We start from the raw sequence: 50,846 nt of genomic DNA on the forward strand, positions 1-50,846 counted from the left end.
AACTAGACTTGTGATCATTTTACAATGTATATCAGTAGTGAATCATTGTGTTGCACACTTGAAACAAATATATGTAAATTATATCTCAATAAAAAAGGAACATCCTTAGGATGGGTTTGAGGAAATTATGAATAAACTAGAAATGGTACAAGAAAAAACTGCAAGACAGCAAGAAATGGATACTATTTAGGACACTTAGGTATGGACATGTAATAGTTGTTTTCTATGTTGGGTTGACAAATAGCTTTCTGGCATAAATGGTTGTTTAATCTGCAGTAAAGTAATAGACAACTAATTTATGTTCCATATAAATATATTTTTTGAGGAAGAGAAAATTAAAAATTACAAAGAACAATTAAGCTACATTTCATAACACATAATTGTTTCATCATATGTGCTGTCATTTTTAAAGAAATTGAACAATATAGATGAGACTAATAGCCCTATGTATGTAACTGCTTTTTGCAGACAACAGAGTCCACTCTACTGAGTTTAAACAGAAAGGGGTTTTTAAAAGGGTAATAAGGTAGTACACAGAATCTTGTGGAGAGCAGAGAATAAGGCTTGAATGCTACATAGCCAAGATCATGTAGCTAGAAGAAGTGATCAATTATACCATGGGGTTCTTATAGCAGAAAGTCCACTGCTGTTGCCACTTGTTACTCAGCACCTATGCTGCTAGGTTTTGGAAGCTAAAACTTTGCCACGATGCCTCAGAAGAATCAGATGCTTTCACCATCATGCATTTCTCCAGGCAAACCACTGTCTCACAGTGCTCACCTTCCTGTTGCAATTGCACACAGGGTGTGCTTGGAAGAACCTAGGGCATATGAAGAGTCCCAGCAGCAAGATGAAGTAGAAAAGGATGGCATGAGTGTGGAGCAGCCAGTCAACAATGTTTCTTCCAGTTCCTTTGACCATCACAACTGGTCTATTTTTCCTGTGACCCTTTATCCTCCCACTCCCAGAAGTAACCAATGTGCACATTTGTCTGTAAAGTACATTTTAATTTATACATTGTATTTTCTTTATATGGTTCTATAACTTGATTTTTATTTTTCATATGTCTGAGACCAATTCATTCTGATATATTATTCATTGATACCTTTCACCTGAATATACGTCATTTTTTTCATTCATTTTTGATGGATATTTAATTTGTTTCATTTTTTTTTGAGTATTATAAAGACTGGCTAAATTAATATCCCTGGACACATTTACACAAATTACTCTAGGACAGAGTTTTCCAAAATTTCCTGGAGGTAAAATCATGTGGAAGCACTTTTGCCAATATAGCTTCCCAGGCTCCTCCATAACAGTCAAAGGCAAAGCAGGAAACATGGAAAACTCAAAATAACTGAAATAGGTTTAATTACAGGGGGACTATTTATAACAATATGGGTCTAGGTCATGGGTGGGAAAACTTTTTCTGTAAAAGGCCCACTAGTAAATATTTTAAGCTTTGTGGAGCACATGCGGTCTGTTGGATATTCTTCATTGTCTTCTTTTTTAAAATAACTCTTTAAAAATGTTTTAGAAAAATATTATAAATGTAAGGGCTCTACAAAAATAGGCCTGTAGTTTGCTGACCCCTGGGTTAGTGAAGCAAGAAATAATACAGTCACCTGGAGCCAGTAGCAACTGAATGGTGAAAGAGCCAGCCTATTGAAACCTTCCAGGAAGGAATTAAATATCCAAACCTCACTCCTCCGAGTTCCTGCCAGGATTTCCCATTTGACTAAGCCAACCCTGAAGCCAGGGGAATGGAGCTCTGTTATATCATCATGTAGTCTAGCCCTCTAGGACAGAGAGTAGGGCGGGCAAGGTGGAGAGTGGGTTTGGAGGAGTGAACAGAAGGAATCTAGGAGGCTTCAGTCGGAGATTCTGAGCTGGACAGCAGAAATGGAATCTGGGACAATTTGTGCGTTTAACAATAACTTAGATGGTGTTGGCCAAAGCTTGAGAAACAATGTCCAAGGAAGGGTATACAGCTCGAAGTTAAATCGCTGGATCATAGTATATGTGTACATTTTAGAACTATTCTCTAAAGTGACCATATCAATTTAAGCTACATCAGCAGTATACAAAAACAAAAAATTTCTTCCTCAATTTGAATAGTTATTAGCAAAAATGGAAAAGTTTGACAGTTTAATGGATGAAAAATGGAATATTTTTGGTTTTATTATATGTAGTATTTATCTGATTTTCAGTGAAAGTGAACATATTTTTATACATTTGTCATTTCAGTCTTTTTCTGAATTGTTTTTCTTTGCCCATTTTACTATTGCATTATTTTTCTTGTCCTCATTAGTCAGAATTCTTTATATATTCTGGATATAACCCTGTGTCTAATATATGCTACAAACACCTTTTCCTAGTCTGTGGCTTAGTTTTTCCTTTTGCTTGTTATCTTTTGCTATATATGATTAGAAAATGTCTATGGAATAAAAATTTTAATCTTTATTAATTTATACTTTTTATGACTTGTTATGACTTTTCCTATTAAAAATTCTTTGTGCTCTGCTACTTTCTTGTAATAATTTCATAGTTTTATTTTTCATATTTAATATATCTAGAATTTGGAATTTTTCTCAAAACATGAGTATACACTAAAACACACATAAAATGTTCAACTACATATTAAGATAGGTTAGTATTCCTTTGATTTAAAATTCATTTAAATGACATTTTTCTCAGGGCCAACATGAACGAATTATTAGAAAATAGATGCTTGAAATGCTAATTAAAAGAATTTTCAAAGAAAAGATATTCAGCTTTGGCAGTCTTTGGTTAAAATAGAGTATTACACTAAAGTAAAAGTAAAAGCAATTTAGTTTAATTAGTATTAATAAAAAGTATCCCAATGTAATATTCTTGTGTCTTATAAGAACCCAATAAAAACGTTCCCTTTTAGTCATTTTGCTAATAAAGAACCTGTTATTTGTTAGAAATTATGGAAAGAGGGTGCTTTTAAGAGGTGGATATATTATTATTATATTAATATAATCTTGTCAATTATGGTGTCCTGAGCACATACATCTCAAACACTCTCAAATTTTTATTGAAACAAGAGAATGAATTAATTGAAAATACATGAGATAATAAGAGTTCTGGACTAGAAAAAGATATTTAGCAGTAAACCAGAACATTTTGAGGAAATTCTGAAAAATATAAAGTAGATAGAATTATATTAATGAAAGAAAAAAAGAAAAACGATCACGGGATGCCACAGTCATTCCCAGAGGCAGAAACAATCCTTCTCTAGGAAGCACCCTTAATGCTCAAAACCAGAGAAGTGCTGGGTAATTAAAGACTGACTGTCCATTGGGGCTGCTATAACAAAAATATCATAGACTGGGTGGCTCAAACAATGAACATTTATTTCTCACAATTCTGGAGGCTGGGAAGTCCAGAATCAAGGCACCAGTAGATTTGGTGTCTGGTGAAGGCACACTTCCTTGTTAATGGTAAAAGAAGTGAGGGAGCTCCCTGGGGTCTCTACCCTCCTAACTAACCGCTTCCCAAAGGCCCTTCCTCCAAATCCCACCACAGTAGAAATTAGGTTTTAACTTATGAATTTTGGGAGACCATAAATAGTCGGTTTATAGCACCCATAACCTGAAAGGCCAGACCAATGAAGCCTTTCACTTGCCCCTAGCAAAGGCTTCTAGGAGAAGGCCTCAATAGTTTATTAAACAAAAAGTTAAAGCTCAAGGATTATTCTCTAAAAAAAAAAAAAAAAAAAAAAATTGATCAGCTGGAGGAGAGCCTCTAGAGTAGACGTTATAGCCTGAGAGAAAATGAGAGCAAAACTTGAGGTAATTTAGGACCTACATGCAAGAAACTATTTCTTTGAATTCTTTCAAGAGTTGAATACTTTAAGTTGTTCTACCACAGAGTACAGTGCTCCTTGTTTTGGCAATTTTGGGGTCCACGGTCTGCCTGTCTTCCCCATTCCTATTAATATGTTCCATTCACTTACTTAAGCTCACAATGAACTGCTCTTTCATTTCACAAACACATCTATGCCTACCAGGCATAGAGCAGGAAATGAGATGAGATGAATGTGTCCTTGCCCTTTAGAGGGAAAAGATGAACAATAATCCAGCCCAGTAAATAAACCAGAAATTCAAATTCCGAAAACTAAGAATAATCAGGATAATGTGTAAGGAAGTACAGGGCTGCTTCAGAGAGCGTGTCAGAGCAGGCCTTCATTAGGCGACATATGAACTAAGATCTGTAGCAAGGAAAGGAACCAGGAATGAGAAAAGCTTCGTGGAGGCACATTCTGGGCAGAGAGAAGGGACAGAGCTAGCCAGCTCTCCTATGTTTAAGGGTAGGTTGAAGAAACATACCTAGACAAATGAAAGAGGGAAAAATTCATTGAACTTCTGCCCCTTTTGTTTTTCCCTTTGGGAAACTTACCTGTCCTCCCTTCCCTCCAAACCCCCACCACTTACTGTGTGGGATTGTCAACCATGAGGTTCTTCTCAACCCTGCTGGGAGGTGAGCCTGTGGCCCAAACAGATGTTTTCCCCAGGAATTTGTATCTTGAATGGAGTGACTTAAGGAGAGAAATGTTTTGTGCTGTGTCATCTTAAATGCAGCTCCTTAAACAGGCTGCCCATTACTTTCTACCCTCCATGGCCCCCCGGCTGCCTGGTACCTTCAGAGGTAATCATTCTGAATCCTCTGAGTGAATTACTTATTCCTTATCTGCTTAAATTAGCCAGAGTTGATGTCTGTTCTTTGTAACCAAATTACTCTAACTTTACAGAAAACCAACCCAGGCACCTAGAGTAATCAGCGTAGCTCTTCAATCATAAAAAACACAAAAAATCTGACATTCGAAGAAAACTACCAGCCAAAAATAACCAAGAGGAGCAAATAGAAAAACTGGCCTTGGAATTAACAGAAGCACAAAAGACAAAGTTATTATAAAACAAAAATAAATATAATCTTGACCATGAAAATATATATGTATGTATATAAAACAAAAATAAGGCTAGAGAAGTGGAAGTGGTTGGATTTATAACGTGTCCACAGTGTTTCACAGTGGGAAGTCAACAAAATTTTTTTTTTTTTTAACGCCTTCAGCACACGGCCTTCCTAGGTGGTCTCCCATCCAAGTACTAACCAGGTCCGACCCTGCTTAGCTTCCGAGATCAAACAAACATCTTCATATTGATAATTCAAGTCAGAGATATATGAATATATTATTTAAACATAATAGTAAATACCAGCAAATCTAAAAACCGGAACTACTTAAAGCAACTACATCAGGGAGCATGGATTTGAAGGTGGAAAAACTTTAGACTCCTGCATAGTCTGAGTTTAATTAAAAATTAAACTTATATTTTAGAATATAATTTGTAATATACAAATGATGCATATTAGTTAACACATGCCTATGTTTAATTTTGAAATAAGAAATTACATCTATTTATGCTAGGATATTCCAGGAAACTCCAAAACTTATTCTTGACCAATGACTCTTCCCCAAGGGTCCACGTGTATGAAGTATGCACATAGGAGGCGAAGGAAGGCAAACAGAAGGCAAAGTAACGCTTTAGTCGTAGCTATGGTCTTATTCGGCAAACCAACACTCAATACAGTGACACTGGTTATCTGAGTTGGGACACACTTGGTAAACCCTTTTTTTTAAATAACCTGGGAGTTAGTCAAGCAGGCTGTGAGGCAGGCTTGCTGGTTTTTTGATTTTTTGTTTTTTTCCCACCTACGCACAGTCATATCATACACGCAGATGAGACAGGTCCAATCCCAAGCCCACCTGCCATCACCAAAGAATGTGACGCCTCAAAACAAAGCCCTAAAGAGGAATAATTACCCTCCTGCCAAACTGGTGCAGGGAGGGGAAGCTTACCGAGGAGTAGTGAGCAGCCTGTGCCTCCTTCGCTTTGCATCAGCGTCCAGTCCTTCCAGTTTCAGTCGCATGGAAGCAAACAGCAGAGAGAGAAAGGCGAGAAAGATCTTGCCCCTGCGTGTTGACCTTTTACCTCAGTGTTTTTCAGCTTGGCTAGGCATTGAAATCACCTGGGAAACTCTAAGACTCCTAAGCCTATGTTACAGTCCCAGAAATTGACGTAATTGATCTCAGGTGCCTTGAATATTAGGTGGTTTAAAATTTCCCCAGGTGGGATATAGTTAACAATTCTGAAACTCCTTTTTTTCTGGTGGTGAAGTCAAAATAAATAAATAAATAAATAAATAAATAAATAAGCAGTGGATGGTGGCAGGCAGTTTTCTCAGAGAAAGAAGTTACAGATGAGCAAGAAAGGATGGCTTGCCTGAAACTTGTGGTGCTGGAGTTGGAGATATCAGAATGAACTTAGCTTTACACACATTCACACACACAGAGTTATAGATATGTGTTTACACATAGGCTAATATACAAATGTGCGTTACCTAGTTCTGTTCGCTGAAAGCAATGACTCTGCAATTGCAACGAGCATTCCTAGTTCTTAGATCTTGGTTTCTTTTTACCATTCCCCAATAAAAGGAGTCATCTCTCTTTGGAGAAACGGCTGCTTCTGGGGCCAGGGCAGGGAAAATACAAAATCAGCCTAGAGCATCTTGTAGTACCAGAAAGTACGGCAGTGTTCAAAAAAATAAAAGAATGGGCTCAAATAGAAGGGACATAGGAACCAACCCAAAAGAATTCCCAAAGGCCAATGCTGGAAATATTCGAGCAACAAAATAAATAACATAGTATTAGACTATCACTCAAAGTAAAAAAAAATAAAGAAAATAAAAAATGAGTCCATATGGATATAATTGACTGAATTGATAAATGGAGAGAAAGAGACAAATCTTTTTTAAAGAATAGTTCCAAGTAATTATATAGATACTTCCCTTTCCAGCAGGTACAGCTTAGTTTTTCCCTCACCTGCCTGAGGGTGGCTAGACTTTGTGACTTGCTTCCAAAGAATGAAGTAGGGAAAGGGAAACATAGTAATTCTATAGTGGAAGAATCTGGACACAGGCGATGAAGGTTGACATCGCCTGTGATGTCATATGGCTATCAAGGATCTTCTGATGTGCTGAGAAAGGCATTTCACCTTTGTGGTACACTTTCCATAAACCTATCATTCCAGTCTAATTCTGGAAAAAAAAAATCAGACATACCCATACTAAAGGACATTCTACAAAATACCTACTAACACTCCTCAAGGCTGTGAAGCAAAGTAAGAAAAAATAGAAACTTACAGACTAGAGGAGATTGGAAGACATAAAATCTCGAGGCAGTGCGGTACACTGGACTGGATCCTCAAAGAGAAAAAGGAAATCATGGAAAAATTGATGAAATCTGAATAAAGTCTGGATTATGGTTAACAGCAACATACCAATGTTGGTTTCTTAGTTTTGACAAATGTACCGCAATAACGTAAGATGATAATAGGAAACTGAAACTGGGTCAGGGGTGTATGAGAACTCCGCATTTTCTCTGCAACCTCTCTGTAAGTTTATAATTATTTCAAAATAAAATCTCATTTGAATACCAACAACAAAAGTAGCAACAAAACAAGCAGATAAACATATTGGCCAGTAATGACCAGAAAAGAAGTACAAATGTGCACAATGAGCTTAATAACAAAGCTGTGATAATGTGGGGACAATAAATTCTAATTGCAACCAAATTTAGAACCACTGTTTTGACCCCTTTGAAAGCTCTTTGTCTCTAGAACATGTGACCAAATTAGAGTCTGATTTTGACCAAAGATCCCTCCTTACCACACAGGCCAGCAATCTATATCAGAGTGGTGACGGAAAACTGAGGATTGTGGATATTTAATTTTTCTTATTTTTCACTGAATAAGTTTTTTTTTGGCATATTTAAGGAAACATAGAAGAACTCAGGATTAAATCAGAAGTGGCTTACAGTGGGAAACAATACTGATAGGAGCTGCACATTTCAATCATTTAAGTAGGTTCCAGAGAAGCAGAATTTAAGGGCTTGCTGTGCATGTTCACTAGTTAATATTTCCTTGTCATGGCACATAGAAAGCATTCAGTACACATTTACTGAATAAGTGGCTTAATGTCTTCTAGTGGTCAATGCAAAAGATTAGAAAAAAATTCTTGATCCTGAATCACAGCACTCCTTATGAGATAAAATTGGCTACATACACTTTAAAATTTTGAAAAGATGTACAGTTCTGGCATAAATTAAAAAGGCATAATAGCATCCCATTTTTATTACTTTAACCAACAGTAATTGTGTACTGTACCTTGAGGGAAAGAAGAAATGCTCCTGAGATGAAAAAAAGCTACTTTTTGTTCCTCCAGGATTTATTTAATTTCACTTCCTGAGGTACACAGGTATTTTCAGAAAGCACAACCTTCCCTCTTTACATATCAGTGAAAAATACACTTTCTTAGAGCTCAAGAATTCTTGCCATCCCCTAGGAAATGTGGTAGGGCACTTAAAAACTTTATTACTACGGCCAAATCCCTTTTGGCAGATGATCTCATGGCTTATGTTTTCTGTGGGAGAAACAAGATTGAAAATATCAGAGAGAGGAAAGAAGAAAGACTGAGGGAGAGTGATTAGGAATGAGTGGTGAGCTGTGAAGCAGTAAGAACCAGATGGTTCCAAATGAGAACTAGTTTAGTTCCATTGTCAGAGAAATTGGTCCTGGCCTAAGAGGAGGTCTGGAAAGGACAAAGGGCAAAGAAAATGCCTTGAGAAGATTTGGTCTAGGACCCCTCCAAAGAAAATATTTTAGAAAAGTTGAACATCTGAGATTTGTCATTCCCCCTGGGGCCTTTCGTTTTGTTGTTTCGAGCTGAGAAAAAGAGGGTTGAGGCAAGGTAGGCTCACCACAAACAGAAGTGCTCACAGACTGCTCGCTCCCCAAATTCCTGAGCACATAGGGCAAATGTGGGAAGCTGGAGTGATGGGAAGTGTAACCCAAGGATGAACCGAGGGAACAATTTATCAACCTCGAACTAAGCATGGTAGAATTTGTCTTACTACATCCTGACCATAATGGAAAAATCTTTCGTTATCGGAAAAAATATCTAATAATTGGTTCCTGTTTTTCACTACTGGCAGAATTTTTCTTGACTTACAAAAATCTGTGCATAATTAATGTATACAATTTGATGAGTTGGAGGTAAGTGTACATTCATGAAATCATAAGCACCATCTATGCCATACACCTATCCATCATCTCCAAAAGTTTCCTCCTGCACTCTTTATTATTTTGCGATAAGAACACTTAACATAAGATTTACCCTCTTAACAAATTTTATCATCAACAATTCTTTACTGAATACCCATTATGTCTCAGGCACTGTGTGAAGCACTGGGGGCAAATGAGAAAGAACGTCACCTCTGCTTTCCTGGCTTGTAGTTATCTCCCAAGTAGCAACAGATTCTTTGAGAATAAAATGGATTTAGCTCTCATTTCAGAATCTATAAAAAGTACAGCTCCAAATTTTTGGTAATGCAAGTCTGGGGTTCTGATCATAGACAAGGACAGGGACAAGTGTCACACTCAGAGAAGACTGAGTTATGAAAAAATGAAACATATGCCTCCACTCATCCCCATTAAGAACATAGACATGTAGGAACTATATACGTGGTAAGAAACTTAACCAATCTCTGATATTTTAGAGTGAGTATATCATTTTTGCAGATCACTGCTGTTCTAAATAAAGCCATGGGAGCTTGTGAAAGTATTTATCCTCTAAGCCTGAGTTTCCTGGTCTATAAAATTGAGATAATACCTTTACAGAGTAGTCATTTGATCCTCAAAATGGCTGATTTTTGATTTGTCTCCCTTTTCATTTTTCACAGTTAAATGGCTGATTGATGAAGTGGCAACTCCTCTGTATTTGAAAATGTTCATACCTGAGAGGATGCAATGAGTAGTACGTAATTGACAGAGATGAGGTAGAGACAAATTTCCCAGGGAAGGATGAGACTGCATCTGAACTGTTTTCCAACTCTGAGATTCTATAAAAGCGTTGATTAGAGGTTGCCATGGCATTGAGACTTCCTCTTCCTCAGTAAGTTCAGGCACCTGATCTATGTTAGAGGTGCAGTTGGGTCCAGTTGATTATCAAGCATCTGATGTGGGCGGCATACTCTGGGTGCCTCCAATATGTGATGGCATTCGATCCTTCCAATACCTGGTGGGAAAGAGATTTTAAAGATGTGACAAGCCTCAAAAAATAAAAATTCAGTTAAAATTCAATTTTTAATGTAAAATTCAATATAAACTCAATGAGTGAAAGAGTAAAGTTTTGAACTCAAGACTTTCTGTTAATTCAAATCCATATCTTTCACCCTCTACAATACTCAGGTTAAGATGCAGTTAAATTGGAACTTGATTTATTTGGCTGAACGGTCCATAGGTAATGAGTATTTTATATCTTTTGGTCCCTGGTAATCAAACTTTGCACATCCTCAGCTAATTTCCTGTCAGCAAGAGCTATCCATGTTTCTCCCTATTGCAGAGGCTACTTGGACATTACTTCAACCTTTAGGTTCTGGGAGCACAGGTGTGGGAACAAGAGCAAAGCCAAAAATCTAACGATTCTGTACTCCCAAAGCCTGGGGCTCTGAGCTCTCAAGCCCTCAACTGAAGACACAGTGGAAATAATGACAGGCAGCTGCATCATTTTCCATCTTTTTTAGGTTTTAGAAGGGCACAGGGTAAAGGAGGTTATTGTAAGTCATGTTTTTTTAAGTCACTGCCTTATTAGAAAAGACCTTTAAATATTTTGTCATGTCATAGTTGAATGTGAAATGTGAATTGCATTTAAATTTTCTCGTCAAGGCTGAAGAAAACAGTTTTGCCCAGAGGCATCCATCTGCAAATTTAGCAAACCAGGCATCAGCTATATTTCATAATAGGCTGGAGAGAGACCCTAGAAAATAAAGGCACTCCAGCAGAAGTGCTAATTCTTATTAAGTCAGCTGTGAATAGTAAGAATTCCTCCATGAGCCTGTGCAGCCCATTTATCTAGGAAAGCTCAGTCCAATATTCTCTTTTCCTAAGTGACCAACAGAGTCTGGGAGATTTGAAAACAGAGGAAACCAGCTCTTTTCAAAGGTCTGCTGGGCTCTAGTTGTTAAACTCAAAACATCTAGCAGATTATTTAGACACTATTTTGCATACTGATCTCAAGTTTTGCATTAAATATTTACAGTGTTGGAGGGTATTATATGTAGAAGATAAAGCCTCCCCCACCCTCCAAAATTCTCCACTTCCATTGTCTGAGAAATAAATTAATCCTACTCTAGAATTAGCTATGATCTATGTATTGTTGGGCTATTGTGCGGTTACTATAGCAATGCCAGGTCTAAAAAAAGCTGTAATTTCTGTCAGTACTGCAAAAATGACCCCACTTAGTACTGTGAATTGATTGAACCCTGCCCTGTAATTTGGTAAAAGGTACAAAGGTCTCCAATCTCTTTCACTACTCTTCATATGAAAATCAGTTGGCTCAAATAGCTTGAGTTAGAGTATTAAAGATATATAGTGGTTTAGCTAAAAGCTAGAGCATATATTTAAGGCAGCATATTTCCTTAGAATTATAATATCAAATGATGATTCACTTACATTGGAAGTTTAGGAATGTGCAATGGTTAGCCAGCCTCATATGGTAGTATGACATTTAATTTCATTTTTCAATGAGAAATTATCATTTGTTATCCATTGCAGTTATTCTAAAGCTCCAAGGTAAGCAGAGAATAAAACTGTTTAGAGTTTGGGTCACATTTGAATTCGCTAGGAAATTACAGAAGCAAAATAGATGAGTTGTTATCAGATTTGATATTTTCATTATTTGAAATATGTCTAAACTCATTACTATTCTTACTACACTTTTCATCAAAGGAATTGACACATAAATTATACATCACAGCGATCTGTATATTAGAGAGTCGAGATTCACTCTTCCCTACTTGCTGACGGGAGGTGAGCTGTCAGGGAGACAAAGAACCCCGCCAGAGAAGGAGAGGAGAAATGTTTTCTTTGCTTCCACACCTGGGCCACCCAATTACTCTCGGATGTCTTCAACCAACTTCCTACTTATTTTAAAGATGTGATCCTTCTTTGCCCTTCATTTCATCACAAGCCCCTCGCCCTCACACATCCAACACAGGCCTATTCAAATTCTACTCCTTCTATAAGTCCCAGATCAGATTGTTAGTTCTTTGTGATGCCATCTCAGCTGGTCCCAGTCAGCGCCATTAAAATTTCTACAAATAAAACTTTTTCCAAACCACTAAACTACTTATATCCTATTGTACTCATTGAATTTTCCCCCGATGAATCCAACAGCCTCTTTTTAGTTTTTGGTCCTGTCAAAATCTCTGCATAATTTTGCGCCATTCAGCAGCCATTTCTGCCCATGTCGTGATTCTGTCCTCTTTTAGTTGCCCTTATCTCTCTCAATGCTTCTTCTCAGGCCCCTTGCTGTCTTACCTTCCTTTACACATTCGTTCACTTTTCATTAAACATTGTTCATTTATTCATTAAATAAACATTTATGTGGCACCTATCAAGTGCTGAGGATTTGCAGATACAATGATAAATAAAAGCATTTTACCCTCTATCAAGAAGTTTACAGCCTAATAGAGAAGAAAGGTCAGCAAACCAGCAACTGCAGCTTGATGATTCCTTTTGTAGACATATGTAATGTCCACTGCTAATGAGAGCATAGAGAAAGAGCTTTTAAAATCCAGGTGGAGAAGGAATCAAGGAAGGCTTCCTAGAGGAGGTGACTCTTGAGCTGAATCTTGACAAAGGGGTAACACTTATTGCAGATGAAGAAGAGGATGAGTTTTTCAGGCAGGAGGAACAGCATGTGACATGGCATAGACACACAAAATAGCATGTTTGGAGAAATAAGAAGCTTGTGGATTGGGAGGCAGTGGTACAGTGGGGAAAATTATAGTCCCTAAAGTGGGGTACGGGATTCGATCTAGGCCACTTGGTCACAGACAAATTACCTCATTTCTGAGAGCCTCAGTTTTGTCACCAGACAATGGGAATAATAATATCTATCTTGTGGTGTTTCAAGGAGGCAGCCTAATGATAAATAACATAAGGCGCCTGCATTGTACCTGGCAACATAGATTATAGCCAGTAAATTGTAACTATGGCTGTTATAGTGTTGATGATGTGATTGTTAATTTTATGTATCAACTTGTCTGGGCTACAGTGCCTAGATATTTGGTCAAACATTATTCTGAATGTTTTCTGTGAAGATATTTTTTGGATGAGATTAACATTTAAATTGGTGGACTGGAGTAAAGCAGGTTACCTTCCCTAATGTGGGTGGGCCTCATTCAATCAGTTGAAGGCCTTAAGAGAACAAAGACTGACCTGAGCAAGAAGAAATTCTGCCAGCAGAATTCAAAGGTAAAACCCCCGAAGATCCTTGTTCCTTCATTTTTACAGGAATTTTAAAAACACTATTGGTCCATGCCAAACCTATTGTATTAAAATGGCTATTTACTTTTTTCAACCAGCCACATGTCTGTTGTAGGACTCTCTGAGACTATTAAGTGCATTAGTCGAGTGTTGAGCCTGATGTGATCCTCAGCCACAGCTGGCAGCCTCACCCTAATCAACCGACTTGCTGATGCATGCCATTTTTGTACTATTATTAGTCAAGAAAGGAACTCAACAGAAGAGTGTAGACCAATGAGAGGAAAGATACTCCCTCCTGGAAAACTAATGAGGGCGAATGACATATCCTGTTTCCATGCGGAAGAGCACCACATTGGAAAGAGCATAGGCTTCGAGGTTTGAAGGACTCAGGTTAAGAGTCAACCTCTGCCACTTCATAGAAGTATAGCTTCTAGTGCTTTATTTGCTTTTCTGAACTTTAGTTTCCTCATCTGTAAAATGGCGCTAATAATGCATTCTCCATAGGGTGTTAGCTCAAATGAAAGATAACATGTAAAAACCTAGTCAACTGCCTAACTCACCTGGGTCACTACTCTGGTTGTTGTAGTTGTTCTTATACAAAGAATATCACAGGGAATCAGAGCCATAGAATTTAAAGGCATGTAATGTTTTCTAATCCCACTCTTTTAAGAAGCACAAAGTCTTTGCTTCAAATTGTCATTTTCATTCATTAACATTAATGATAACATCACCTAACGCTGTTTGAGTACTGACTATGTGTTAAGCTCTGGTATTTAATGCTCACTCTGAACATATGATATGAGTACTATTAATATCTTTATAACTGAGAACTTGGAGGCTCAGGAAAGTTCCATCACTTGCCCAAGACAACATTCTATGTCATCTCCCATGTTCTAACTCTGAAGGTCAGTTTTGCCAACAACATAAGTCTTTCCTTTTTTGGTCTTTCTAAATAAAAACCAGGCCAATGGAACACACATATCTTCCAGGAATATAAAGCCCCTGCTGATATGAGAGCCACAAAAAAAGTAAACACACCTGACTCAGCCTTCTGTTTTTTGACCTCTTTTCATTTCAGCTCTGTTCTACCAAATTCAGAAGCTACAACAATTTTAAATGCCCTTGGCTTTTTCTGTGACGATGTGCAATAGGGCACCTTTTCTGAAATCTCCATCGTAGGGATTCTTGTTTAAGGTTCCACTTCAGAATTTTATAAGTTGAGGGGCTACATGACAATATTCAATTGGGTTATTCCAATGTAGGTCTAGTGGTGACACTGTTATAGGTGCAGCTGTGAAAAAGTAAATAGGGAATTTGAGGGACAAGGTGACCCTGGCAAAGCCCTTTGGGGTAGTGTCTGCTTAGAAGGATGCTAGATCAGCTCAGCCTAGAAGGAGGTAGCAACATGTGTTTGAGGATCTGTGCATAGGCAGAGTCTGGGTGGTGGAGGGCAGGCAGCAATTCTATAGGGACCTCCTGTGTTTTAGCTTCAGGGTTTCTGATTATCAACAGGGTTAGTGGTCTGGCTCTTGGGGAAAGTGTGTCTGGCTTATACCAGCAATATATACTCTATAAATATTTGTGGGATCAATGAATAGAAGTAGCAGAGGACAGGAGAGTAACGTGAAGACAAGGAGAATGATTTTACTGGCAGTGGCAGCTAAAGAGGGGACAATTTTGGGGCCACAAACAGAGAAGGAGGTGACTCTTCGGGTCAGGTGGCCAGTCTTAAATGAGGGGTTCACTACAAAAATATGACACAAAACTCCACAGTAAGTCATGGATGCATAAGTAGATGAATCCATTTGTAAAAAGTTTATAGTGTTTACAACTGTGGGGTGTGAATTATACAGTTTTAGTTCCTCCTTTTTGTTTAACATTGTTTTATTATTTCATTTTCTTATTCAAGTTTGTTACAGTTTACCTAAACATTATGCTTGGGTCTGTGGCATATTGCAATTAACTCTGATAAAGCTTTTGTCTTTTCTCTCATGGGGTCCTGACTGAAATCTGTAGGTTAGCGGAGGCTTAATGGGGAGACTTGTTCTTAACTTACCTAAGGTCTGCTTAACTCTTTTTATCCACATCATTTAACAGTTGACAAATGCACCTTTTTTTTGGTAAATTTATTTTTATTTATTGTAAATTTTTTTAAAATTAAAATATGGTTGACATACAGTATTATATCAGTTTCAGCTGTATAGCATAGTGCCTTGACATTTATATACCTTATAAAGTGATCACCACTTTAAGTCTAGTAACCATCTGTCACCATACAATGTTATTACGATGTTATTGGCTATATTTCCTATGCTGTACACCTTTCTTAATGAATCTTTTGGTCAGTTCTTCACAGCTCTTGGTGCTTTTCTTGGCTCTCCCAGACATCAGTTAGGAAAGGGAGACTTATACTAACCAGTTCTTAGAATAGACAATGTCCTTCCCCTTTTTTTATCTTATATACAGCTCCACAGATAACAAAATCCTACTAAATTTCAGTAGCTATTACAGATACTTATAACACTATTAAAAGAAAAGCTGTTTCCCAGTCCAAGCGATTGGAGAATATTGTTGGCTTTGCTGATGAAATGAATCTAGCACAAACCTTGTGTTTGGTGTTTTCTTCCTTCTTTGTCTTGCCTTCCTGCTTTTAGCCTTGGAGATGGTGTCACCTGGGGACTGAGGCCAACCTCTTGGTGTTCCGCAGGATAAAAAGGTCCTGAGGACAATGTTGTTTGACACCGAAGAATGTTTAAAGTTGATTATTTCTGAATGTGCTGTTATACGCTGAGCAATTACGGAACACCCTGCTGACGCCCTTTTTGCTTGGATTGTGTCTGGCTCTGATTTGTCTGATGTTTATCTACATTAAGCTTCTCTCTTTCTTTCTTTACTTCTTTTGTAAGTAAAATATCTTTAGAAATCAGAGGTAAAGAATCTGAAAAGGGAGGAACATGTCTGGATAGTTTTCTGTATAATTACTATAATTCGAGGAACAGATGTTGGGGGAGAGCCCACTGCTTTCCCTGGAACCTAAAAGTCAGGTCTGTGTGTAAACAGTTTGGAATCCAAGGAATTTCCATTTTTAAAGAATAAGTCCTACTGTGGTCACCAGCCACATTTTACAGTGAACTCTCCATAATCTTGGTCTAGGAGTGACCAGAGTTCAAAGGATGAAGTAGTAGGTTTGGCTCTTTGCTTCCTCTTGGTTTCCCCTTTCTACCCCATCTTTTTTTCTCCAAGGTACTCCTGCCCTCATCAAGACCTGTCCCCTAGAGAGAACTGATATCAGGCATTTACACCTTAATGGGAATGAAAGTCACTGTTGGTACTTGTGGGCATTTTGAACCTCACGTCTCATTTTATATCAGAAGACAGCACTCTGAAAAAGCATTTAGGAAAAGATAAGAGTCAAGTCTGATGAAAGCCGATTAATTCCTCAAGACCCTGTGTCTGTTCAAGTGGCATGTGTTCTGTTCAGGTATGAGTAAGTGAGAAAAGCAAGGCTGTAACATAGCTTTCTGTATACAAAAAGAATTACTTATTAAGACATGGACACATGTTTATTAATTTATGTTTCATGATCACAAACCAAGTGCAAAAGCAAAAATTAAAGGAAATGTAAACCCTAGGTACGAACTAGAATTTTAATTTCTTTCTTTTTTTCCCCACTTTGAAGTGAGAAGCAACACCAAGCTAAATATATTTTTATACCTAGAAGAAAGTGATTATTATATATACCTCTCTGTATCTGTGTATTTTTTTATTAGGTTTGTAAATATGTTCTCTTTTCCCTTCAATCTGATAAAAAAAACTTTGATATTTTCCCATTCTCTCTCTCTCTCTCTTTCTCTCTCTCCACCCCTCTCCACCTCTCACCACTCTCTCACCAGACCTCTAATAAAAACTTTGAATGCTGAGTTTCTGGGTCTTTGTAACACAGAAAAGAAGTGCATCAGAAATGGCCAGTTCCACTTTCAAGAGTAATAATTTTAAGAAAAATGATGGAGGGCAAAGAAAGGAGAAGTGAGGAAGACTAGCGGGTAGAAAGGAAGAATAAGGAGGGGTTGAGAAAAAGGTTTCGAAGCATAGCATTGGGAAAGAGAATTTTAAGAAGTAAATTGGATTTCTATATTGATGTCCTTTGAGAGAAGAGAATAAAGATGTTGATTCATTTTGATTACTACAGTGTTTTCCTTTGAATATAAAATAGTAATAAGAAAGAACCATGATAGATCCTCCTAAATATAATTAGAGCTTCACAAATGCTTGCATTTATATTCTGTATTTCATGTAATCAGAGATGACCATCTAATCTGTGATGAATGATTTTACACATGATCTTAGCCAAAAGGCCAAGGAACGATGTGATAATTGATTTTAAGATGCATCATTATTTCATGTACCTACATTTAAGATAAAGAAAAATACCTCCAATTATTATTTTAACAAGTCATCAATTTTGAGTTACATCTGTTTCAGAGATGTTAAAATGTGAAAAATTTGTGTATCAATATAAGAATATGTAATATTCTAGAATAAAATACACCAAAATATTAAGAATATTTATCACTAGATTTTAGAATTGCAAGCTATTTTTGTTTTCTTTATACTTTTATGTATTTTCAAAGTGTTTTACTTTGATCATGTTACTTTCCTAATCAGAACCCAAAACATGGTTCAGATGTAGTTTTGCTAGAGATTCTCAAAGAATACAGCCCTTTGCTCCTGGGAACTTCTGTTCTCATTGGCAAAATCTTACAACTGCTACCACCACAAACAGATTACTGTGTTCCAAGGTCCAGCAAGAGTGTGAAATTATTGTTAAAGTTTGTTCTCTAGATTTCTCAGGACCTAATGAGTGTCCCTGCCAATAAAACGAACATAATTTTACTTAGCATAAATTATTCGTGTGCATCTATCAATGTAGGCATACCCATTTACAAAATGGGTAGGCCAAATTCAAAATAGTGCAGTGAAAAATTTCTTTTTAACGGCTAGTAAAATGTTACAGTTTATCAATGTTCCTCAGGCCTCTCTACCTCTTATGCTTTCTTTAGCTCATTTGATGGTCCTGTGGATTCAAGGTGTGAAGGTTCTGCCATGTAACCGGAAGGTCTAACTCCTGCCCCCATCCACTGATGTATTCTTCCAGAAACCTAAGATCAGCTGTTAAAAGGGTACATATACCATCTACCGCCTACCCTTAGTGAATAGTCCAATGTGAGACGGAAGCTTAAACAGGAAAAAGCTTTCCTATTTCCTATAGCAGGATTTCCAGCATGTGTCAAGCTCTGTTTGCCTGAAAATACAGATTAATTTGCGTCAGAAAGGTAACTTGGGAGGGAGAAGGATAGTGATTGCATTCCTGAAAAACTTTCACCCAAATCATCATCCTTTAATGATTTTTAAAGATTATCATCAAAATAGCTTTAGAAAAAAGTATCTGAAATATGCAATACAACATTAATAGTCAGACAGTGAGATATGCAGTCAAAGGGTGGTGGCCGTTTTATGTACTTGCTCCCAACCAAAAGTGCTCTCACTCCTAGGGCTGTCAGAACTTTCCCTTTGCTTATGGTCTGGGCATGTCTGGAGGGCTGATCCCCAGAGTGCTGAATAGGAAAGACTCATCCATCTGGAAGAAGGAGTTGGGTTCACAAGTTCAAGCCAAGAAAAATAGGTTGGAGTCAGAGGGCAGAGGTAATTTTGAGTACAGTGTATTTGCCTGCTTTTCAATGTCCTCTGGATCATCCCATGCAAAGTCGTGAATTGTTCCTGGAGTTTACTTCAGTTAAGAGGAAGTTTAAAGAAAAAAAAAAAATCTAATGAAACCTCAGTAAGATCAAGAGAGCAGAAGGCAATGCTATTTGCCAGGGTGTGTGCAAGTGGAGATGAAGGAAACCTTCTTGACTTGAGGAGGCCTTTGGAACGTGGAACAGACAGGCTTACATTTCGACTGCAGATGAGAAGCCGGGGGTGTTGAGAACTGGGGCGGCCTCTGCACAAGAAGACCTGCCTTACGAAAGAATTATCTCAATAAGCTGAACAGCAGCAGAGAGGACAGAACTTAACTTGTAGCCTAGAAGGTAGGGTAATGAACGTGTGATGCATTCCTAAGGAAGTTTGCAGAGGCAGTCAAAGGTGGTCAAGACAGGCTAGTGTCCCACAAATATCAGAGGACAGAACCAGAGAAATGTTGTTTTGTTACTCTTTTAATGATACTGTTGTGACATATAGAATTTGGGTTACGCACTTACAGTACTCCCCTAAATTTGTTGCAAAGTGACTCCTGACTTTACATTTAATCACCGAGGCTAGAAACTGTATCTCTCCAGGGACCTTGTCCTGGGGTAGTGCTCTGTGCCAGAGATAAGGCTCATTGCTGGACACTGCCCCTCTGCTAGTGCATGAGGCTGCAGGAATTCAGTTCTAAACTTGGCAACCTTCACATAATTAAGAGTGCCCACATTTGCCTGGGTTCCTCAGCCTTCAGAAGAAATCTCTTTTTAAACCAGTATTCTAAGTTCCCATTTGGTGAACCTTGGGAAATCTTTTTTTTTTCCCTAATGATTTTCTATTTCCAAGCATTTTTCTGGGGATTTTCAAGGAACACTTAAATACTCTACAATTTGGCTCTGGTTTTTTGTCACCTGAGAAGAGAGGTACAATACAGAAAAAAAAAAAAAGCTTAGAGCTGGATATGGACATTACTCTCTAGGGCCCTTGGAAATGCCCTTCAACAGGGTTATTTTCTTGACATTGGCCTGCCACCAGGTTCCAGAGCTAAGCTGACCTTCTCTTAGAGCAATGCCTTTGATCAGAAGTTTGATCAGAGCCAATGTTGAGGCTCAATAGCTCACAGATCCAGGGAAGAGAATGTCATTCCCTCCTCCGGGCTAAGGCCCATGCCATTTTCTCTCCTCAGATGATCAACAGAGGAGACATAGATGTTCTCTGGGGAATGTCCTGCTCTCGTTTATCTCGTCATGAGATAAGGCAAGTAAAATATTTGACAACAAGAGTTATTATGGTTAGAAGTATGCCACTTTTGAAAGGTTTTAGACAAGGAGAGAGTGGGTGTTGGCAAATATCAGTCTGCTTTATGATTCAGCCACCACCATGAGGTGAAGACATGCCAGATTTGGTGCCTCATCTTTCTTGCCACAAACTTCAACCAGTCTTTGTTTTCAATTTCTTGTAGGTTGTCCTTAGACATCATTTTCTCTCTCTCTCTCAAAAACAAAACAAAAAAATAAAACAAAACAAGGCAATACAATTTTTATAGATAGAAATAAACAAAAAAGTCTTAATCTGTAAAAATATAATAATACATCTAATTTATTACTAGTTGCTGGTCAGAAACAGTGTTCTCCAAGAGCAATGCGTGGATACTTGTCTTATAGCTGCATAACTAAAAGCACCTGCCCAAAAGCCCTTTCCCAAAGATAAATTCTGGATTTACTACAGAATAAAAAATTTTGCACTCAAAATAGCAGTGTCTAGCTTTGATAATTTAAATTTTCATCCTCCACTGGCATCTTCCTTACAAAAAATAAATTAATAGATACATCAAATAAGACCTTGAGAGGCTGTTCAGTTTTAAATAATTCTAAGACATATCTGAATGATTCTGGTTAAGGATACTCTACTAAGATAAATATTTGGATAAAAGTGGTGCTCTTCTGGCTTGCTTCATTTTCAGAATGTTCTGAATTAGAATCTATGAGGAGGAAGAGAATAACCACTTGGATTTCATTCTGGAATAACTTTCTCATAAGCCAGGAGAACTCTGTGAACTAATAAATATTTCTATAGCCACTAATTTCACATTTAGAAAAAGGCTTTTTTCTTGTCTTTTAAATTTTTCTTTAGAAAAAAAATATTTTAAAACCTCCCGAATCTTTTTAATATTCCAATTCTTAGCATAATCCTTTGAATCTCTACTTTCTGGCTTATCCTTGGGCTCATGTTTTCTGTTTGATCATCCACAGTTCCAATCTAGTAAAAGTTTATCCAGACTGAACTAGTCAAAACTATGGAAATGCTATCTAGGTGGATTTTTCCAATTTAGTGATCATCATGACATGAAGAGAACTTCTTAGGTTATGCCACCAGGACCCCTCATGGCCTTGGAGATAAAGTCTCAGCATCTTATTTTTATTCACTCTCTTAGATTTCACTCTGCTTCCATTTTTGTTTCTCCAGGTATCTTTTGTTTCTCTGGTTTTTGCCTATCACCTAGACAATGATATATCTCCTAGACAATTATATTGCTGCCCAATTTTATTGTATTAAACATTTATACAATGTGTTGCTCATTCCCCCTTCCCTTTCCTATATTAGTTTTCCCTTATTTTCTCCTGCACCTAGTAAAGACCTAGAGAAGACAAGGGAGTCAGCCATATGAATGCACATTTGGTGAGAAAACTTTCCAAAAGAGAAAACAGCAAGTTCGAATTCCTGAAGAAGAGCATGGTATGGCTGGGCTGGATTGAGCAAGGACAAAGGTGGAAAAGATGAAATGAGGGATCAATTAGACCTTTGTAAGCCATGTGAGGGCTTTGGCTTTTACTCTTGAGTAAGACGCAAAGCCACTGGAGGATGTTGATCAGGTTTAGCCTTCAATTTTAAGAGGTCCACACAGGCAGCTATATTGAGAATATACTATGAGCAACAAAGACGGAAAGGCGCAAGAGGGAGAGCCAACTGAAATAATATGGGAGAGGGATGATGATGATTTTAAACCAGGTTAGTAACAGTTGAGATTAAAGAATTGTTTGAATTCTGTCTGAATACATTTTGAAAGTAGAGCTCGCAGGATCTGAGGACCAATAGAATGTGTGTGGTGACGACAAAAAGAGAGCTATCATGGACAAATCTAAGATTTTGGCATGAGGAACTGAAAAAAAAAAAAAAGGAGTTGCCATTAACTGAAATGGGAATGGCTCAGGATAGAACAAATTTGGGAAAAGAATGAGATCGGAAGCTTAGTTTCTTTGTATATATTCACACCCGTATTCTTAACAGATATCTAAGTAAAAATGTCAAATAGCAGGTGAATTTACAGGTCTGAGATTCAGGGGAGTGTTCCACATTGCAACATACAGATAGTATTTAAGGACGAGAGAATGAATGAAATTGCCAAAAGAGTAAGGGTATAGATAAAAAGGAGAGGTGGTCCATGGATAGTCGCCTAATCGAAACAAGTGTTTTCATGAATTATGTCCCATTACTGTAAATGTCTCACTGGCATAGTCTGTCCTTTCTTTAAGAGAAAATGCCTGGAGAATAAAGATCCCATCTGGGTTATTTTTTTCTTCCACACAACACACACATTCATTAAAAGTGATCCCAACACAGTTGGGTGTTTGCTTCTGTGTCTTTGTGTTTGTACTTTTCCTTCTAATTTTGAAATATGTCGAGCTCACCAGATTGACTGGAAGAGTAATGTACTGTAGGATCAAAATATATCAAGATTTGTTAGAAGAAATAAAATAAGTTAATTGATAAATATAGAGAAATGAATCATTGTGGAGAAACTGGTGACACAGAGAGAGGGATTCTGCTGAACGTGTTCCTCTTGCCGCCACAAGAGTAAGATGAGCAAGAACCCTGTTGCAGCCTGACCAGATGGAGGAAACGCTCAGCTGACTGCAAAGCACCACTCCTGGTTGCCTTGGTTACAGGCAACTGACACAACAAGCAAATGAAGTACATGGTAATTAGCAGTGGAGCAACAGGTGACTTAGCACTTGGGGAAGGTGGTATGGCAGGAAACGAATGAGGACAGGAGACAAACTCACCGAAATTAACAAGGACAACATTGGGGCTCCCTGTTCAGGAACCTCTCAGTGTTACAGAACTTTTTATATGTTCCATGAGCCTTAGTCGGCCTCAATGTAGATAACCTGCAGCATTGCCACGCTGGTCCTATCTGATGCTATTTATGACTAGAAGGGCACCATAGGGAAAACATGGTGAGTGAGTGAACAAAATTATATTTACAAATCTTCTTTCTTCTTACAATTGCAAGAGAAAATTCTGAAAAGCACATAGGCATTTTAGCATTAATTTCCTTGTAAATCTCTGTGGGTACATACTGCCAGATATTAGCTATGCGTTATTCCAAGGTAAAGTGAAATAGAAAATAAATCATTTAATAGGTCTATGCTCATGGTTCTGATTGCTTAAAACTTCATAATAAATTCAAATCTCACAAGTAACATAGGTAAAATGTAAGGAAAGAGAATGTTACTCTCCTAGGGATTTGGGAGGTTGATCTGAAACAACTTAGAATTTCTTTGGAAGCTTGGGCACGAAATTAACTCTCTCTTCCTTGCCTCCAGGGCCTCCTTGGGTTAATGAAGCCCAAGGAAGAAGCTTGCACATTTGCTGTGAGGGTCGCAGCACAGCTTCCAATATGGAGCTCTCAGAAGCCAGTGAGTAACAGTGGAACAGATGGGGCTCCTCCTTGAACCATTCAGAGTCAATGTTATTTTTATTCTTCTTCCTGGTACAAAGGTACTTTGGGAACTATAATTTGGACATTCCAATATTGGATTTACAGGAATCTTAAAATGCTTTGAGGGCTGGATTGAGGAAATAAAGGGAGCAAGGAAACAAGAAACCACGATTCTGTTTCGAAAGTTGATCCTCTGCCACCTGGACAGAGCATTCATGAGGGGAAATGATGCATAGTGTAGATGTGGGCCAGCAAAACTGGGAACTTGATTATTTTGTTCCATGTGCTTTCAGGGAAGGAAGAAGATGAGCTGGTTAAAGAGCACTAGGAGAGAATGCCAGATCTGAAACATGCATCCACAAGTGATGGTCACATTGGCCCCATCGCTGGAGCAAGAGCAGAAACTCCAGATAGTAGTACAAGCAGATGGCATTTCATTTTTTATTCTTGCCAAAATAATAAACTCAACATTTCAAAGCTCTAAAAGCTTTTCAAATTATTCATCTTCAGGTACTTGCCCAAACATCAATTCTTCCTGTTAATGTTTGTGGCGAGAGGAGGAAGTACCTCATAGCTAAATAAAGCCCATAGATAGACAATTACCACAGTACATTAGGGATGCTTTGTTGAAGGGAATATTCTAAATAACTGGTGTATCTCCACCACGATACAATATATCTCTTCCCCCGTACAATCTGAACAAGAATACCAACAGATCTGCTTTCTCAGAAATGGCATTAATAACTGCTTAAAGGAAAAATCCATATGTGCTGAAGCTAACTGCTTTGAGAAGACTCAGTTGAAGCAAACAAAAGCATTTCAAAATCAAAGGCAGAATTTTATTTTATATAAATTATATGGAAGGAAGCAGAGAGTATTTATTTAAGGCTTGACTTTGTTGCCTATATACTTTCAAAGAGAAAATATTAAAAGACACCATTTCTTTGCCAGGCTATTTTTTTAATGGGGATATTACACTCATGTAACCTACACACTCTTTATGCAGCAAGCATTGATTGGATGCTTTTTATTATTCTCTTTATTAAGGATCTGTACCATCCACTTTATAATATGGTACCATCCATTTTATATTCAGATTTCATGCTGATTGCTTCATTACACCTTCTTGCTGCCTGAGAGAACTTAACAGTTTCTGACTGAATTCAAGCAGGGAAACATACAATTTTTTCCTATTTAGAAATTACTGCAGATACTTGTTATTTAGATCTCATTTAGATCTATATGTCTTTTTATTTAGAAGTATTAAACATATATCACTATATCTGCACTAGATTTTTTAGATACTTTATATTTGACTAAAATTGGATTCCTTTGTGATTTTATGTATTTAATAACCTTATACTGAGAAAGTATTCACAGGTACCACCTAAGTGCCAGAGAGGTCATGGCACAAGAAAGGGTTAAGAACGCTGATCGTCTTTTTTTGAAGTTTTTGATTGTCTGAAAATATTTTCCTCTTGCCTTTGTTTTTGGAGGACTTTTTTTTTTTTTAACGGATACTAAACTCTAGGTTGCCTATTATTTTCTTTCTGCATATTGAATATATCCACTGTCTTTTGGCTTTCATCATTGCTATTGAGAAGTCATTGTTAATCTAATTTTTACTACTTTAAAGATAGTCTTTTTTCTAACTGCTTTTGAAATTTCTTTCTTTAATTTACACTTTCAGTGTAATGGATTTAAATGTGCTTTTCTTCCTTTACTTGTTTGTGTTCTTGAAGCTGTAGCTTGATGTCTTCAATAGTTCTGGAAAAACTCTGAAAATTATCTTCAAATTTCGCCTCTGTTCCATTATCTTATTTCTTTCAAGGACCTTCTCACTCTATGCTCTGTGTCTTCCACCCCTTTTTCTGTATTTTATATCTTTTTTGTCTACCCTTGCATTATTTGGTTATTTTCTTCTGGTCTTTCTCCAAGATCTAATTATTTCTTCAGCTGTGACTAATCTGTTATCATTGTCCACTGAATTCTTAACTTGGGTTACAGTATTTTACAAATCTTTTTTCTGGAATTTCGGTTTGGTTTATTTTCAAATCTTTTATGTCACTATTCCATACTCTTTGAGTCACAGCTATTTTCACCCTTCTACTTTCTCTTCTCTAATCACATTTCCTTTCCTTACATTACTATCAGAGTTACATGTAGATTAAAAGGCACAATTAAGCTTTACTTTAAAAAATAAGTTTAAAAACATTGAGGCATTACATTAAGAAGAACTTGGGTTAGTGGAACTTCTCTCTGGGCCTCAAATTCTTCATCTGTAAAATGAGGAGATTGAGAAAGATCAGTAGCTTCCAGAAATTTTAGATTTTACAGGCCAGTAAAATTTCCACAACTAATTTGTTATGCATTAAAGGGTTGTCAAATTTTTTAATGTTTCTAAATGAGGATATTAGCAAAACAATCTTTACCATTATTTCAGAAAACAAAGGGCATTTAATAAAATAAAATTTAAAATAATGACCGATGCTTTCAAAAGAAAATCAGCTTGTATCTGTTACATTATCCTTAGTTTTCTCATTTCTGCATATCTTTCCTGGAAAGAGCAAGTCCTTAGATGCAAGTTTTGAAACCAGAGGAATTAAGGATTTAAAGTTCCTCCCAGAGTTTACATTTTCTGATTTCTAAAATGAAATACTAATTATGTAGAGTTGCTAATGAACACAACAAGAGATCCAGGAGGGAGAAAATATGGCCTAACTTTGTTGAGGAAAGTTCCACTGCAATGTCAGGACTTTCACTGGAACTGGACTAGTTTGGCCTAAGAATGATCTGGAAAATTTTTAAAGATCCCAGGCTCAGGCCAAAGCCATCTTAATTTAATTGGCCTGGGCTGGATCCCAGGCGACTCAGATAAGCAGCCAATGCTGAGAACCGCTGTGGAAACCTTATGGACTTTGAACTCAGAATGTTTGAAATTTAGGACTAATCCCATTACTTACTTATTTGGTGACCTTGGCAAGTCATTTGAACTTTCTGGTCCTTAGTTTCCTCATCCCTAAAGCAGGGATTGTAAACCTTATTTCCCTGGCTCAAATAAGATTAAATGAGATAATATATAAAAACCCTTTGTAAACTATAGAATATGGTGTAATAATGTGATAATGTCATTATCATTCATTGTCTCAATGAAGGCAGAGATGCCAAAGAGAGTCTAGTGTGTATATAAGCCTGACTGTAATGGGAAATGGTGAAAAATTAAGGTCGATTGAACTTTGAGTGTTTGGCAGAGGGATTTCAACTTAAAGCAAAAGTTTTGTATGACTTACTAGAGTGTTGAAAATCTTCATGCATAAGAGCTATGATTGGGTATCTTTTAAAAAATTGGGTACCTACTAGTCAATTTAGTGCTGGGTGTTTTATCAATATTACTTGTAATCCTCAAAACAGCCCTAAAAAAGATCTGATTATCATCATTTTACAAATGAGAAAACACCTCAGGAAGCGAAAGTACCACCCAAAAGTTACCCAGCACATAAAGAGCAGAACCGGGATTTGAACTCAGGTCTCTTTTGCTCTGATCCTATGCTCTTTTTGTATGTTAGAACTCCAGAGTGGCAACTCAGTTCTGGTTTAGTCAACAGTCACTTTAACACCTTATTTTGTAAGCAAAGTTGAAGACAAAAATGTATTTTAAGCCAAATAATGCAAACTAGGTGAAAGTATGACCTGCAGGTAGACACAGCCATGGAGTTTGGTATGGCCAAAATTTACAAGATGGAGCTGATCTAGGAGAGTCTTTCTTCCCTCTCCCATCAGATAATCCTCCAATTAGGGAGGTTTTCTTCGTTTCATTCTCAAGAGTTTCACTAGCAACTAAAACAAAATAACAGATTATTTGGCAGCAGTTCAAAATGTTCTCTTTGCAGGTGTATTTGCATTTTAACAGATGATTCACGAAGCTTGAAATACCCAAACAAATGAATCACCTGTTATGAAATTCAAGAAATTATGGTCAGCAGCTGGGGAAGATATTTTAGTACAAAATACTTTTATTGAGAGACTCTGGAATCATATCCCCAAAATATACAGGAAAATACATGGTTTATTTCTATAAATAGTGATTTGTTAGGAAGAAAAAGAAAAGAGAGATGAGAAACATTTCAGGACTGAATAGTTAGGCTTCAATGAAAGCAAGGATGTCATCATCACAATTTCAGATATAGAAGTAACCAAAAGAGTCTGAAGCTAGTGCCATGATCTAAACACGACTCTGATTTCTGAAATAAAATACTAATAATGGCTCAAATAGTGTTCAATGCTCTAGAGTGAACCCTTCAATCTCTGCCACTTTTCATGGGCTGCTATCAACTAATTTTCTTTTGATTCTCTTTTCTCTATTTGTCTCTCCCTGCCACTCTCTCTGGGATTTCTGACTTGGTGCTACTTTGCTCTCTGCTTACTCTCACTGAAAATCCCATTCAAATTCTCCAAAAGATGATTAGACTGATTCAAACTGTTACCATCTGGTATGAAATGCCCCTATAGGGCAGAAGTCTCAAGGCAGACCACCTCAAAGGCGCAGGTCATAGATAACTGTCTCTAGATCAGATGTCAATGTCTGGTCAAATTGTGTATGACCAGATTAGCTAGAACCCATGGTACAAAGTGGGGCAACTTTGGGAGTAAAGAACCACTGAAAAGGACTTATAAGAATGGCAGGCACTTAGCACAAATTGATAAATGCATACTCTACGTAGACACAAGTCTGTTCCGCCTACCTCATATTTGATTCCCGTTCAGATGTCCTATTGAGCAGGGCTGGGGTTAGGAGAGGCCTGGGTGCAGAATTTTAGGAGGTACTCGTTCTCAGGGTCATGCAAGAGCAGAGTCGGCACCTAAGAGCTAATGCTTCTAAGTGCTTCATTTGCCTCACCCTAGTTTTGGTCCTGCTACTGAGAAGTAGTTTCCTTTGTTTTCACTACCTTCAATTGCTTGAATTTTAGTGGTGTGTTATACACTAACATTGCTATTTCCAATGAAAAAGTCCACAAGAATTCCAAAAATCTGTCCATAGGGTTGCATTTTCTACTGAGGTGGCATTTAGAAGTCTTCGTTGGGGGGAAAAAAAAATCGACTGTAGGTTTTATTTTACCTTGATAAGGGTTAATTAACAATAATAGACAGTTTGGGAATTTTACTAACAATTTTGTTTTCTCCTGTATTGAAAGAAATGTGACACACGGCCCATGTAGTTATTTTGCAAGCTGAGCTCCAGTGAACTGCACAAACTTGAACTCTCTTTCAGAGGTGAAGAATGAAATATCTTGTGGGCTAAGGGTCAACTATTCACTGAAAAGAAAAAGGTGGATAATCCACCGCACCGCCCCCCCCCCCAGTGGATTGCTTAAAATATTTGAATCATGTGGTCTGCAACTAGAATTATTTGCATCCAAGCTATAAGCTGTTGGCTGTATTCCTCCAAAAATGAGCCATTATATGATAGCTTAAGCGGCACATCTTGAACAATTTGACTTGAAAGTAAACCAAATGACAATTATAGGGCACTCACTAAGGGCAAATGATAATTTTCTTCCCTAGTAAATTAAATGTGGATCATAAAAGCTTTTCTTTGGTCAAATATAATATTTGACCAACGAGATTCCTTTTTAGGCATTCATTCTTCCAGCTGGCAGGAGTATTATCTGCTGAATGCTCATAACCATGTCTTAATTTTGGGAATTGCCCTCAGTCTAATGAAACTGTCTTGCCCAAGGTTATGCCCCACCCGAGGTAGCAGCCTGCATTCAATAACTGGCCAATGCAGGGAGACAAAAGCCTGAACCTCTTGTGTCTATTACAGGCATCTCTAAAGGGTCACCCCATCTTCTGAGCTCTCTGTAAGACCTGCTGAGGGTGTTGCAATTTCATTACAGTTAACTTTTCCCTCCGCCCTGTCCTTCCTACCTTATACTCTCAGAGGTGTGTTCCTGAAAGCATGCCCCCCGCACAATCTATCATATGCAAATCTCATAATTTCAGTGTCTGTTTTCTTGGAACACTGATCTGTGAAAGTTGGGACTAGAAAGTTGGGAAAGAAGTGATACTGAGAAGTAGACTCCAAAATGAAATTTTGGAGGTAGATAACCACCTTCTCCCTACTGAATAGCAAGGAGAACTCCATCACTGGTAGTAGATGGAAGATGAGTAGATCCTGACATGCTATAGGAATGCAAATATTAACATTTCATTGGTGGGGAACTGGAATGTGATACTGGTAGAAGAAAATGCACTGAGAGTTGCAATATCTTAGGAATAGAAGAGATATGGGGCATGCTGTCTTTAGAGCATTGCAGGATGTTTTGCAGTATCTCTGGCTTCTCTCTACTAGAGTTGTGACAAACAAAAATGTCTCCAACATTGCTATGTTCCCTGGGGATAAAAATCACCCCCAATTCGGAACTATTCCTTCAGATATATTCAGTTTTCAGCCCTTTGAGTAACTTCAAGATATTCAAGTCTTCCCAGCTTATATCCCAGACATCATGAAGAAGAGAAAAATAATTCCTCCCTATTGTGCTATGTCAAAATTTCTGTCCCACAAAATCTGTAAATATACAAATATTGTTGTTTTACACCAGTAATTTTTTTTTTGGGGGATGTTTTTAATGTAGTAACAGAGCAAGGGAGAAATAGTAATTATAATGACTATGGGATTGGATGACTATAGCTAGAGGTAATCAATATATTGAAAATGATAATGAAAACTGAGGATGTTTAATCACCAATTAAAAAGTGAGTGTAAAAGCCAGAAGTTTCCTCCTTGGCAGTATGTAAAGAAACTCTCAACTCCAGAAAGCTGAGGATCATGTTTCAGAACTTAATTATAAAAGTAGCAGAATTATAGAAGAAGTTGAGTTCTAAAATTTGGCAAATTTTCTATGCCAAAGATAGCTGTATTTGGAGAAGTGGAACCCTGAGATATGACATAGAGAAACTTGGGTTGATAACTCTCAAAGATCTTATATCCCCAGATTCTCTCTAACCCTCTGGGTCTGAAAAAGTAGTCCTATTTGCTCTGTTAAAGTCGTTTTCTCCACTTGCTTTAAGATGATGCATAGTCTCTGCCTTGTCTTCAGTTCCCTGCTTAGCCTACGGGTCAGTAGCTAGGGCTGAGTCTCCACTCAGCCCAGCTATGAAAAGTGCTGGGATTGATAAGAGAGGAAAAGGGCTACATTCTGAGGAGCTACAGGTCCTAGTTAACATGCGCTAGCAGGAATTGAGGGAACATGTAATGAACTGAATCCAGAGAATGCTAGATCAAGCAGGGAAGAACAAAAAGGCAGATAAGGGAGAGTTCATTATACAGGAGCACTTTTGAGTAGTACAGGATTAGCACCCTGAATGTACTTTAGGAGACAGAGTTGATGCTGCCTTTGACACTGTCTTAGAAGCATGGAGGAAGACAACATTAAGTAAAAAATGCCATTTTTACCATGGAAATAGAGATGGTATCAAAAAGCTAAGTTAACTGGACTTGCTAGAGTGGTTATGCCGTGTAATTCAGGAAAACCCACCAGCCCACTATATTCTTGAGGGAGGGCCCATAAGATCCTCTATCTATCAATGACACAAAGAATGCATAAATGAAAGGGGAAAAGCGTTGATGAAAAACTTAGTTATATCCCTCCTCTGTAAGCCATAGGTGATGATATGAGATGCTGAGTAGAAATGGGCCCCATGATGGCAATGGAATTGATAGGAGAGTGATTTCTGGAGAGCAATTAGTATATTAGCTTCCATTCAATGTCAGTGATAATTACTGTATTAAATTCAATAAAATATGTTAAATTGTTTTATAAACTATAAATGCTATTCATGTAAATGTCCAGGATTGTTATCTATTAAGTTATGAGACTAAGTCATATTAATTCTGTATCTCAGTCTAAAAGCAGAGTGTGTGGAACCTAGAAGGGGCTTAATAAAGGTTTGTTGATTAAATGATTATGAAAATTGATCATTAAAATGCCAAACAATTGATGATGTGAAAGAGATAAAACACTCATACTTTATTATTAAAGTTACCTGGCAACGATCAACCCACATGCTTATCCTTGTAGAGTCAACTTGATTCAATAAAAAAAATAAACAGGAGATTTTTAATCTCTACCTTTAAAGACAAGCTATAGTTGGAGACTATAGTTGGAGAGATTAGACTCACAGAAAAAAAATTAAATGAATGAATGAATGAATGAATGAATGAACAAATAAATAAATAAGACAAGAGAGTATATTAAGTGTTTTTTAGTCCAGAGACTATGGTGATCAATGCAGGATGAAATGACTATGAAGCTTCCAAGAGGAAGTGGGAAGTGTTAGGTATAAATGAGAAGGGAGGACGCTGGTCTGAATGGGTGAAATCGGAGTGGTGGTGGGAAGAGGTAGGGTGTGGGAAGTCAACTAGACTGAAGGCCCAGAGGAAATGTTGAGCCTGGCGAGCTTATGGACAGAGAGGAAACAGAGTCCACTAGAAACTCTGGTAGAGTATACACTAAGGAGTGGTTGAGGATTTGCTGTGGTAAAAAATGAGGAGTCATTGAAAATTTTTAAGCATTGGAGGTAGTCATGTGTTGTTTTGGCTCAAAAACTTACCCCTGTCACTGCACAATATTTCTCAGGCAACTACAATCACCAAGATAAATCATTCAGTACATTTGAGGATTTCTCTGTATTTTCCTCGTATGTGTGTGGCTTTTATGATGGTGCTTAGTCCTATATCATTCAAAGATAAAATTAATGTATTTTCTTTATTTCTTCTATTTCTTGCAGCTCATCTGTAATGATGTGAAGGAAATGGCACTTAGCATCCACCTGTGACAAGCTTCACTAGATCTTTCTCACTGGCTGGGTACATTCCTATTTATAACAATCATCACTCTGCAATTGCAATGAACTCATTTTGATCTAGTTATTATTCTTTCTTTCTGTTCATTTTCATGAAATCTTTCTGGAGTAAGGCATTAAAGGGCTTATAGAAATTTAAAATGGTCAACATTTAAAACAATTATCTGCAATTATAAAAATTATTTCATCGATCAAATTGGTTCTTTATCATATGTTAAAAATATGCACCCTATTAATTTAATTCCTCAGGCTTATATATTCTGCAGAATATATAAATCATCAATAAAAATATTCCTTTATAAGTGTCCTGAAACTTAACAGCAGATTTTGCTTAAAGGAAAAAAGTAAAGGAAGGAAGGAAGGAAAAAAAGAGGGAGGGACGGATGGAGGGGCGGAAAAGAGAGAGAGAGACAGAGAGGGCGTGAGTGAGCAGAGTGAGGAAATAAAAGGAGTCAAGGAGTCATGTCTGACACAAAATCTGTCAAACTCCTGCCATTTTTCTCATTCATGGCAATATGTTGTTCAGTATGTGTTAAGGTTGCATTTAAAAGATTTATCCTTTAGTGGCTACTTAATTTTGCTTAGACAATATTCATGAAGTTTGGTTAAGAGACATCTGGTGGAAGATTCTCTCTCTCTTTAGAGTAGAACAGATTTCTCTTTTCAAATTACTCCATGCATGAAAAGTAACCGACAGATACCGAAGTCTATACTTCAGTGCTCAAGAATGCCTTTAAAAAAATTAAAATGTAGCCCTTTATTGTTTGAATATTGTAACTATGCAAATCTTCACTTCTTTAAAATGACTTTTTCTCTTCTTCCTTGATTCAAACTGGCCTTGGGCTTACTTGCTTCTTTGCTTTCCTTATCCTTCTGCACACTGCAGGACCATTCTCTTAATCATTAAGGCCTTTGGTCAGTATTAAACAGTCTTGGGAGTGAGGCCCCAGGTCTGTTGACCATAGAAACAGAGTTTCAGTCAAACTAAATATAACACCTTGCAGCTCCACACCCATGAAAGCGGAATGATCCTACTAGCATCCTCTTGAAACCAGACAGAACGAGGCCATGACTGACATCAAGACCTGATGCAATGATCAAGTGCCTCCGACCGTAGCCCCAACCAATCAGTAGAGCCCATGACCCCAACACTTTTAGCTACTAATGAGTTTTCCCCTATATAACCTATCCCCTAGAGACCAGTGGGGAGCCAGGTCTTTGAGCGCTAGCTCACTTTAAATAAATCTCTACTTTCTTTGCTGAAAACTCCTATCCATGCCTCTTTTGGCTTTGACATGTGAAAGCAGAATGAACTCTTTGAGTTCAGTAATAGTACTGATTAAACTTAGAAAAGATGAAACATGATTTAAAGAAATGCCATTAGGAAGAACAAACTGGCATATTACTTAATCTCAACAACTTAAATTACTGATTGTCTAAAACTGGTAGTATCTGTGATGTAAGCTATAAACTGCTAAACCTTTATGGTTATTACTCTCTGGAATAGGTTTTCTTCAATGAGTGGGTGACAGAGTTCTTTACAGCTGCTTGGTCACTTGCATTTCATTTGTTTACTTAAATCTCCTACATTGGTCCCTGTCTGTGTCACGTTAGTGTGGGGATTTTAGTGATCTCCTGAAGAGAAATGCATTTTCATGAATGGCCGATTTGTGCAGCCTCTGACTGAAATTTGCCATTTTGTAGTTTGCCACCTCAAATAACATGGCAGGCCACAGAGAGGCAGGCAGAGACTAAGGAAACACTAGAGTGATAAAGACCTTTAGACATCTATAGTTCACATCTTTTATTTATAATGATCGATGAGAGTCCAAGATCTGTAGATTTACCCACAGAGATTGGAGAACTCAAGACTTTTAACTCCTTGGTTAATTTATCTTTCCTGTCTTTATCTCTCCTCTACTTACTAAATGTCTCCCTCTTCGACTCACTTTCATTTGCTTCCCCCCTCACATATAAACATCACCACTGGAACGATTCTGTTAAAACATTCAACTTGCCTTATCAAATTGGTCTTATCAAATATCTGTGATTCACATAAATTTCTATTGGAATATTTTCTGGAAAGGGCCTTCCTGGCCATCATGATTCAAATATGCAATATTTATAAACAATATACAATAATATATGAGGGATTATATATGGCTTTTTTAAAGCGATAGTCTACTCACAGAAAATTTCTAATGTGCTTTTTGATTCTGACACTCTCAGATAATGTTTTTATTTTTTATTTTTAGGGTCCTATATTAACTAATAGAAGCTTAATACTTTTTTTAGGTTACAAAAAAAAAGTGCTATTTTATTGACTTACCTACCCCTGACGACCCTTCCTTACCAAGCATAAAATTTGGATCAGTGATTTTTGGCTGTCAATCTCCTTTTGTAAAACTTCCTGCCCTCTCAATTTTAACCATTATTTAGGTCTGGTTAAATATATGGATTTTTAGAATTTTGGTATTACTGACAGAAGACAGATAGCTTTTCATTAACTCCACTGATCTGGAATAGCTAGCTCTTCTATGATTGCCTTTCATGTATACCAGAGAACTTCTTTTTCATTTTTCCTTTTAGACCTGTTAACCTTGAATCACACTGGCCCAGGTCAACCATGTCAACAATTCAATGAATTTCAAATTATACCTATCAGCCAGATTGAAGAAGCATTAACTTAAAGAGGCTACAGATAGTATAGTGGAGATAAAACAAAAAGTCACAATTCTATTCTAGGTACAGGTCCAAAGAGCCTCCTTGATTTGAATTCTATCAGGTTATTCTGCCCTTATGAAAGACCATTTGGCTTGGGGAATAAAAAACCTAAAGAACATATAAAGCCATATTTTCAAATGCCTCTCCGTTGTTTAATAGTTTGACACCATAATGTTTTTTCCGTAGATTTAGAGGTTTCTATGGATTAATCTTATACTAACCAGTTTCATGGGTGTTTCTATGATTACGAAAGTAATATATTTTCTTTGTAAAACACCAATAGTTTACTGAAAGGCATAAAATAAATCACCTATAATTCTATCATTCAGAGATTACAACTGGTAATATTTTGGTGTATAGCCTTTCAGACTTTTTCTATGCACACTCATATATGCAATTACAAGAAATTGAATTATACTATAATAACGGTATTTTCACTTGATCATCTCTCTGTATCAAAAGTATCTTCATGATTGATCCTATTGAATTCTATTTTATGGACATGGCGCAATATCATTAACTTGTACCCATTTTTAAGTAGCTTCTAATTTAAAGCTGTTATAAATAATGCTGCAGCCATCATTCTGTTTATTCACCTCTGCTCATTTGTCTAAGGCTTCCTTAGGGTTAATTTCTGGACGTTAAATTTCTAGATCAAAAAGAATACACATTTTAAGGGTTTGGATGTGTACTACCAAATTGCCTTATGGGAGGTCTGTGCTAATTTAGACTCCTGGCAACAGTAGAAGAGGATCCTTTTTCTCACAGTGCACCCCACACCAGCAGTGAGAGTTAGCATTCCTTTTAACTTTGCTAATCTGAGGGGTGAACAGGGAATTTTACCATTTCAGGTTGCTCAAATATTAGTAAGGTCGAACATCTTTTCAGGTATGTTTGTGTTCGGTCTAACTAGAAAACAAAGAGGAACTTAAATACAAATAGGGTCTAAGGTTTATTTTATTGAACTGAAATAAGTAGAACTATGAATGCACTTCTCGGGCCTATTCAAGTAATTGAAATTAGGATACCTTTTCATCGTTGAGCCTCTTATAACAATAGGTGGTATTTATCAGGTACTTGTTTTTGCTAGGTATTCTTCCACATTTGATGAATTTAGTTTTCATAACAATACTGTATGGTAGATACACTATTTTATCCGTTTTGTCAATGAGGAGACTGAGGAACAAAGAAGGTTAAATAACTTACCCAAGTTAAGTAAGTTAAGTGGCGGAGTCAAAATTTGAACTCAGGTCCTGCCTCTAAAACGCATGCTCTTAAGCTCTATGTTATTCTGGCATTTTATATGCACACATACCCAAAACACCCTTGTGAAAGATTGTTAATAGTATCTTCCTCTAGACTATATAAATTATTTAAAAATTTGTTTTATTATTAAAATGAAATTAATAAAATAGTTTCTCCTTAGAAAACTTTTCAGAAAATATTTTAAATTATTTTACTTTAATTTTAATTCTGAAATAAATATAAACATTTAAATATGTGTATATATAAAACTTGTAGTCTCTATTTGGAGTTGAATACCAAAGTTTCAGAAATACAGATTTTAACTTTCAAAAATTTAGATAGTTTAGGCTAAGTGTTGAAGCCTTCACTAGAAAACAAAGCCCATTATTTTTTTCTCTGACTTCTCTTCAGAGCTAGTTTTCTCTTTTCATAAGCACCTGAAATTTTAAGCTGAACTGCTGTTTCTTGAGATTTGGACTGCATACCAAGAGTACGAGTGTGAATATATAAAACAAATTTATGCTTAAAAATATTTAAATGCATAAGCAAATGTGTGTGTGGTTGGCGATATATAAGTAATGAAAAGGCTGCCATCATGAATGACAGGAAAAGTCAGAATGAAAAGTTACTTAATATTGGCTTATGGTAATGAGGATTAAAAAAATGAAAAACACGGTTTTGATTTAAAAGACCAATCATCCAACAAACACTGAAAAATTCTACTTATTGACTTTAAACCAGAACAAAGAGACCTGAATTCAGATGGGCAAACACCTCCCTATCTTTGATTACATGAAGCCATACAGTTAATGTCATTCAGGCTTTACTGAGTATGTTACTCCTTTCTACACTCTTGGAAATCGCTCTTTTCTTTGGGTTTAGGAGGCATGGATCCCACCTCTTACCTGATGGGATTACTATTCACTATAAGTATATGAGGACTCTGGTCTTCTGTGCCAGGGACGCTTCATTTTCTAAGTATAATTTATGAATCTGAGGAAGGCAGCAGGTGATAGCTTTTGAGTACCAAACAGCAGAATATTTAACCTACAGGAACTCCATGGGTGGGTCATAGCACCTTCAGTTACATGTGAGGACAGTCAAGTTGGAGAGATGAGGTCTCTGCATTCAAGGAGCAGAAAGAGAACACTTGGGAGACTGACAGGCACTCCCTCTCCAATATTCCTTCCCTGCTCCCCCGCATCCTGCTAACTTCTTAGATACTTAGTGTTAAAAAGCTCTACCACAAGAATGTGATGAAAAAATTTGTAGCAAGAAAAAAAAAAGACAACTCCACTAATACTCTTGAAGAGACTGTCATTATCTTATTGGGCTCAGAGGAGGTGAATATCATTTTAAAAATTCACTTTTTTATAAGATGTACATTTCAGTTAAGATGAGCTTTATACAAATTCTCTTCCAAACTGCAATTATTTCTCCTTTCTCTACATGACAAAACCAGTTAAAATGTGAACATTTATGCAGTCATCTCTTGTCATTTTATTTTATAGATCAAGAATGTCCTTTTTATTTTTAATATTACAAAATAATTTGTTTCATTGTTTTCTTTTATTGTTACTAAAATGGACATATAGAAGTGGTGACCATTAGCCTTTAAATTCTCTTTTTCTCAGAACACTAACAGCAACAACAATACCCAATGGTTGTATATGCAGTGCTACTTTATGTTCTAAGTGCTTTATTTACATATAACTTCAAAACCTTTCTTTAATGAAGTAATTGGGGTCCAAATAATTCAATGTAACAGAGAAGCACTATTGAATGGTTATTGTTAGCTGGCTAGGAATTCCCAGGGACAATTCTAATCCATCCTCGTTCTAACAATGGATCGATGCCATCTGGGAACAATGATTCTGGACCCTGAAAGCCTGGCTGAGGCTTCCAGGACAGGTTCCAGGAATCTCCTGGATGCTCTATTTCTTCAGCTCAATCCTGGGATATGTGGCCAGTAGAATTCTGGGGACATAGGCTAGGCTGGGAGGATAGGAGTGAATAAGGATGTGTGTGAACATGCATTATCATGAGAAGCAATATGCCAGAATTATTTTCTATATTAACTCACAAAAATCCTAAGGTAAATACTATTATCATCATCCCCATTTTTCAGATCAGGAAACTGAGACATTGAAGGTTGAGCAATTTGCTCACATAGCTATCAAGAGGAGCTGGGATTCTAACCCAGGCAGTTTGGCTCTGCTCTACTGCCCCTTTTATCTTCATCTACCCTAGGATGCCCAAGGACAAGCTGTGTATTTACTTTGTGAATTGTTATCCAGGACCCACTCACCAGTGTTCTTCAAGTGTTTTGATAATGGCAGAGGGATTTACTATTGACTTTGGCAACAGAAGATGATTGCATCTCTGAGAGAAGAAGGAGAAATAGTCACCTGCCTAATACTAATACGTGAATGGAGCTTCCAGAAGGCTAGTGTTGGTGAGGACTGACTCAGGAAGTCTGTAAAAGCCAGTCTGCAGTTTGTGAAGTGTCATGATCCTGTCCCTCACAGTCATTCTCATCAATATTCCTGCAGCATGACAAACCCAGCAAGGTTCCAGAATGCTAACAAGGCAATTATTGCTGTGTTAGGGCTATTTTTGTTTTCTTTCTTTGCCTGAAAAACACAAATGCAAATACGTTGCCATTCCTTTTATTATTTATGTCTTCTTACTGTTATGTTCTGTCTTTTTACTCTTTCCCTGCTGTTAGCAAGATGAAAAAAGTTGTGTATTCTAAGGCTTTCTGCTGACCTTTGAGACTTGAAAGTCTCCCCACAAGGAAGGAAAGTATCCTTGAAATAAATGCGAATTCATGAAATATCTCAGGCTTGTGGAGGAAACAAATGACCAGGTTCTTTTCAACTTGCAGCACACAGCAGGCAGAAAAACCGCAATTGGAGATTTCGGTGAGTCTGGGCATCTCACGAGATGGTGCTGAGGGTTGGCAGTCAAAGACACTGTGAAGTACTAGTGCTGCAGAGGGATTTACTATTCATAAAATGTTCATATTTTGCAGAGTTTGAAAAAATAAGGCAGCCATAGCTTATTAAATTCAGGCTGTCAATGGAATTTCTTTTTAATTTATTAATTTGGGGGGATTTCCCTTGTTTCTCTTTTTCTATTTTGGCAAAGAGTCACCACTGATTGCACACATTTAAAAGAGCTCTAGAGAAATGAAAATGTTACTCTGTAAAGAGGAGGCAGTATAATAGAATGCAAAGATCATCAGCTTGAAAGGAAGACAGACCCGCATTTGAATTGTGGATTCTATCTTCTCGGCAGAGTCATTTAATACCATCATCGTTCCTGAATTAGTGCAATGGACTCCTAACTTATCTTCCTTTTTCTACCCTTACCACACTTAGGATTAAATCTAAAGTTAAATGTGAAGTCCTCACTATGGCCTGAGGATCTACCCTTTTACCACAGTTCTGACTATCTCCCTTCTCCATCATTATACTCCAGCCACTCAGGCTTCCTTGTTCTTTATACACACTAAGCACAGGTCCACCTTGGGGCTGTGGACCTGCTGTTTCCTCTGCCTGGAATTTTTCATGTGGCTGGTTTCTTCACTGCATTTGATTCTATTCTCAATTTCATCTCTTATGAACAGGCTTCCCAACACTAGTTATCTAAAAAGATACTCCTTGTCATTCTCGATTCCTTTATTTTGCTTTGGTTTTCTTCTCAGCTCTTATCTATGTCTGAAGCTGTATTGGTTTACATGGTAGCCTTATAAACTCCATGTGGGCATATATCTAGTCTGTTTTGTTCATTACTCTATTCCAAACGTCTAGAACAGTGCCTAGTACATAAAAGGCATACAATAATCATTTATCAAATGCGTCTTGGTTTTTTTCTCTTTAAAGTGAAGATAGAAAAAAAAAACCTTCTTGTAGTGTTTGTAAAGATATAAATAATGTATTAAAGGCAATCTCAAAGTCCCCTAGCACGCCGCAGCAGAATCTAATTGTGCTTCTTTTTTTCCCCCAGACTTTATCAATTGTGTGTACTCTGGTGGACTTCTAACTGCCAATATATGCTGCTCTTTGCCTGAAGGCTATTTCTAAAGATTTGGAAGGACTGACTTCCCTTGGAAATAATACTTCTATCCCAGAAGCCCCTGAGTGACTCTTGGGTGTTGGTACCCTGATTCTTTACCCCCTCAGGATACCTCTGTGTTTTGCATCCGTTCCAGAGTTTTACCATAGGATCAAGCTCTAACCAATCACTGTGGAGCTAGCTCAATAACACATTCTTTATTGGCTGCCTTCCCTTTCCTTTATCATTTCTCTACTCCCGTATTGTTGTTTTCCAATAAAATAACTGCATTGAATCATTGTCTCGGGGGCTTCTCCTGGGGTAACTCAACCTGAGCTACTTAAAAAATGATAGTTATTAATACATAATAAATTCTCTGAGGTGGAAGTCAGACCTTTTAATATCAAATACCGTGTCTGTGTAAATGTGTGCCATTCTACAGACATTAATAATTATTTAAAAAATAGTGAATTTCTCTGATATTTGGCTCATTCTCAAATATCTTACATTGCAGTCCTCACATTTGTATTACATATTTGTTTTCTTATGCTCTTTTCACAATGATTAAGCATGTTTGATTATTTATATTTGGAATATCCATTGGATTGTTATGTGGTTCTCAAATCTAGACCTGTTTTTAAAATATTCCATATCTTTGGGGTTGGGGATCAGGTATCGATACTTTAAAAAATGTCCCCAATAATCTCCTGTGCAACTAATGTGGCCAACTCTGGTAAATCTGGTAAATGCCTCCTTTTCACAATTTTAATAACTTCTTTTTTTCTTCAGAGTCTCTGAAGTTCTGTATAATCATAGAGCTTTATTTTTATCTTAAAAGCCTCTTTTCTGTTTTGTTAGCATTTGTTTATGGGTTATCAGAGATTTAAATTTAGCCATATTTAAAATGTTACTTCAATAATTTAAATTTTTGTCTTAAGATTTTGTACCTCAATAACTATTGATTTCAAAGTTTGTGAAATACATTTAAAGTTAACTTATAGACATAACCTTCATTTCAAAATATTAAGCATTAATACAATGGTATTGGCACGAGAATAGAAATACAGATCAACAGAGAAGAATAGAGAGTCCAGAAACAAATCGATATGACTTTTGACAAAGGCATCAGGCAATGCAGTGGAGAAAGGAAAGTTTTTTCAATGTGTGGTACATGAAGAAATGGATATCTATATGCCATATATATGTGTTTATCTATAAACTTTGACTCATAACTTGTACCGAACACATAAAAATTAACTAAAAATGAATCATAAACCTAAATGTAAGAGCTCTAACCATAAAACTTTTATCAGGAAACATAGAAACACTAGAGAAAAATTTTGTGACCTTGGGTTAGGCAAAAATTTCATACACATGTAAAGTAAGATACATTAAAAAATTGGTAAATCGTACTGCATCAAAATTCAAAACTTCTGCTTTTCAAAAGACACCATTAGTACAATGAAAAGACAACCCACATACTTGGAGATGATATTCACAAAATATATATCAGATAAAGGACTTATCCAGAATATATAAATAATTTTTATAACTAAATAATAAGACAACCCTATAGAAGAATTGAGCAAAAAAAATAAATAAAACAGTTCAGAAACAAGTTCTCATAGGTGACCACTGCCTACCTTCCACTTTCAGCATCAGTATCAACATTTCTAACACTTGCAGTTTTCAAGCAGTCATTGAATGCTTCCATATTCATTGGTTAGCATGATCACATAAAAATCATGTTTAACTGAACACTGGGCAAACATACTTAAGTAGTTTGCAAATAAAGATATTTATTGAAAGGTAAGAAAATGTATACATAAAGGTGAATCTTGTGGATATTCTCATTTACTATAGCTTTCTGAAGGGCCAATCATATATTTATGTCCTAAAGAATAAGTAAAGTGTCTTCCGTTTTCAAACAGGATGTAGTAGTTCATGGTAGGCCATGATAGGATGTAGTAAGTTTTGCTCCTATGGACAATAACTTTTAAAAAAGCCAGACAAGTAATAAAATCATATTTTAAAAAGTATCATAGAAATGTGGAAATCTAAGAAACTACTTGGACTAAAATTCCAGAGATGGGGAGAATAATTTAGATGTAAGTGGACAATTAGCTATCAGTTTTTCCCTAGGGTACTTGCCAATTTTAAATGCAGGCTTATAAATACAGCTTGACCCAGTTATCAGACTGATACTGAGGAATAGAGAAACCAATAAATATTTTTTAAATTGGCAATTTTAGAAGCCCCAACCACTTGGTCAGTTTTCTGACCAAAAGACATTTGTTAAAATTTGAAGTTGCAAGAGGGATCAAGAACTAAGAAAAAAAAACTGGCAGGTAAGGTGAAATTTCTTGCCGTGTTTAAGAAACAAAGATCAACCAAGGCGATTTTGAAATTAAAATAGGAAAGAGATGAAATCCCTAGAGGAAGTACTGAGTTGATAGTGAGGATCCATATCCTCTTTTTACCTGGATACCTCTGAGCAGAAGGAGAAGAGGGAACAGGGTAGAGGCTAAAAACCCAGGTTTGACCCTGGAAAAAGGCTGCTGTTGGGAAAGGCTATCAGAAATTCTAGTAGTCAGGTCTAGTGAGTGGAGCAGCCTCAAACACACTGCTGGTGTTCCCCTCAAACATATGAGAAATTTGAAGCTATGTCAGGAGGCCGAAGAGCGAAACTGAAAAACTCTGAAGAACAGAACTCATGTCGTCTTGTGAAAACTAACCAGGCTCTAAAATAAGAACCCTTGAGGACCGTATCCTAGTAATACTGGCAAAAAAAAAAATTCAGTAGACTGAATTTTAGCAAAAATGAAATCCCAAGAGAACCCATCTCAATGCCTAAATGAATTCAGGTGAGAAGTCCCTTACCTTATGTAACAAAGGAAAGGAAATCCCCATTGTGGTGGAATATAACATCATCTGGGGACTCTATGTTTCCTTCATACATACTTTGTGACATATGAGAAAAAGTACGAAACATGTGAAGAGGTAAGATCATATAATGGATAATCTAAAAAATAAAACAAAACAGACAATAGAAGATCAGGTGCTAGAGTTAACAGATGAGAATATAAATTAACTATGATTAATATTTTCAAGAAAAATGAGAGAAAAGATAGATAAAATAGATGAAAGGATGGAGAATTTCACTAGAATGTTATAACTTTAAAAAGAAAATCTAATGGATATTTTAGAACTAGAACTAGAAAATCTAATAACAGCAGATTAGACAGAGAAGAACCTAGGATCAGTGAATAAAATACTCAATAGAAATATCCAAATGGAATCAAAGAAAGGGAATAAAATGGAGAAAAACTCAGATATAACATAAAAATAGGTATACATACTCAAAAGGTCCAATGTACATATAACTGGAGTCCCAGAATAGAAAAGAGTAAGAATGGAGTGGTAGTAATTTTCTTAGGTATATTATCCAAGAATTGCCCTAAATTGATAAAAATCAACTCGGAGATTTCAGAAGCTTAGCAAAAATGTCTAGCAGAATTTGAAAAAAGAAACCCAGACACATCATAGTCAAATTCTGGAAAAACAAAGGTAAAGAGAAATTTTAAAACTTGCCAGAACTTAAAAGATAAATTAACTTTAAGAATTGACAAGCTTAAGAGCTAATTTCTGAACAGAAACAATGGAAGCCAGGAAAAAAAAGGGAAAAAGCTCTTTAAAGTGCTAAAAGATTTAACTGCCAGCTTCGAATTACATACCTAGCAAAATATCCTTCAGAAATGGAAGTAAAGTAACAACATTTTCTGACAAATACTGAGCGAAATCTTTGTTAATATGAGTATATTTAAAAGAATAAGAAAAGTCAATTTTCTAACAAAAGGAAAATGAGCAGAAATACAGGATAAAATGGAGAATACTACAAAGAGTAAATATGCAGGAAATATAAATAAATATTGACTATTATAAATAACTGTAATGTTTACACAGTTTAAAATATAATTAGAACTAAATGCATGAGAACAATAATGAAAATGGTAATGGGGTATTAAAGGTGTGAAAATGTTCTAAAGCAGAATTGTGAAAGTGAAAATTATTTGAGTTAGCTATAGCAAGTAAAAAATGTACACTATAACTCTAAGTTAATCATTAAAATAATAACAAAATTGTGTTTTAATACATATCTAATGTTTAAAAGAGGAAAACTGAAATAAGAAAAAAAGTGATTGATCTGAAAGGGGAGAAAGAAGAAAACAAAGAAATAAAAAACGTGATAAGCAGAAACAAATGAAAATATTATAGCTATAAAATCAGTTATATCAGTAATTACATTAAATGTAAATGGATTAACATTTCAAGTAAATAATAAAGATTAATTGCATTAAAAACACAAAACCTAAATACATGCTTCTTATGAGTGAAAAAAGTGTATTTTAAATAACATTATCGAAAAGTCAAAAGTGAAATTATGGGCTTGGGGATCTAGAGACTACAAAGACTGTTACTCTTATGCTTAATAAGAACAAGAAAAGCCAGGCAATTTGCAAGCTCATTACCTTGAACTCATCAGAGTCCTAATGTTGCAGGGTCAAAAACTAATCTGAAATATGGACAGAGATGGAACATGAGAGTTTGCTTACCTGGCTAGATCAGCTAGATACCAGTAAAAAAATTCGGCTAGAATAGTTGAATTGGCAAAGGCAAGAATGGGCTACAGGGACAGTTGGAGGACTCTGAGGTCCACAGACACGGGAGAGGGTTGCAGTTTACACTCTCTTGAAAGTTTTTCTCTACACAACTCTACAAATCACAGGCATTCACCAGGAAGACTAGGGAGAATCCTGAGAATGATTTCTTCATGAGGTAGATCATGGTAAGAGCAGGTGCCGTGCAAGGGGCACAAAACTCTGCCTCCATCTTTCTCCTGTATCTCTCCTATCTCCTCTATGGAATGAAGCCTTAACATATGCAGTTTGGTGAGGGCGATAAATATTATTGCTGCTAAGGTAATGAGAAAACTCTTTTTAGTTGCAGGAAGGAAAGAAAAAAAACCCTTCTACTCCTGAGGGAGGAGCAGGAGTACTAAGCCTTGTACTAGGACATTTTATATAAGGGATTTGACCATCCTTAGATGGTATCTACAGGGGTTCCTGAAACTAATCCTCTGTGGATACCTAGCGACTACTGTATATGTCCGGCCCAGAACTACAGATGGAGGATAGCAAGAGGATTTTAAAGGCAATATTCCTCAAACCCAGGGAAACTACCTATCTAAGACTAAGATTTAAACAGAACATGACTTTGGCCATGCTACCCTAAATGTGCACGATCTTGGAAGCTAAGCAGGGTCGGTCCTGGTTAGTACTTGGATGGGAGACCACCTTGGAATACCAGGTGCTGTACGCATTAAAACAAACAAACAAACAAAACATCAGAGAATGCCACTTCTGCCCCATTCCTTCCACCATGTTAACAAGCACTGAGTAAAAAAAAAAAACAGTGAACTGCTGGTGGGAGAGCTGCAATATTCAGACCCTCTCTGTAGTACAGTATAAAGGGAAGACCTAAAGCTGAGGGTAGAGCAGATAATGAGAAACCCACTGGCCAATCAGTCCCCAATCTAAACATAAGATATCATTAGGAGAATTTGAAGCCTGGCACACACTGAGAGTAAACAAAGCAACAAACCTGAAGCCTAAGCTGACTCTTTGATTAACACAAACCCTCATACTAAAGGTGTAGCAGAAGAAAAGAGTGTCCATTTCCAAGTTCAAACCTCTTTAACTTAGTCTCTCTGTCCTATGCATGTCACACACACACACACACACACACACACACACTCCCAACAGACAAAACAATCAACAGAATCAAATGTGGCTATTATAGAGATGTTGGAATTGTCTAACAGAGAATTTAAAATAACTGTAATTAATATGAAAAAAGCTTCAATGGAAAAGTTAGACAATGTGTAAGATTATATGGATAATTTTAACCAAGATATGGAAACTATAAGAAAGAATAAAGATAGAAATGATAGAAATTAAAAACACAATAATACCTGGTTAGTACTTAGCTGGGAGACCACTGAGGAAGTCCAGGTGCTATAGACATAAAAAATAAAAATAAGGGATTGTAAGCTGACAAGGTCCTTGCAATCTGTGAGGTCAACTGAGGGTTGCCTTGCCTAAAAGCAAAAAAAGAAAAGAAGAAAAGAAAAACACAATAATAGAGATGAAGACTGCCTTGTATGGACTCATCAGCAGACTAGACACAGCCAAGAAAAGAATCAGGAAACTTGAAGAGATGTCAATAGAAATTACCTAAACTAAAACAAAAGAGTAAAAAATATAAAAAGAAAAAAATCTAAACAAACCAGAAGATCTAAGAAAGTGTGGGACAATGTCAACCAGTTTATATGCATTAATGGAATGCCAGAAAGAGAAAAGGGAAAAATGGACAGAAGAAATATCTGAAGAAATAATAGTTGACAACTTTCCAAAATTAATGGTACTAAATCACAGATTCAAGTTCAAAGAACGCCAAGCAGATAAATACCAACCAAATAAACAACAGTACATACCTAAGCATATTATAATCAAACAGTTGAAAACAAAAGACAAGAGAAAATTTGAAGTTAAAAGAAACACATTATATACAATTGTACTTCCATAGGAAAAACAAAAAAACTCAAAACCATATCTCATATCTCATCTTATACAAAAGCTAACTCAAAATGTTTTAGAGACATAAATGTAAAACATAAAACTATAAAAATTCTAGAAGAAAACTTAGGAGAAAATATTTGTGACCTCAGATTAAGCAAAAAGTGTTTTAGATATTATACCATAAACATGATACATAAAAGAAAAAATATATAAGTTGGAGATTATCCAATTTGAAAACTTTTGGTCTATGAAAGACACTTAAATGCATGAAAAGATAAGCTCGAGATTGGAAGAAAATATTTGCAAATCGCATTTTTGACAAAGGTCTTATACTAAAAAGTCTAAATAAGTTACGAAACTCAACAATAAGACAACCAACAAATGATTTTTTTTTTTTTAGCTCTCCAGGTGATTCAAACATACAGAGTTGGCTATGCAACATGAATATAAATCCCAGACTCACTCATTCATATTCCTTTGAATTTGTCTGGGTGGCTTTCTGGTGTATGTATTCGCAGATGACAGGCAGTTGGGCTGATATTTCAGTTCTGGTCCTTCTGTCACTTCTGTTCTATTTTTTCTTGGCACCTGTAGACTTAAACATGGCGTTAGATATCAGGCAGGCATACCTCTCAAAAGGCAAAATATACAGTGTAAAACATTGATATTTACTATAAAAGATCAATAAATGAAAATGCATCTCAGCATGCTTGTGTAAATTTTAAATTAATGAATTTACCACACCTTTGAGCATCTCTCTAGGGGTAACTGGCACATGCCTCTTTTCATTCAGATAGACCATCAGGCAAACCTACTGTAGATGGATAAGTTGTGGTAAGTTAATTCTTCTAATATTGATTTTTATGATTCGCTCATCAGTTTGTTTCTAAAAAATATTTTCTATTAAATTCGTGATATTCAGATTCTAGTAGGCATGAAAATCACCTAGGGAAGAAGTTTTTAAAAATGTAGTTCTTAACGTCCCACCCCCAGAGATTGTGTATAGTTAATGTTGGCATAAATCCCCCCAACCTACATTTTTAAATAAGTACTTTTCTGTGATAGTAGTGCAGCTGGGGCCATAAAACACCCCTTAAAAGTCATGGGTAAGAGGATCATCTCTGATAATTTTACATGTCTATGTGAGTCCTGTAACAAATCTAGCACAGACATTGAACTTCACCAACGCAGGCATTCTGAGGCAAAATAAAGCTTGCTAAAATAAAAGCAGAAAAAATTCTAGCTTTGAAAATGAGCCTCCCTTTCACTGACTTTTATTTTTTTTTGTAAATGACAACTTCTGTGAAATGACTCACCAGAGAGTTATTATGCATCGAATATGATAACAGTCATTAATATTCTGGCCATAAATGCAATTCGTTTGGTAAATGCCTGGCTTTTTGAAGCATGAAGTACCTAATACAATTGCGCTCTGCAGTTAGGAGTGGCAATGGACCCCTGGGTGGCCGTGTGCATCTCTCCCTTGAAGCACTGGATAGAAACTGCAATGCGCCGCCCTCTGAAGTGGAGCTGTTTCAGTTTCTATCCTCTCCCACCCCATTTTCTTTTAGACTACCAAGCCATATTCAGAATCAAAGAAGACAGAGTATTTTTTCTGTCTTTTCTTCTTATGGTCTTGACTGAATGTGAAAATATTCTGGCTGTTTAGAAGGGCGTAAAAAACAATTTAGCTTCTCACCTGTATGTAGCAATTACTACAAAACCAGCAAGAGGTAATGGGAAGGCAATTTGGTTATCACCATAGCATTGTATTGCCTTTTGCTTTTTCCTCAGATATTAGCCTTTTCTTTAGTGATGAATTGTGGGACACGTTGTCATTATACCCACCCCCAAATACTTTCCTCAATGTATTTCTTCAAATGCATTTTCTTTTTTCCTTCATTTTTCATTTTGCTTTTGCTAACTATGACTGGGAACGGCATTATGGTCTCAGATAACAGAAGAAAACTTAAATGTGTTGAAAAGCTCTCTGGTGAAGCCACAGCCACCGGGCTAGGCCCCGGGTGGCTCTAGGCCAGGGCGGCCGGCGGAGGGCTGGGCCTGGCCCCCAGCTCTGGTTCCCTGCCGGTGGGTAGCTGCTCACTATGCTGGCAAGCACCAGCACTTCCAGATCCCTGAGGTCTGCTGCTGTAAGAAACACTGTCTGTTGGGCTTCGACACTCTCTTCTGGGTGCTGGAAGTCCCGTTCCTGGACTCAGCCTCTGGGCCTGGAGTAAGGGCATTCTCTCCACCATCTCGGCACTGACAGAACTGAGAGGCCTTGTGAGGCTGTTTGTAGAGGTTGGAGGTGTCATGTCAGTGCTGGGTTTTGCCAGCTGCATCCAGGTTCCCCGAGAGAACATCTTCCTGCTCAAGTTCTTCTCCATGTTCCTCTGCCTCATCGTCTTCCTGGAGCTGGAGACTGGGATCCTGGCCTTCAACTTCAAGGACTGAATTTGAGACCAGCTCAACCTCTTCATCAGCAAAGTCAAGGCCTATTGGGATGACATTGACCTCCAGAACCTCTACTTTGCTTAGGAATTCTTGTCTTGCTGCTGAGCCTGAGGACCCAACAACTGGCACCTCAATAACTGTTTTGACTGCACTGACTTGAACCTGAGCTTGGAGCACTGCGGGGTGCCCTTCTGCTGTGTCAGGGACCTTGTAGAAGATGTTCTCAACACGCGGTGTGGCTACAATATCTGACACAAACTGAAGCTGGAGCAGAAAGCTCCATCCACACCAATAGCTGTGTGGGCCAGCCTGAGAAGTGACTACAGGACAACTTGACCGTCGTGGCTAGGGTCTTTGTGGGCATCACCCTCCTCCTGATCTTTGGCATCTGCCTAGCCCAGAACTTCATAAGTGACATTGGGGCAGTGAAGGCTAACTGGTGAGGCTGCCATGCTGGCTGTGGTCACCCTCCTGGCCTTCTCAGGGACCTTCCATTGTGCCATGATGGGTAAGGTTTCAGGAGGCATTTCTGCCCCTATGTGCAGCTCACATGTGGGTGTGCACCCAAAGAAAGCCAGTTGGCTGTCTGAGTTGCCTAATCTGAAGCTGTGTGCATGGAGGGTGTGTGTGTCAGTGTAGGTGTGCACAGGGAACCACCATCTTGGATGTTGTGTGGTGAGCCCTCCAGGGGACTAGGAAGGGCACAGGCTGGGACACACTTTGTACACGGCAGCATGGGGTAATCTTTGGTGACTACTGTTGCCCAGGACATAGCCTCATGCAGCTTCAGAGTTCTCTTCTCTATTAGCTGTGACCTTGACCCTGCCAGGAGCCCACTTCAGCCTCAATGTCTCAGACTCTAAAATGGGTCCAAGAATTTTCTCTCCTTTGCTTGCCTCTCAGGATCAAACATGATGATGGCTACAAACTACTCAAACAAAAACCTTGAAAACCAGAAAGAAAAGAAAAGAAAAGAAAAGAAAG

At 37.1% G+C, this 50,846-nt stretch overlaps 1 long non-coding RNA gene and 1 pseudogene across 1 annotated transcript; one reads left to right on the top strand and one right to left on the bottom strand.

Moving 5' to 3' along the window:
- Positions 1-9,886: 9,886 nt before the first annotated feature.
- On the bottom strand, positions 9,887-28,902 carry LOC120609387 (uncharacterized). Its single transcript, XR_005654760.1, has 2 exons — positions 28,620-28,902; positions 9,887-10,158 (listed from the first exon to the last, which is right to left on the bottom strand). It is a non-coding gene; the product is annotated as an uncharacterized LOC120609387 (long non-coding RNA).
- Positions 28,903-48,228: 19,326 nt separating this feature from the next.
- On the top strand, positions 48,229-50,305 carry LOC120608952 (tetraspanin-17-like; annotated as a pseudogene).
- The last annotated feature ends 541 nt before the right edge of the window (positions 50,306-50,846 follow it).

This window comes from Pteropus medius, unplaced genomic scaffold (genome assembly GCF_902729225.1).
Source record: "Pteropus medius unplaced genomic scaffold, Ma_sr-lr_union100, whole genome shotgun sequence".
In the NCBI taxonomy this organism is placed as follows: domain Eukaryota; kingdom Metazoa; phylum Chordata; class Mammalia; order Chiroptera; family Pteropodidae; genus Pteropus; species Pteropus medius.